The following is a 72,089-nucleotide window of genomic DNA, read 5'->3' as shown; positions in this document are numbered from 1 at the left end:
GCGGCCAATGGCGAGGGATAGAAGAGAAATAGTCAGGTTGATTTCCGCAGAAATCCTGGTTGTCTGCAAACATCCTCAAAAGAAACATTTGAATGAAATTGCCCGCAAGATGGTACTGGATTATCCTAAGTCCTTCAAGGATGTGATGGAGGATCAAGTCATAGGTAGTGGCTACGATTCTCTAGCAAAACAACTACAATGCAGAGTGGACAACCACAAAAGGATAGGTCCACCAACGATGACTCAGCCCAGCAGTGTTGACAAGGGAAAGACACGAAGGAAAATGTCTTATGGATGTGTGAACCCAGAACCTCAACTGCGTGCTGCAAATGACGAATCACAGAGGAAGATGAAAGAGGGCCTACATAAAATGTTTGAGGAAAATGAGAAAGATGAGAAGAAAATAGAAGCATTGATGACTAACACGTTTGCCTCCCAGAGAAGAGATGTCCTAGATGAGAAAGACACACGGACTTTGAAAAAAGAATGGCCCTATCTTTTCAACACAACTGGCTTGAAGGCTCATTTCAATGAACTGACTGGGGTCCAGATAAATGAAGAATTCCAAGAGGCCATGAATGTAAAATACAAAAGAGTCCTGGGATTTTTCAAGTGTCTGCGCCCAGAAAGAGATAGTGTTGCAGGAAAACTCCAACCTCAAATCCAGGCTGCGGGTTGTGATGACTCCGTTGGGACTGTGTTACTGCTTTTAGCTCACTTCAAAGAAGACCAAAACAAGATGCTCATAAATGTTGACGATACCTGTCTTGCAGCAGATGTGAACTCTCAGGATCTTCCCACAACCCCATGCATATTGCTGTGTGGTAAGTTAAGTAAAGGATAATGTATAGCTATACTCTGTCATTGTCGCAAAATAATTGACAGACACTGCGTTCTGGAACACCGAGGCACAGCCGAGGTGTTCTAAACCCAGTGAAGGTCAATTATTTTGCGACATTGACAGAGTATAGCTATACATTATCCCGCTTATTACATGGCTAACTTACTAACAATATACCTAATTCATTTTACACCATCGACAAGATGAGATCAAATGCAGACTCAGTTGTTCTGTGGCTCCTCTGTCATCGCCGGCACCCGGCAGGTGTGTGGACTTGATTGCACTGATGTAGTGCAGTTGTGCATAATGGTAATGCTTAGCTTTCGTGACTGCGATCAAAATGCTTGATTGTGATTGGTCAATAGCGCTCTGTTGCCCCTGACAGCGGTCATTATTGCGCGTTGCCCATGACAGCGGTGAATTATCGAGAAATAAATGTTTTTTTATCTACTTTTTCTCCCCATTTTTCTATTTTTCTCCTGTCCCCAATTTCGTATTGTCCAATTATCCTACACTTCCCCCTACCCTCCCCTGTCTCGAACGCTGTTAGGCCATGCCTCCCACAAGCCGGCTGCAATGTGGACGAAGCCTTGCATCACGTGTCCCCTCCGGTACTCAAGGAGGCAGCCGTCGCATCTTTTCACCTGCACAGCGCAATCTCTCAGCGCTGAGGATCTGCGTGGGAGAGACACGCCGCCCTCGTTGCTTCCTGATTCTACTGCGCAGGCGCACCAACCGACCTGTAGGAGTCGCTGTCCACAACGTCCAATCCCCAGCCACCAGCTTCCCACCCCCTAATACTGCCAATTGTATTAGTATGAACAACCAGCCAAGCTGGTAGCAACGCCGAGAGCTGGGCTCGAACCCAGCATCTCCTGCGTTGGTGGCGAACGCCTTGCCCACTGCGCCACCTAGCCGCCCGCATTTTGGCTAATGTTAAAACTTGTCAGCTCAGTTTTGTCTATTTTTCTGTGTGTGTGCGCGTGCGTCTGTCATACCTTCACAGGACAAAGCCCACTGACTGCATCTGTCTTCATGGTAGCAGTGGACCAGGTGGTGGTCAATGATGAAGTCTCAACGTTCACTGAAGCAGTCAATGCCATGTTCATGATCTATTATGCCCTCAACATCGACTATCCTGTAGAGCTGGGTGCAACAATGGAGTTTCTTCAAAGGTAATTGTATATTTTTTTCATCTTTTAATTCATTTACCAGCATAATGAACTTTTAATCATAAAGTCCTTGTAGCAGTTTGAGAGTGAATCAATGCAGTGCAGAAGGCAGGGCATGAGTGACAGAGCCCATTCTTTCAAACATTCATTGAGAGCAGCACACACATAGGCTATAGCAGTATCACGGTATGCAGCTAAGGCCCACCAATGTGAGAATGAACGGAATTGTGTAAATGTACACCATTTGATAACGATGTCAATCCTTTTATGTACCACTCCTCTACAGATGCATGTTCAAGATAAATCCGGACAAGGGCTCAAAAGTCCACAAACAAGGCAATAAGAAGTGTCTCGCAGTCAATCCCAAGGTCCTGTCACTCATATCGAAGATATCAGAGCATGACTGGCTGTAGTGACTGGTGAGTTTGCTGTTAATTAATTTGATTACTTGTGATTTATTTCATGTCCCTTTTTTCAAAACTATTTGGCAGGTGATCGGATCAACCTCTATTCAGGTAAATCTAATTCTTTCCACCACAAGGTCGGGAGTAAAGCGAATACAGTTTCCACAGGAAAAAAAACCTTCAGTGCTGTTCTTTGCTCTTCCAATTAAGAAACTCATTTCATTTCAGATATAACTAATGTTAATAGCAGCATCTACGCTAACCTCCGCCATTGGTGTTTTGAAATGAACAGTTGCTTCTCACTGTTGTCACACCTAAACCACCTCTTCTCGTAGATTACAAACTTCTCTCTATGGAGATTTGCCAGAATGATGTGGGCAGTGAAACGTGAGCTCACAAGATCAGAATGGTCTCATGTCCAAATTCTGAAGATTTGGACATCACTCTGATGCAATTTCTTCTTTATTTCTCCATGAGGTTGATTGAAATAGTATTTCTGTTTGTGTGTATTACAGAGAATCCAGAGCCATCAGGACTAAAATGAAGCGAAACAAGATACAGCAGCACTGGAAGAAAGAGGATGAATAACATTCTTGTTTTCAGTTCAGTTAATTTTTATATTGGACACATGACAATGGTCATAAATCGCAAGTTTTACCAGCTGCTGTTGCAGCATTGTCCGAAAAGGGCTAGGGAGAAGCACTATATAGCTTGCCGGGCCTACGCCTGAAGACTACCTTTTTTTATACACATATATACCTGCACATATTCATACATGATACATATTCATACATGATGTTTATAGCATTGTTCTGTATATACTGTATACATACACATATACACACACGCATATATATTTATCCCATAAATACTGTATCATATTATAAATAATAAGCTGTACACCAACTGGGGTGCTCTTTGCCATGGATATGTATGTGTGTTTGTATATATATATATATATATATATATATATATATATATATATCCATACACACATGGCAAAGAGCACCCCATAGTTGGTATACACAGCTTATTTACAATATGATTAATAAATTAGTGTTGGCATGTATATAAAGTGATATACAGTACATATACACATTATAGTATATTATGGTTGAGCACTTTGGTTCCGCACGGACGTTTACACTGTTATAGAATAAACCGCTGCCAGCAGGCAGCAGCCCAGCACTGACCATCACCAACCGTAACTTAGGGGTTAGAGTTGGAGGTGGTCTAGGTCTGGTTAGGGGTTAGAGTCAGAGGTGGTCTAGGTCTGGTTAATAGAGGCCATAACCAGACCTAGACCACCTCTAACTCTAACCCCTAACCAGACCTAGACCACCTCTAACTCTAACCACTAACCAGACCTCTTCCATGTGGCACTTTAACAGTACACTGACCTCAGAATGTATGTTTTTATGCAAGCAGATTGCAATCAGTGTGTACTACTAGTACTACTGTATTTAGTTTACAGTATCATGTTGTTATAGAATAAACCGCTGCCAGCAGCAGCCCAGCACTGACCAATGACCATCACCAAACTTAACTTAGGTGTTAGAGTCAGAGCCTAGGTGGTCTAGGTCTGGTTAGGGGTTAGAGTCAGAGGTGGTCTAGGTCTGGTTAATAGAGGCCATAACCAGACCTAGACCACCTCTAACTCTAACCCCTAACCAGACCTAGACCACCTCTAACTCTAACCACTAACCAGACCTCTTCCATGTGGCACTTTAACAGTACACTGACCTCAGAATGTATGTTTTTATGTGTAGCAGGTATATATAAAATATACTGTTATGTATTCCACAAAGAATCCCTCCCTCACGTTTTATTTTAATTTGTTTATTTTTATCTTTTACTCTCATAGCCTTTTATTTTGAAATCGTCACTTCCTGCCGAAGTGACGTTTTTCCCCTTGCACCTCCCCTCTCACGCCAGACTATCTGGAATGCTGACAGGGGTAAGACGTTCGTTCAGTGTCTGTAAATATATCTGGTCTAAAAGAACGTATGATGGTTAAAATATTGTAAATAGGTTGCCGGGCAATGAACCGGAGTTGTATATAGTGGTAACTGTGTTAATGATGAACAATTCTGCACTTGTTGTAATGTGGTTTAGCTGTGGTGGCGAACTGTTGCAAGGACATGTGGTTGAGCTAGAAGTAATGGCTGAGCAAAATGTGTAGGCCTCGGTCTGAAATGTGATTGATATTCCCCCATTGCAGCATATGTGAGCTGTTGACGCCATCTGCTGGCCAATGTTAATATGTGCCTATCTGGGATGTTTCAACAGGTAATTTGAGATGTCTTATTGTTTATTTTGTATTATTTCATTGTGTATTTTATTTTAATGTGATATCTCAGTGGGTGATTGTAAACTTCAGACTATCTGGAATGCTGACAGGGCATATGTGAGCTGTTGACGCCATCTGCTGGCCAATGTTAATATGTGCCTATCTGGGATGTTTCAACAGAATTAAATGCTGAAATGGATCACGGCCTGTCTCTTCACTTCCCATACACGACGACATTAAAGAGGGTGGCCTTAGACCAGTTACAGTGGTGCCGTTGACCAGGACGACGCAAGTGCCAACACCAGCTTGGTCGCCGGGAAGGGTCGTCGACGAAGAATAGCCAAGAAAAAAAATGCTGTGATCACTAAAAAAAAAAAAAAATTTGCAATGAGGGTCAAGGCCAGCTTGATCATCGGAGGTCGGAGGAGGAAGAGGAAGAAGAAGAAAATAAAGTTCCCTTGGGAGGTTTGTGTCGAAGTGACTGTGTCACAGTTGAGAGGACATCGTGTTCTTTCTAAGAAGAAGAGAGAAGAGGACATCGTGTTCTTTCTAAAAAAGGAGGACACCGTGTTCTTTCTAGAAAAGAGGACATCGTGTTTTTTTTGAAAAAAGAGGACAGTTGAGTTGTTGAAAAGGACTGGTGGTCAGTTTTTGTTTTTCTGTTTTGTTAAAGGTGCTGAAGCATTTGGAGATTTTTTTTTTGTGATTAGTGGAATATATATATAATTTCTTTCCCTTCTTTCCTGATAGCTCGTTTTGTAGTGAGAGAAGGAAGATGGATCCCTATGTCGTAGAGGGGAGTTCATAATTTTTTCTGATGGTGATTTGGATACATGTAAATAGTATAATTGGGGATGTGGGATTGTTGATTGTTATTTGGTTAGCTGTTTGACAGCAGTTGCGGTGGTGTGGTAAAATGGCAGCGTGCAGAGCCTGGAATTTTATTGTCGAACCACTGGAACTCTCTGCTTGGGGCAGGGCTGGTGCCCTGCAGTATAGAGTCGGGAACACTCTGGCATGCCACGGGAACTCTGTGCTTTGTGCAGAGCTAAATTTTTTTTTTATTTCATGCTCCTTGATTTCCACGTCCTGTGTTTGTATCTAAGTGTTTAGGTTGCAGGGCAGGTTGCCGTAGTTGCTGCAGTTAGCTCACACCGTGTGGTCAAGGGGCAGTATACTGTAGTGACTGCGGTTAGCCTTTGCAGGGCAGTGTACTGTAGCGGCTGCAGTTAGCTCACACCGTAGAAACCGACGTTGTCTAGGTCAATGGGCAGTATACTGTAGTTGCTGCAGTTAGTGCATATTTGTTTAGTCTATGTACACTTTTGTCTTGCGATGTGTCACTGTAAGTAGTGTTACTGTATGTGCTCACAAGTAGGATATGGGACTCAAGTGGGCCGGGTATAGGTTTGGTGTATAAGGCACCAAGCGATTCTAGGAGGGACATAGGACTGTACACCCTTTTGTTTTCTCTGAACCTGTTTGACAGGTAGCTTCTAGCCGATTCTGAAGATATGTTTCTTCATGTAAACCTGTGCCGGTTCTGACGTGTGTTGGAGGTCCCTGTTAGTGTGTGTCATGTCTGTCGTTCAGGATTTTAGCGGAATTCAGGGGGGGAGTATGTAGCAGGTATATATAAAATATACTGTTATGTATTCCACAAAGAATCCCTCCCTCACGTTTTATTTTAATTTGTTTATTTTTATCTTTTACTCTCATAGCCTTTTATTTTGAAATCGTCACTTCCTGCCGAAGTGACGTTTTTCCCCTTGCACCTCCCCTCTCACGCCAGACTATCTGGAATGCTGACAGGGGTAAGACGTTCGTTCAGTGTCTGTAAATATATCTGGTCTAAAAGAACGTATGATGGTTAAAATATTGTAAATAGGTTGCCGGGCAATGAACCGGAGTTGTATATAGTGGTAACTGTGTTAATGATGAACAATTCTGCACTTGTTGTAATGTGGTTTAGCTGTGGTGGCGAACTGTTGCAAGGACATGTGGTTGAGCTAGAAGTAATGGCTGAGCAAAATGTGTAGGCCTCGGTCTGAAATGTGATTGATATTCCCCCATTGCAGCATATGTGAGCTGTTGACGCCATCTGCTGGCCAATGTTAATATGTGCCTATCTGGGATGTTTCAACAGGTAATTTGAGATGTCTTATTGTTTATTTTGTATTATTTCATTGTGTATTTTATTTTAATGTGATATCTCAGTGGGTGATTGTAAACTTCAGACTATCTGGAATGCTGACAGGGCATATGTGAGCTGTTGACGCCATCTGCTGGCCAATGTTAATATGTGCCTATCTGGGATGTTTCAACAGAATTAAATGCTGAAATGGATCACGGCCTGTCTCTTCACTTCCCATACACAACGACATTAAAGAGGGTGGCCTTAGACCAGTTACATATGCAAGCAGATTGCAATCAGTGTGTACTACTAGTACTACTGTATTTAGTTTACAGTATCATGTTGTTATAGAATAAACCGCTGCCAGCAGCAGCCCAGCACTGACCAATGACCATCACCAAACTTAACTTAGGTGTTAGAGTCAGAGCCTAGGTGGTCTAGGTCTGGTTAGGGGTTAGAGTCAGAGGTGGTCTAGGTCTGGTTAATAGAGGCCATAACCAGACCTAGACCACCTCTAACTCTAACCCCTAACCAGACCTAGACCACCTCTAACTCTAACCACTAACCAGACCTCTTCCATGTGGCACTTTAACAGTACACTGACCTCAGAATGTATGTTTTTATGCAAGCAGATTACAATCAGTGTGTACTACTGTGTTTAGTTTACAGTATCATGTTGTTATAGAATAAACCGCTGCCAGCAGCAGCCCAGCACTGACCAATGACCATCACCAAACTTAACTTAGGGGTTAGAGTAAGAGCCTAGGTGGTCTAGGTCTGGTTAGGGGTTAGAGTCAGAGAGGTGGTCTTGGTCTGGTTAGGGGTTAGAGTCAGAGGTGGTCTAGGTCTGGTTAATAGAGGCCATAACCAGACCTCTAGACCATCTCTAACTCTAACCCCTAACCAAACCTAGACCACCTCTAAATCTAACCCCTAACCAGACCTTCCATCACCATGTGGCACTTTACACAACAACCTCAAAATGTGATTTATCATTTTATATTTATGCAAGCAGATTGCAATCAGATTGCTACTGTGTGTACTATACACTATTGTACTGTACTATTATCTACTCAAGTTCAACTACTACTGTGTTTGTTTGTTTACAAAACACAGTATCCTGTTAGTGTTGTTGACACTGTTACACTGGCTGCTGTTACTGTTATTTAATATTTTCAAATAAATCGCTGCCAGGTGAGCAAGGCCAGACATAATGTGACTGTCTTATTAAGTTATTTCTCCATTCACAGATCGACAGTGAGTGCTGCACCCTTCCTGTGTATTACTTGTGCCGCCGACTCAGATTCCCCTAGGTTAAAAAATAAATACGCAATTTAAATCAGAATATGTTCCATGTTGACTATTTCTGACTTCTGCCAAGTTTTTTTCCATTGACTAAAAATAGACAAAAATGTCATCCGTTTACTAAAATGCTCAGACATTTTAGTTGACTAAAACTGACTAAACGAAAAAAATAAATGAAAATGACTAAATATGATAAACAAAAAAGGAGCACTTGACACATTACTAAGACTAAAACTAAAATGAAAATAGCTGCCAAAATTAACACTGGTTTACAGTGACATTCCATATAAATGTTGTGATTTCCATATAAAATGTTGTGCTAATAAATACCGCTCTCCTTCGAGACACCACCGCCGACTCATCTCTCAGCACTATACAATATTATGCTATATATAGTCGTTTCCTTTTCACCATTGGAAGATTATCATCCACATTGGAGAATAGAGCTTTTAAATGCTTATTTCTACTTTTGACACATTAACTGTACTGACTTTTACAAGGTATATCAACTGTATGTACTCCAAATATACTGAGAAGAGTGCTTGCTTGTGGGTTGTTGAACTGGAGTGCAGCTGAGACCATGCAAAATGAATACTTAACCCATTTAGACATAAAACGCCTGCTAAAAACTCCTATTAAAACCTATGCAATTAGGGTTTTTTGGAAAGATTTTCAGAATTGTCAGTTAATAAAACCTTTTATATCAGCCTCTGGAGCAGATTGAAACATGAGATGAAAACCGATAGATTAGAACTTGGGCTTTTATTTGAACATCATTAATTTTCCCTAATGTGCATTGACATTTAAAAAAGAAAAATGTCTGGTCCAGATACTTTTAAAGGGATTTCAAATAATAGGTCATTTGAATGTAATTTTGAATTTTTATACAGCAGTTGGGCTGTAAAAATACAGAGAATATATAGCAAATATCTGTAAAAAAAATTCACTGCTGAACTTTGTGTTCTGTCACTTAATTGAAGGAGTTTGATTGTAATCATTTTGGAAAAACCTGTAGAATAACAGTGTTTCACTGCTGAACTTAAGTTATGTCACTTAATTGAAGGTGTTTCATCGTAAATGTAGGAAAAACCTGTGAAATAACAGTGTTTCACTGCTGAACGTTAGGTTATGACTATAACCAAGTTCTGTTAACACTTAGTGAACGCTCAGCGTTCATTGCATATATCTCACTTCAGCATATATACACTGAATAATTTCACAATGTACCTTTAAATGCCAGCATTCATCTGGCCACACCCCCATCCCCTTACCTATATAAGCAGGGATGGTGCCACACACTCATCTCCTTCCCAACAAATTTCATCACAATGAAAGATCAAGGGCCTGCAGCGTCATCTAAACGCTGAGCGTTCACTAAGTGTTAACAGAACTTGGTTATAGTCATAACCTAACGTTCTGTATCACACTTAGCTCACGCTCAGCGTTCATTGCATAATAGGAGCTGAGGGTACAAATGTACCCTGCTGAGGCCCCCCACAACCATCAGACCAGGGAGGGCCGAGCCCCCCCGACCCACCCTAATGGAGGGCACCCCCCCTATTGGTGGCTTTACGGGAGGGCGACGGACCCGACCGTGCGAAGAGGCACTCAAGCAACTCAACGCACAGGGTGAGCAGACCGTGGCTTGACCCCACAACTACACACACGCACAACCCGCATGCCACCCGGGAACGAACGGAGGGAAACAACCTCGTTACTGCCCCCAGAATCACAGGGTCAAGGACAAACCCAACCCTGTGGCAAGGCCGTAGCAGCGGAGCGCGAAGGAAGACCCAGACCCACCAAAATGACTGGACTCCCTGGAATGGGGGCCCGGAGAAGTCCATGATGCCAGCATCAAGACCCCACCAGGTGGGCACGTAGTGCCCCGCCCCCCACATCGCCAGCGTATTCGGACAAAAGGCCCCTCAGCCGAGAGGGCCCTGTCCCCCCAATAGTACACCGCCTGGCACACTGACCCTGCAACAGGCAGTCAGCATGGCCGTAAGCACACAAAAAGGTTAACCAACGGAAGCAGGCAGCGCACCGGGGAAAAACCAGGCAACAGGCTATTAACCCTAGCCTGGAGACTGCGGACGAGACAGGCGCCAGAGGGGACAGCTGAACACAGCCGCCCCGGCGGAAGGAGCGGAAGCTGGCGGTGTTGCATGACCAAGCCTCCATTTAAAAACCCCCACCCAGAGGGGTTGAGGCAGAGAAGGCTGACACGATTGGCAGACGTCATGAACGTGCAGGGGCACCCTCAAACGGTGAACCCGGGAGTTGACACTGCTCCAACACACCAGGGAATCAACCACCTTGGCGTTACCCAATGCGGTGGTTGTTCCTATAACCCCTCAAGAAAAAACTCCAAAACACACCTGCGGGTATACACCGGCTATACCGCAGTACAAGTGTTTCAGTTTTCAAAAAAGGGTTAACCCAGGCCTACGGGTCGACGAAACATTACTTCGGACCGGGCCTGGCGATACGGGAAGCACAGGGTCACCAGAGGAGGTCAAAGACCACCCCAACAGGCCCCTCTTCGCCATGCGTGAGAGAGGAGCGAAAAAGAATGGAGAACCAGCCCCTAAGCACACCGTACTTGGTATTCCCAGGCGGTCTCCCAACCAAGTACTAACCAGGACCAACCTGTGTAGCGGCCGAGATCCGACGAGATCGAGCGTGTACAGGTTGGCATGGCCGTAAGCCATTACGACAGTGCTGAGTAAAAACGTACCCAACCAGGGTCTCCATAGCGCTTAACCCTGTGACACCCGGACCGACCTGGCATTTTTCCCCCTGAAAAAAGCCCAAGTCCCTCAGGGTACCAGAACAGCAGATCTGCATCCCCGGCGGACAACGGGTTCAACTGATCCGGACCAGCGTGACCAGAACCAGTCCCGTGCCCTAACCACGCCGACATGCCTACTCCAGGAGAAAGGGCAGATATGCGTGTCGATCTTAACATGAAAAGAAGGCGCCACCCAGACGTTCGGGCGAACCGCGCCTGGTGGCCCACCCCAAGGGCGTGAGACCCCTCTACATATGTTCAGATCCATTCCGTCATCATCCCCCAGACATGAATGAGAATCCGTCCATAACCAACCCAGGTCGTGGGATGTGGTCGTCGGAAGAGGAAAAACCCCCATCTCAGTTGCTTTTTAAAAACACCGTTTTAACTTCAAGCAACCAAGGCGTGCCAGTCAGTCGCCTGTTTACAGCGAGCTAGCACTATACGTGCGTCGGGACACACCCCCATCAATGAACAGGCTATTTAGACCTGTCATTGAATCCCCAAGGCGCCCAGGGGAACGACAAGAGGGGTGTGACACTTCCTAACTCCAACACTTTTTGAATAGAAAAGAAGGAAGCACCAACAGTATGTATCCCAGTCTACACAGCCGGGGGTAAACATTTTTCACATTTTTACATCCCACCACCTTCCCATAGGAAGGAGACGGGGATCCCCAGAGAGACTTCCCACGCGAGCTGTACAGATTGAAAAGAATATATTGCACCTTGAGCCATGTAAAAAATTGGTTTTAGGGCTCTCCGGGGAAGAGGCACTGAACCCATACACACTCAATAATCGAATTGAATCGAATACATACACAATAGAATAGGACACCTTCTAGAGGGTCCACTCACTTTGACAATCTGAGGAGGAAGGCTCTGTACTCTGATGGAGGCTCCCTCACATGGAAGGAGGAGTCCGAACTCACAGAAGGCCCGAATAGGCGCTTGGTGAGGAGGAGCCCTGACCACCCCCCCGAAACAGATCCATCACATGGACCTGAACAGCACACGGAAGTCCTACCAACAGAGACGCGCACGGTGACGTACTCTATGGCGGGGGAATTTCTGCGGTGCACACGCCCAATATTCTAGGCCGTGGGACCAGGAAACTCCCTCCCCCCACCCCCCCCCCCCCCCCCCCCGTAACGTGCCAAACCGCAACGTGACGGGAACCTTGAAGGACAGGGGGTGTATCCCTGACCGACAGAAACAAGGGGGAGAGGAAAGGTTACCAGTTCACCCCTTTACGACCCCACACCCATGATACGATGTAATGACAAAAAGAGAATATGACACAGTCATAGTCAGCTCTATGAAGCGTTTGACAGCTTCACACAGCGCATGAGCTAACCTGCTATCTGATTTTTACTAAGGAAAAAACACAGAATAGAGAGGGCTCTCTAAGAGCCCCGGTCCAACATACACATGTGCTTCTGTGGCCAGTCCAACCCAGTTGTAGGTCACATGACACACACAACCCATCATCACCTACAAAAAATGGCAAAAACACTCTAAAGAGGAACGCGGTTTTTCATAATGAGAGAATACATAATTCTCGATTAGTATCGGCCACAGGCCTTGCTAAGCACACACGACAGCGACCAAACAATCTTTTCTTTTAGGAAAATAAAGTTTCTCCAGCAGTTTTAGCACAACCTCAGCAATCAAGCTAAGGGTTACATCGCATCCCTACCACACAAAAGACACAATGTAGTGCAACATGTCTGATAGGAGGATGAAAAAGTCCCCAGGGAACCGGGGGGAAACACAATCCTCTTATTTTACCCTTAATACGGCCAGTTAAAACAGGAAAACCTGTTAATATGTGAACACACTGTTCATTGTCATCACAGGCTGAGAAAAGAACATTCTTTTACTCACTTGTCACTAAGCATAGCTTCATAGGTTAGTTACCTTAGTTGTGAGTACACGGTACATATAAACACACATGATGTTTCTCACACAACAACCAGATCATTTTCACATCTGTAACAACCCGATTTGCACGGAGAAGCTAACTGCCAGTGACAAAGACAGTTCACACATAACTTGCGTCGTATCCTAAATGCATTGCAGCAACACACGTTTTGGGAAAACATCGTTATTCACAAAACATTTAGAAAAGTAAAACCAGAAGACGTGTTATAAGGTCTGGTCAAACCTTGTCCTACCCGGAACGTAGATCAGCGAAGTGCAGTCTCAAGACACCGTAGAAACACAGCCGTCCTGTGTTGTTCGATCTGGGCAGCGTCGCCGCTCTACCCGTCGCAACGGTCCCTTTGTTGACGCAATCCTTGCCGTCCTGGCTCAGGGCAGGGTCGACGAACATCCCCTGTCAAAGATGACGTCGTAGTCAAGAGTGTAAAACATGTTATAATCAAAGCATGTTCAACAGAGTAGCATTAAGCTAACAGCCGCTCCAACCGTCGGTCGCTATTACCCTTGCTCGCGAGACGCCGAGCGAACGGCGCACGCGACAAGAGGGGAGCTCACGGCGGCGCGCGAGTAGCCGAAGCTACCTCGCGCTGGCCTTGTCCGATAGCAGCAAGCTAACATTTCCTAGCGATCACAACCGGCTAGCGCCGCAGCTAACAGCTGACTGGCTAACAGTAGGCCCAACCTCTGTAGGCCACGCAGTGATCCCAGCAGGCTAACGCCGCAGCTAACAGCTGACTGGCTAACCGTAAGCTAAGCAGCTATCACCTGAACTTGTACACAATGACATAACACTCACCCAGACAGGCCGCCGTTCTGAAACCCTCCTCACTTTTTAAGAGAAAAGAGAAACAAGATGTCAACACAGCTTTACAACGGTGATTTTACCAACACCCGACGGAATCAGCACAATACCAAACTGGCTTGTGTAGCTGACTTGAACATGGATCTTCCGCTATCGAACATCCATGCACATATCTCCTCGTGAAGGAATACTCTCATTTTGATATGAAAGAAGGGGCTTAACACGGGACAGAGAGATATCCACTCGTCCAGAAAACACAGGGATCACCAGTGTTAATGGTCGTGGCCCACTAGTTAAAACTAAAATGGCTTCAGACCAAGGTCTTCTGTCGCCTAGGAGACTGAACAAAGGACCCTAGCCTGGGGCCGGTTTTCATAAACATGATCAATTAGCCCCCATAGCACTAACAGACAAGTGGAGCCTGCCAGCAAACAGTACTCACCCAACCTGAAAAACCCACCGCTTCTCACAACAGCGGCGCGTCCACAGTTCAGCTGTGCCCTGAAAGGTTTCACCCCAACCAACACAGCAAGGAACTGCAGTTGAGAGGCATGCAGCGGCGTGCTCCCAATACGAAAACCGGTGGAGGATTTTAGAATGATCATCATCTTCCAGACACTCCAGTACGAAGACAATATCGCCGTATTTTCTCGAAAATAGTGAGAGAGAAAATAAAGATATGATGTCAACGTATCTCCTTGTGCTTCCCTTCCCCGTAAACATTTATCTTTCTCCACGTCAAGTGGGCATATAGCAACACGTTGCTTGTGATGAAATTTGAGAAGGAGATGAGTGTGTGGCACCATCCCTGCTTATAGGTAAGCGGATGGGGGTGTGACCAGATGAATGCTGGCATTTAAAGGTACATTGTGAAATTATTCAGTGTATATATGCTGAAGTGAGATATATGCAATGAACGCTGAGCGTGAGCTAAGTGTGATACAGAACTTTAAGTTATGTCACTTAATTGAAGGTGTTTCATCATAAATGTAGGAAAAACCTGCCAAATAACAGCATTTCACAGCTGAACGAAGTTCTGTCACTTAATTGAAGGAGTTTGATTGTAATAATTATGGGGAAACCTGTAAAATAACAGTGTTTCACTGCTGAACTTAAGTTATGTCACTTAATTGAAGGTGTTTCATCGTAAATGTAGGAAAAACCTGCCAAATAACAGCGTTTCACTGCTGAACTTTGAGTTCTGTCACTTAATTGAAGGAGTTTGATTGTAATAATTATGGGAAAACCTGTAAAATAACAGTGTTTCACTGCTGAACTTAAGTTCTGTATCGTTAGTGGCTTAGCTTGGCATCGCCTTCTGCACTATCTCGCGTACGTGCACGCGTACTGAATAAACCACAAATGTACCTCTAATACCAGTATTAGTCTGACCACACCCCTCATCAGCTTACCTTCATAAGCAGGTGTGTGGTCACCTGCTCTCCTCCTTCTCGCTTTCACCACAAGGAAGAGGTGCCTCGGTAGATCCCCACACTTGACACCATGATGGAAGAAATTGGATTAGGAACAGCTTGGGAAACAAGGATACGTTGACATCATATCTTTATTTTCTCTCTCACTATTTTCGAGAAAATACGGCGATATTGTCTTCGTACTGGAGTGTCTAGAAGATGATGATCATTCTACAAACCCTCCACCGGTTTTCGTATTGGGAGCACGCCGCTGCATGCTTCTCAACTGCAGTTCCTTGCTGTGTTTGTTGGGGTGAAACCTGTCAGGCCACAGCTGAACTGTCGGACATGCCGCTGTTGTGAGGAGCGGTGCGTTCCAGGTTGGGTGAGTAGTGTTTGCTGGCGGGCTCCACTTGTCTGTTAGTGCTATGGGGGCTACTAGACAAAGTTTATGGAAACCGGCCCCAGGCTAGGGTCCTTTGTTTAGCCGTCTAGGCGACAGAAGGCCTTGGTCTGGCGACCATTATAGTTTTAACTAGTGGGCCGCGACCATTGACACTGGTGATCCCTGTGTGTTCTGGACGAGTGGATTCTCTCTGTCACCGTGTTAAGACCCCATCTTTCATATCCAAATGAGAGTATTCCTTCACGAGGGGATATGTGCATGTAATGTGCGATAGCGGCAGATTCATGTTCAAAGTCAGCTATACAGGCCAGTTGGTACTGTGCTGATTCCGCCGGACGTGTTGATGTCACCGTTGTGAAGCGGTGTTGACGTCTTGTTTTCTCTTTTCTCTTAAAAAGTGAGGAGGGTTCAGAACGGCGGCCTGTCTGGGTGAGTGTTATGTCATTGTTTACATGTTCATAGCTTACGGTTAGCCGGTCGGTGGCCTGGCGCGGGGTAGCTTGGCTTCTCGCGCGCCGCCGGGAGCTCGCTCCTGATCGCGTGCGTCGTAGATCGGCGTCTCGCGAGCGGAAGCGATAGCACCCGAACGGTTGGAGCAGCCGTTAGCTTGATGCTATTCTGTTGAACGTGCTTTGATTTTTAACATGTTTTACACTCTTGACCACGACGTCATCCTTGACAGGGGATGTTCGTCAACCCTGCCTGAGCCTAGACGGGGATTGCGTCAACAAAGAGGGCTGTGTTCTACGGTGGCTTGTGACTGCACTTCGCTGATCTGCGTTCCGGGCAGGTACGGGGTTGGCCAGACCCTCATAACACGTCTTCTGGTTTTACCTTGCTAAATGTATTGTGAATGACGGTGTTTTTTCCCAAAACGTGTGTTGTTGCAATGCATTTGAGATACGTTGCGGGTTGTGTGTGAGCTGTTTTTGTCACTGGCAGTAGCTTCTCCGTGCAGGTCGTGATGTATTGATCTGGTTGTTGTGTGAGAAACATCATGGTGTTTATGTGTACCGTGTACTCACTACTAAGGCAACTAACCTATGAAGCTATGCTTGGTGACGAGTGAGTAAAAGAATGTTCTTTCTCAGACTGTAATGACAATGGACAGTGAGTTCACACATTAACAGGTTTTCCTGTTTTAACTGGCCGTATTGAGGGTAAAATAGGAGGATTGTGTTTTTCCCCCCCCGGTTCCCTGGGGACTTTATCACCTCCTATCAGACATGTTGTGCATTAATTGTGTCTTTTGTGTGGTAGGGATACGATGTAACTCTCAGCTTGATTGCTGAGGTTGTGCTAAATCTGCTGGAGAAACTTATTTCCTAAAGGGAAATTGGTTTGGTTGCTGTCATGTGTGCTTAGCAAGGCCTGTGGTCGATACTAATCAAGAATGATGTATTCTCTCATTGTGATGATGATGGGTTGTGTGTGTCATGTGACCTACAACTGGGTTGTACTGGCCACAGAAGCACATGTGTATGTTGGACCGGGGTTCTTAGAGCCCTCTCTATTCTGTGTTTTTCCTTAGTAAAAATCAGATAGCAGGTTAGCTCGTGCGCTGTGTGGAGCTGTGAAACGCTTCATAGAGCTGACTATGACTGTGTCATATTCTCTTTTTGTCGTTACGTCGTATCATGGGTGTGGGGTCGTAAAGGGGTGAACTGGTAACCTTTCCTCTCCCCATTGTTCTGTCGGTCAGGGGTACACCCCCTGTCCTTCAAGGTTCCCGTCACGTGGCGGTTCGGCACGTTACGGGGGGGGGGGGGGGGGGGGGGGGGAGGGAGTTCCTGGTCCCACGGCCTGGTATATTGGGCGTGTGCACCGCAGGAATTCCCCCGCCATAGAGTACGTCACCGTGCGCGTCTCTGTTGGTAGGACTTCCGTGTGCTGTTCAGGTCCATGTGATGGATCTGTTTTCAGGGGGGGTGGTCAGGGCTCCTCCTCACCAAGCGCCTACTCAGGCCTTCTGTGAGTTCGGACTCCTTCTTCCATGTGATCCATGTGAGGAGGCCTCCATCAGAGTACAGAGCCTTCCTCCTCAGATTGTCAAAGTGAGTGGACCCTCTAGAAGGGTCCTTTTCTATTGTATGTATATTCGATTCAATTCGTTTATTGAGTGTGTATGGGTTCGGTGCCTCTTCCCCGGAGGCCCTAAAACCAGTTTTTTACATGGCTCAAGGTGCAATATATTCTTTTCAATCTGTACAGCTCGCGTGGGAAGTCTCTCTGGGGATCCCCGTCTCTTTCCTATGGGAGGGTGGTGGGATGTAAAAATGTGAACATTTTTTACCCCGGCTGTGTAGACTGGGATACATACTGTTGATGCTTCCTTCTTTCTATTCCAGAAGTGTTGGAGTTAGGGAGTGTCACACCCCTCTTGTCGTTCCCCTGGGCGCCTTGGGGATTCAATGACAGGTCTAAATAGCCTGTTCATTGATGGGGGTGTGTCCCGACGCACGTATAGTGCTAGCTCGCTGTAAACAGGCGATTGACTGGCACGCCTTAGTTGCTTGTGGTTGAAACAGCGTTTTTATAAAGCAACTGAGATGGGGGTTTTTCCTCTTCCGGCGACCACATCCCATGACCTGGGTGGGTTGTCGACGGATCCTCGTTCATGTCTGGGGGATGATGACGGGATGGATCTGAACATATGTAGTGGGGTCTCACGCCCTTGGGGTGGGCCACCAGGCGCGGTTCGTCCCGACGTCTGGGTGGCGCCTTCTTTTCATGTTAAGATCAACACGCATATCTGCCCTTCTCCTGGAGTAGGCATGTCGGCGTGGTTAGGGCACGGGACTGGTTCTGGTCACGCTGGTCCAGATCAGTTGAACCCGTTGTCCGCCGGGGATGCAGATCTGCTGTTCTGGTACCCTGAGGGACTTGGGCTTTTTTTCAGGGGGAAAAATGCCAGGTCGGTCTGGGTGTCACAGGGTTAAGCGCTATGGAGACCCTGGTTGGGTATGTTTTTACTCAGCACTGTCGTCATGGCTTACAGCCATGCCATTCTGTACGCGCTCGATCTCGTCGGATCTCGGCCGCTACACAGGTTGGTCCTGGTTAGTACTTGGTTGGGAGACCGCCGGGGAATACCAGGTACGGTGTGCTTAGGGGCTGGTTCTCCATTGTTTTTCGCTCCTCTCTCACGCATGGCGAAGAGGGGCCTGTGGGGGTGGTTTTTTGACCTCCTCTGGTGACCCTGTGCTTCCCGTACCGCCAGGCCCGGTCCGAAGTGATGTTTGCGACCCGTAGGCCTGGGTTAACCCTTTTTGGAAACTGAAACGCTTGTACTGCGGTATAGCCGGTGTATACCCGCAGGTGTGTTTTGGGGTTTTTTCTTGAGGGGTTATAGGAACAACCACCGCATTGGGTAACACCGAGGTGGTTGATTCCCTGGTGTGTTGGAGCAGTGTCAACTCCCGGGTTCACCGGTTGAGGGTGCCCCTGCACGTTCATGACGTCTGCCAATCGTGTCAGCCTTCTCTGCCTCGACCCCTCTGGGTGGGGGTTGTTAAATGGAGGCTTGGTCATGCAACACCGCCAGCTTACGCTCCTTCCGCCGGGGCGGCTGTGTTCAGCTGTCCCCTCTGGCGCCTGTCTCGTCCGCAGTCTCCAGGCTAGGGTTAACAGCCTGTTGCCTGGTTTTTCCCCGGTGCGCTGCCTGCTTCCGTTGGTTAACCTTTTTTGTGTGCTTACGGCCATGCTGACTGCCTATTCTGCAGGGTCAGTGTGCCAGGCGGTGTACTATTGGGGGGACGGGGCCCGCTCGGCTTACTGGCCTGGTTGGTTCCGCCTGGGAATACCAGGTGCAGTAACTGAGGGGCCTTTGTCCGAATACGCTGGCGATGTGGGGGGCGGGGCACTACGTGCCCACCTGGTGGGGTCTTGATGCTGGCATCATGGACTTCTCCGGGCCCCCATTCCAGGGAGTCCAGTCCTTTTGGTGGGTCTGGGTCTTCCTTCGTGCTCCGCTGCTACGGCCTTGCCACGGGGTTGGGTTTGCCCTTGACCCCGTGATTCTGGGGGCAGTAACGAGGTTGTTCCTCCGTTCGTTCCCGGGTGGCATGCGGGTTGTGCGTGTGTGTAGTCGTGGGTCAAGCCACGGTCTGCTCACCCTGTGCGTTGAGTTGCTTGAGTGCCTCTTCGCACGGTCGGGTCCGTCGCCCTCCCGTGACGTCCCTAATAGGGGGGCTACCCTCCATTAGGGGGGGTCGGGGGGGCTCGGCCCTCCCTGTTCTGATGGTTTTGGGGGGCTGTCAGCGGGGTGTATTTGTCAGCCAAGTGGCTCCGCTTGGCCTCCCTTGTGCAGAAGGCGATGCCAAGCTAAGCCACTAACGATACAGAACGTTAGGTTATGACTATAACCAAGTTCTGTTAGTTAGGGGCGATGCTTGGCATCGGACGCCGCTGCAGCCCTTGTCCTCACCTTGTGGTGAAAGCTTGGGAAGGAGGAGAGCAGGTGACCACACACCTGCTTATGAAGGTAAGCTGATGAGGGGTGTGGTCAGACTAATACTGGTATTAGAGGTACATTTGTGGTTTATTCAGTACGCGTGCACGTACGCGAGATAGTGCAGAAGGCGATGCCAAGCATCGCCCCTAACTAACAGAACTTGGTTATAGTCATAACCTAACGTTATGTCACTTAATTGAAGGTGTTTCATCGTAAATGTATTAAAAACCTGCCAAATAACAGTGTTTCACTGCTGAACGAGGTTCTGTCACTTAATTGAAGGAGTTTGATTGTAATAATTATGGGGAAACCTGTAAAATAACAGTGTTTCACTGCTGAACTTAAGTTATGTCACTTAATTGAAGGTGTTTCATCGTAAATGTAGGAAAAACCTGTGAAATAACAGTGTTTCACTGCTGAACTTTAAGTTCTGTCACTTAATTGAAGGAGTTTGATCGTAATAATTTAGGAAAATACTGTCAAATGACAGTATTTCACTGCTGAACTTTAAGTTCTGTCACTTAATTGAAGGTGTTTCATCTTAAATGTAGGAAAAACCTGTGAAATAACAGTGTTTCACTGCTGAACTTTGAGTTCTGTCACTTAATTGAAGGGGTTTGATTGTAATAATAATGGGGAAACCTGTGAAAAAACAGTGTTTCACTGCTGAACTTTAAGTTCTGTCACTTTATTGACGGAGTTTGATTGTAATAATTATGGGAAACCTTGTAAAATAACAGTGTTTCACTGCTGAACTTTTAGTTATGTCAGTTAATTGAAGGTGTTTCATCATAAATGTAGGAAAAACCTGTGAAATAACAGTGTTTCACTGCTGAACTTTAAGTTCTGTCACTTTATTGAAGGAGTTTGATCGTAATTTTTTTAAATACTGAAAGTTGCCTTATTTTCACATACAGTAAAATGATGAGTATCTTATGTGTTTTTACATACAATTCAATGTAATTTAACATTCAACACAATTAAGCAAATACATGTATTTAAAAAGAATTACCTGTAGAATAACTGAAGGTTTTTACTGTTTTTTAATTATATTATTCTCTTTTTTAACATTATTTAACATTACATTTAAAGTTTAACAGCAAAAAAACAGAAAGTTGCCTTATTTTCACATACAGTAAAATGATGTATATTCTAGGTGTTTTACATGTAATTTAACATTCAAGACAATTAAGCAATGGAATAATCCTGTATAATTTCTTATTAAATCAATTTACAGATTACAACCTTTATTTAATGGTTAATATTTGTATTAAAGGTTATTTACTGTATTTTTATGGCATTTACTGTATTTTTATGGCATTTACACTTAAAGTAGAAAAACAACAGTAATCTGTAAAATAATACATTGAAAGTCCCGTAAAAATACATATTTTTTTAAGAGTGTAGGGCTCAATACACACAATTGTTAAGGGGATGCAGACCAGAGAAAGTCTTTCGTCTTGTTTACATCAGGGTCCCCCATTTTCAACATTTATGACATACACAACATACATGACATCATGACATGTATGGCATAGGTGTGAGGGCTGGCCCAGTACTGCGTGCTTCCACATTTACATTTACATTTAGTCATTTAGCTGACGCTTTTATCCAAAGCGACTTACAAGTTCTGTACGACAAGCCATCAGGAAGAGCACAACTCTATCAGCTGAGTAACAATGTTCATCAAAGTGTTGAGTGCTACAGTGTAGGTTAGTTTATTAGGACAAGTGCATGACAGTATGGTTAGTTAGGGTTAGATTTTTTTTTTTTTTTTCTTCTTTTTTTTTTAATTCAGATAATGGTTGAAGAAGTGAGTCTTTAGTCGACGGCGAAAGATTGGACGTGTTTCGGCTGTCCTAACTGGGGTGGGTAGTTCATTCCACCATTGTGGGGCAAGGACTGAGAATAGGCGACTTCTCTTTGATGACCCTCCCGGAGCTTGGATAGGAGTAGGTCTGAGGCGGCCAGAAGATGCAGAGCGTAGGGGTCTTGAGGGTGTGTAGTTAGAGACCATTGACCGGAGGTAGGCGGGAGCAGTTCCCTTTGCCGCACGGTATGCTAGGTCAAGGGCCTTGAAGCGGATTCGTGCAGCAATGGGGAGCCAGTGCAGGTCCCTAAGAAGTGGGGTGACATGGGCCGACTTCGGTAGGTTTGAGATCAGGCGGGCCGCTGCGTTCTGAATGAGTTGAAGAGGCTTAGTGGCAGTGGCCGGGAGGCCAGCGAGCAGTGCGTTGCAGTAGTCGAGGCGGGAGATGACTGTTGATTGGACGAGGAGTTGGGTGGCTTCTTTTGTCAGGAAGGGGCGTATCCTTCTGACGTTGCTCAGGAGGAATCGGCAGGTTCTGGTTGTCGCTGCGATGTGAGCAGAGAAGTTCAACTGGTCGTCGAGGACAACACCAAGGTTCTTGGCGGTCGGGGACGCGGTCACAGCTGCATTCTCGACTGTGATGGAAAGGTCGGTCAGGGGGGAGGATTTGGCCGGCAGGTGGAGCAATTCTGTTTTGCTTAGGTTCAGTTTGAGGTGGTTGGTCGTCATCCAGGCGGAGATGTCGGACAGACAGGCCGAGATCCGCTCAGAGACGTGGATATCTGAGGGAGGGAAGGAGAGGAAGAGTTGAGTATCGTCGGCATAACAGTGGTAGGAGAAGCCATGAGACGTGATAATGTTACCCAGTGATTTAGTGTAGAGGGAGAAGAGAAGGGGTCCTAAAACCGAGCCCTGGGGGACACCCGTCCGCAGGGGGCGGGTGGCCGACAGGGTCCCTCTCCATGACACTTGGTAGGAGCGGTCATTGAGGTATGATGACAACCATGTCAGCGCAGAGCCAGCCACTCCCATTCCTGCGAGGGCCGCGAGGAGGATCTGGTGGTTGACTGTGTCGAAGGCTGCAGATAGATCTAGGAGAATCAGGACAGAGGAGAGGCCTTTCGCTTTTGCTAAGTGAAGTGCCTCTGTGACCGCAATGAGGGCTGTCTCTGTGGAGTGACCAGTCCTGAAGCCTGACTGATTAGGGCCTAGGAGGTCATTCTGTAAGAGATAAGCAGTAAGTTGGTTGGATACAGCACGTTCAAGTGTTTTAGAAAGGAAGGAGAGAAGAGAGACAGGACGGTAGTTGCCTATGACGGTAGGGTTCAGGGATGGTTTTTTTATGAGGGGCGTGACTCTGGCTTGTTTTAGGGAGGTGGGGACCACCCCCGAGTTGAGTGAGGAGTTGATGGTTGCAGTTAGGAATGGGAGGATGTCTGGTGCTATGGACTGGAGGAGTGGGGAAGGTAGCCGGTCCAGCTGGCATGTAGTCGGACGGTTCGACATTACCAGTGTCAGGGTCTCGGCTTCTGTAATGGGAGAGAAAGATGACAGAGTGAAGTGCTTCCAGGTGCCAATTACCATCACGCACCTGAAAGGAGTTTCCAATCAGCTCGACGGGAACCCTCTTATACACGGTTTGCTGAACATTCAGTGTCGGGTCGTTTTGGTCACCACCAGCTACTGCTTGTTCCTCTTGTGTGTTTCTCCAGTACGCCCTTGGAGATTGCTGCTGTTTCCTCTCTCTGCCTCCGTGGACCCGTGCCTCATATTTACACTTTGCCCTTGGTGAGTTTTTGGATATCTATTTTTGATGAACTAATATCCTCGTTTCATGGACTCAATACCTTCATATGTTTTTGTGTGTTCCTTAACACTAAAGAATTGTCGCTTTGTTTTGTTACCAGACTCTGTCTTGTTACTGGACTCTGCCTCGTAGATTTCTACGTTTCTATTACTGACATTCTCCGTTCTCTTTTTCTCCACGAGTGGATTATTATCCAGCTGCAGAGCCCTACTCGGCTAAAAGATTATCAAGCTGCAGAGCCGCAGAGCCCTACTCGGCTAAAGGATTAGCAAGCTGCAGAGCCGCAGATCTCTACTCTGCTAAAGGATTCTCCTCGGATGCATTTACTTGATTGTTGCTCATTTCTGTTTGTGAAATAAATACGCCCATCATTTTGGCTAACTCTGAACTACCCGTCTGTGTCGTGCTGTTGGGGTTGTTTACAAACCATAACAATAGGGACATACATGACATAGGCTACAGGCAGGGCCGCCTGGGAGAAATGCGAGGCCCTGTGCGAGATTTAACGGGAGGCCCCCCCCCCCCCCCCCCCCAAAGGTAAAAAAAAAAAAAAAAAAAAAATTATATATATATATATATATATATATATATATATATATTTTTTTTTTATATATACAGTCAACATATTCTTAAATAATAGCGCTGCCCGAGGCGGGGCATGATACAGTCAACATATAGCAAAAGAGAGAGCGAGAGAGAGCTCCCGTTCTACAGTCAATATACAGTGTACAGAGAGAGAGAGAGAGAGAACATGTGTTTGTCATGTGTGTGTGTGTTAGAGAGAGACTAGAGCATGTATGACAGATTCAAAAGGACAAAGATCAACACTTAAATCCAAGAGAGAGAGAGAGAGAGAGAGAGAGAGAGAGAGAGAGAGAGAGAGAGAGACATTGGAAAGAAATTGAAATGCTATTTGGCCCTAAACAGAGAGTACACAGTGGCAGAATACCTGAGCACTGTGACTGAAGATCCTTGAGCACAGCCTAGCCATCGAGAAAGGCCGCCATAGGCAGACTGTGTGTGTTAGAAAGAGAGAGAGAGAGAGAGAGAGAACATGTGTGTTTGTCATGTGTGTGTGTGTTAGAGAGAAACTAGAGCATGTATGACAGATTCAAAAGGACAAAGATCAACACTTAAATCCAACAAGAAGAGGGTATACCAGAGAAACCAAAGCAGCAAGGAGCCAATGGCCGACATCAGCTAAATAGGCTAGCCAGGTACTGTGACACCAGGCCACACACAGCTTTGGCCAATGGCCCAACGCTACCCAAGCTACACAAACGACCATTCACACACAGCACATGTCGTATCTCCAAATGTTGTGAAGTAGCATATGTTTTGCCTGGAAAAAAACATCGTTATTAACAAAACATTCGGGAGGGGAAGGAAGGAAGAGTGGGGTAATGTCATGACATTTTCATTAATCTTAGTTACCTGCACGAGGTACGCAGGGCGAAAGGCCGCAACACAGGTCTCCACGTTGACGAAAGGCCTCTCGCTGGCGGGACAAAAAGCTATGGCCAGAGCCTTGTCATGGTGCAGGCCCGACTACATCTTCTGTCAAAGGGCCTGCTATTCTCAAGGCTAACTGATAGCATCAAACGAACGTTCCCAGCTGACGCTAAACAGCTAACTGGCTAACAGTTAGCTCAATCAGGCACCTGGCTGTACAGCCAGGTGCTCTCACCACCAGGCACACACCGTTAGCGTTAGCTACTAGTAGTATTAGCTAGTCGACCAGTTTGGCTCCAGAGAGAGAGAGAAAGAGAGATGTCATGTCCATGGCGGGTATATAATCATAGGTTGACTCACGTCACTCACCATAACGCAGTATCAACGTGGAAGGAGACTTTCTTGGCCCCACGGTGTAATTTCTTCTTCATCTTCTTCGAGTACTTTCCGGCAGACTGGACACCTTTCGGCGTATTGCTGCCTAACAGATTTATCTGCTCACAAGTTCTCTTCTCCTTCTTTTGAAAAGACATCCACTCGCCTCGCCTCGCTCCTCTGGATAGGCTAGCTAACGCTAGTTAGCCGTTAGCTAAGCTAGCTACTAGCCGACAGCATCATGGCTATCCCGACTGAACCACACGTTAGCACTCAATATTATAACGTAGCTAAAGCTAACTAGCTGTCCCTGTCTTTAGCCGGGATGGCTAGCCTGACTGAACTGTCTAACATGCAACAACTTTCATCTTCAGTCCATCTGCCGAACGATGTCCTCTTCACCTTGTCTGGGATAAACTCCAATGCTGCACGCGCGGAATAGTCAGACGCTTTAGAATAGTGTAACCCCTCCCCTCATTGAAACCAATGCCTGCTGCAGAGCACCAGAGCTCCAATAGTGACCCAGGTGCAGACCCAGGAACAAGTCATTCTACAAACGTGTCTAATGTGAAATATATAAGCATATAAGCAAAACTAGATTTTAGGTCTGTGATGAAAAAGGGCCTCGCGGGAAGGGGGGCCTCGCAAAAAAATAAAAAAAAAATAAAAAAAAAAATAAAAAAAAATTATAATTTTTTTTTTTTTTTTTTTTTTTTTTTTTTTTTTTTTTTTTTTGCGAGGCCCCCCTTCCCGCGAGGCCCTGTGCGACCGCACTGCTCGCACACCCCCTGAGGCGGCCCTGGCTACAGGTATATAGTACTGTTACATTTGTGACATATACGATATGCAAATATACAGTACTGACACAGGAATAGTGAGTGCAGCGGGTGGACGGTTCTCTCTCCCCATTACTCTGCCAGCCTAGCGCTGTGGCTTCTCTTAGAAGATCTGCGAAGGACGTGGTGGGCATGTGTCGGGTTGTTTCTTTTAGCCCTGCTACAAACTGTTATTTAAAACCGAGTTCTTCAAACAATACCCTCAGTTGTAGGCTAAATTATCTAAGGCCTTCATCTGCTTCCTGTTCTATATGAAAGAACTTAGTTCTCTCCCATACAAGTTTTCTAGCTCATTCAATGTTAGGCCCTGAGTCTCTTTAAGCTTCAGGCATTATCAGCATTTCTCTCCAAACGTCGACGTTCCAATGCATTTAATAAAACTAAAAAAAAATAACATTTTAAACAATTAAAGCTAAGCAAACTAAGCAAACCCCTCTGGATACTAACTGAAACAAAACAAACAAATGAAATAACAAATGGAAAATACAAAACTATAATAACCCTGATGCATCGGGTTATCGTCTTGTATCTCATCCTGTATACATACGCTTGTAGTAGTTCTTAGTTCTATCTATTACTTAATTTCACAATTCTCAATATATATATATATTCTCAATATATTAAAAATATACTTTGATTCTACTGTCACCATGTATGCATATGCTCACTACATGTATTTATTGCTCCAACTCCGCCCACTACAAACACGGGAACTCTCTAACCCAGACCTGGGCATTGTACGGCCCGCGGGATGATTCTGACCGGCACGCAGTACTAAATGCCTATATGTCCCTATGCCATAAATGTCATGTATGTTGTGTATGTCATAAATGTCTATGAATTGAAAATGGGGGACCCTGATGGAAACAAGACAAACGTCTTTCTCAGGTCTGCATCCCCTTAACAATTGTATGTATTGAGCCGTACTGTATTGTACCCATTCTGCAATCTGTTAAAGTTTTCATTCATTCATTCATTCACGCAAAAGATTACATGATAATAAAAAAAATTATTTTTTTTAACTTTTTTCTTTTCATGTCAACGTTCACACGCACAATACACGCTTACCTAGGATTTGACTTGATTCAACAACAAAGCAGTCGGGGCAATGGCAAGCCGAAAACGGTTGAAAGTGTGGTTATTTGAAGTTTGGATATTTTTTTTCAAAACTGAGGTAGGTAGATTAAATTTTTAAAGACTAAAGTACCGAAAAAAGGTACCGTTGGGTACCGGTATCGATTGACAGGTACCGGTACCGTATCGGTTCAAATGTGAACGGTACCCATCCCTACTGAACACACAACTGCAGGGCAAGGGCATTTTTGCTCATGAAATGCATAGCCATGTGAAAGCCTTCATGACAAAGTTGCAATCAATTTCAAGGTAACTAGGCAGCAACAATCTCGAACACATGAAAACCCTGAAAGAAGTCAAACCATCAGCTGATCACCGGCACAGGTACTCATCCATGTCGGGAGCACTGCATGATGAATTTTCAAGGCGTTTTTAAGATTTCAAAAAGGTTGAGGATGAAATGCAGCTGGTTACCTCTCCCTTTACCTGCAGTGTTGATAGTGCACCCACTGATGTTCAGCTTGAACTCATTGACCTGCAGTCTGATTCACTACTGAAAGAGCACTTTAAGTCAGCATCACTGCTAGAGTTCTACTCTGCTCTCAAGGAGTTGAACTTTCCAACCATGAAGAGACATGCTCAGAAGATGTTGGTTCTCTTTGGATCCACCTACATATGTGAACAGACATTCTCAGTCATGCTGTTTACCAAATCCAGGTACAGATCCTCTCTCACTGATGAACATCTGTCAGCTGTGCTTCGCATCTCCACCTCAGACATTCAACCTGACTTTGATGGACTTGTTAAAGCTCAATAGACTGGATTTCTCACACTGAATGCGAAAAAGGAACTGAAGAACACTAAAATGTGGGAATATAACAAGTGAAATGGGACACTTGATCCTTTTCTTTTTTTCTGCACAGTAAAAAAAAGAACTGAAGAACACTCAAATGTGGAAATATGAAAGTGAAATGGGACACATGATTTTTTTTTTGCACAGTTCTGAAAACATTAAATGTTTAATATAGGCATGTAAAGTCAAAAAGGCTACAAAACTGGGACACTTTTCTTTACAGTTCAGTCACATGTCTTGTTTATTTTGGCTACAAAGATGATGTGATGTCTTTAGAAAGCTAAGAAAATCCTTGTTTCAATAGTATATGAAACTCAAAATGCCCTTTGTTATTAATGTGACTGAAAATGAGTTAAATGTTTCACATTTTGTTTATCATTTTGGAAATTCTATTTGAATAAATGATATTTTTGAAAGCTAACCTCACCTTTTAATTGCCAAATAATAACATACACTCTTACCTTACCAGCGGTCAAAACAATGCCATTCACTGCTTTGTATATAGAAATAAAATGTATATTATGCATAATTGAGTTCGGAATTTTGGCCCGGTCCTCCAAAATATTTTCAGTTGCTCATTTGGCCCCCTGGGAAAAAATAATTGCCCACCCCTGCTCTAACCCCTGTCCCCATCTCCCCATCGTCTCGTAGTGTTGGCCAAGGTGGTGGATGTCTCGGGGTGATGGCCAAGATCGCAGTGACTGTTCTACCCCCACATTGGTTATGTGCACCATTGAGGTCATGGATCAGCCTCATACCTTCTTCTGTCTGACCTGCAGCATCGAACCATGCCTGCTCTGCCTTGACCTATTCTGAGTGGTTTCTCCTGCCCCCCGGGCCCTGAGCCATCGTCTTGTATCCCACCCTGGAATCTTTCTATAATAGTAGATAAGAGTAGGAAGGCCTGGCATTACCCAGAATGCTGTGCTAGAGGGTAGACGCACGCTCCCTGTGCTCCCGATGCCAATCTTATTATACTAACTTAAATGCTTGTCTAAATAGTTGACTAATGTCACTGTTAGACTGAAACCGCCCTGCCTGCTTGGACATTTCGTTTATTGTCAGATTTAATATAAATGTCATTTATTAAATGAGTAAAGGTCTACGAAGCCAAGGCCCTCCCGACACGCTTGCAGATATCCAGCCAAGACGACGGATACGTCACACGCCGCCAATAGTCATGACAGACTCAGCGGCATTAAATCTAGGTGATTTAATGAAGGCAATCAAAGACGGGACTGATGTCTCAAACAGAATTGCCTACCAAGTGGATAAAATTCAATCTGCCTTGACAGCCATGGATGGTAAGCTGACAGGTTTGACAACAAGAGTCGAGACAATTGAACAGCGGGTCAGTGACGTCGAGGACCACACCCAACAAGCTGACAGCCGACTTCAGAAACTCGAAAAAGAAGTCCTATATCTGACGGAGAAAAACACTGACCTGGAAAACCGCAGTAGAATGTTTAACCTCAAAATCCACGGTCTTCCCGAGGGGAGAGAAGGTCCCGATCCAATCGCCTTTTTTGAGACTTTCTTTTCGAATCTGTTCGGCTCCGACGCTCCGCTCCCGAGGCGCATCGAACTACAAGCAGCGCACCGGGCCCCAAACACGCGTCCAGCCGCAGGCCGTCCACCTCACAATGTTTGAGTTCGCTTTCTTCGTCTCCAGGAGAAAAACAAGATCCAACAGCTGGCCAGAGAGAAGCGTTCCCTCACATTTGAAAACGCGAAAATCCAAATATTCCAAGACATTCCAGCGTCTATTCAAAAAAAGAGGAAAGAGATGTTTCTTGAGGCCAAAATCGCCCTACAAGACAATAACATTGTCTACAGAATGCGCTGGCCCTCGTCGTTACAGATCGACTTCAAAGGGAAACAAACAATGTGTCACTCAAAGGAGGACGCTGATGTATTTCTCAAAGAGAACAATCTCCTTCCAAAAGCGAATAAAAGCGTCCCAGCAACTGTTGAAGACTAGGCCAGTCTTGCAGCGGACAAACGACGGATCAGCTAAGTGACTGTTCTATGAACTCGAACTGTTTCTTCTCTATTTAATTTTTTTCTCACCTATACTATAGGCTATGCCTACTACTAATATTGGAGGAGAAACTATCACTAAATAACTGTCAACAGCCAACTTGGTTGCGTTTGCCGTTTGATCAATATGCACATGCAGTGCAGCTGAATGGTTTCGTTCTATTTGTCAACACTGTCCTAATATAGGTTAATTAGCGGGCTTTGTTTATTATTATTATTATTATTATTATTATTATTATTATTATTATTATTATTATTATTATTATTATTATTATTATTATTATTATTATTATTATTATTATTATTATTATTATTATTATTATTATTATTATTATTATTATTATTATTATCATTATCATTATCACTTGTTCTCTCTCTTTTCTTTTAACTATTTGCATTACTATTGCAGCTTGTTATTATGCGTTTTCGCGTGACAATTAAATAAAGTATGCAAATTCTGAGATTCAAGTATAATAATAGTCTCAAAACGAGTATTGTAAAAACTGCAGTTTGTCACACTAATCTTTTTAGTTTCAAGGCTCATTTCATGCACATAGCCTGACGCTGTAATCTGAGGCCCGATGAACAGGCCTGACTGGGCCGCGCACACTGTCTAATATTGGTTTAGCAAAGATATTTGGCTTAGGTATTTAAAAACACTGTCACGAGCCCATACTGTTGTTTTTGACTTTGTCTCACAGACCAAAACTCATTAAATTAACTAGTAGGGTTTAAATTCTGCACGTCAATCTGCCGAACATATGACTAAAACACACAGAAAGATACTCATCTTTCTCTTTCTTGGATCTTGCATTTGCATGCTTTTGTGGGTGTGTGCATTCATGCATACTTATTATTTCACCTAAAGCCTATGTGTGTGTGTGAGCACACATGCATATCTACTTCCTATTATTTAATCTAAAGCCTATTCGAGCATTATACTGTGGACATGTACTTTATAGGCTACATGTGGCCATCATGTTATTGGCTCAAAGTATGCAAGTTTTTTTTTTGACAATTAGGGTGGTGTTAGGCTTGCAAATGCATGCACATGGCTGCATGAATGTGTGTGAGTGCACATGCATTCGTGCAGTGTGTGTGTGTGTGTGAATGCACAGTTTAAGCATGCACTTATTATTATTTCACCCATAAGCCCATTTACAACTTTGCAGCATGTATAGGAATGCATTTAATTTATTTAGCTTAAAGCCCCACTGCATTTGTAAGTGCAACATGAATACAGCATTTATTCTTTCATCTAAAGTATTTTTCTTTTTTCTTTCTGTATATATTTTTTTGCGTATATGCTTGGGCTGCAGGTGTAAGCATGCACTTATTATTACTTCACCCAAAAGCCCATTTACAGCGTATGTATGTGCAGCATGTAGGAATGCATTTAATTTATTTAGCTTCATTTTCATTTTCAAATCTTAATTCATAAACGTTTGTTGCATGCAGATATATAGTGCTGCGGCAACCATACATGTATGACATACAGGAGAATACATACATTTGAGGGGGAGGAAACTGTACATTGGCAGGTACCCTCTGCTCTGAGTTTTAAGAGCAAACTTTAAGAAACAATAGACTAATAGTCAATGTTGCGCCCTCCCCAGTTTGCAGGATGTGCTGCCCATTTGTTATCATTCTGCTATCATGCAGTTGTAGGTGTGTGTGTGTGTATGTGCATATATGTTTATATATCTCTATCTTAACATTAACATTACTATTGATCATGTTCTAGGACTCTTTGTTCAAACTTAATTAAACTACTACGGTTTAACAATAATGATAATAATTATTATTATTGATATTATTATTATTATTATTATTATTATTATTATTATTATTATTATTATTATTATTATTATTATTATTATTATTATTATTATTATTATTATTATTATTATTATTATTATTATTATTATTATTATTATTATTATTATTATTATTATTATTATTATTATTATTATTATTATTATTATTATTATTATTATTATTATTTAAAAATTTTTTTCTCCTCTCTACCTTTTAGAGGCATTTAATTATACTTTTTTTTGTTACTGTTATGGGAGCGTGGCGTGTAGCCACTGAGAAGGAAGTCTGCTTTTTACCTGGCTGTTTGCATTTTAGTTTGCAGACGACCAGGTGGGATGCAGCTTAATCTCCGGATAGGAGAAGTTATAGGAGTGGGGGGGAGGGGGGAGGGGATGGGGGATTGTGTTTTTTGTTTTTCTTTTCAGTCGACTCACTCTGTTTTATTTTTGTTTTCACGCTCACGCTCGGTACTCAATGGAACCTTAACAAGTGAATATGTATCTATTATAGTTTTCTACTCCAAACGAATTACATTCAACCAGACTGCATCCCTTTTAGACTATGGCTAATTTGAATATCCTGATCTGGAATACAGGGGGTCTCAATATACCACATAAACGCACAAGTGTACTAACGTGGCTAAAGAGGAAGCAAGTGGATCTGGCTTTGCTGAGTGAAACTCATCTTTTATTGGCGGATAATGCAAAATTGGCAAATACATTTTATCATAACATAAGTTCTTCTTCTTTTGGCACCAAGACCCGAGGGGTAGCCATAGTGGCAAAGAAAAATTTGAATATTAAACTGTTAGATGTGTGGTCTGATGCAAATGGTCGAATCACTATTGCTAAAATAGAATGCTCTAACCGGAAAATTGCGCTGATTTCTGCATACGCCCCTAATTTGTATGACGCTAACTTTTATGCTGTACTAACTTCAGCTATGTTGAAACTACCTGATTACTCTTTAATAGTAGGAGCTGATTTTAATGCAGTTTGGGATCCATTGATCGATAGATCCAATCACACGGAAAACCCTGATCAGAAGCAAGCTACCACAGCCCTACAGGCCTGGTCTAAGGACACAGGGGTAATTGATATGTGGCGTTCACTCAACCCATCTGCGAGGGATTACTCCTTCTTCTCGTCGAGACATAAGACCTCTTCCAGAATTGATTATGTTTTTTCTTCCCCACATCTCTTTGATAGCTTTGATGTTGACTTAGTGCCCGTAGCACTCTCAGACCACAAAGGTATCCTCCTCAAAGGTTCACTCAGTAAAATAACATCCCGTGCCCCTAGATGGCATTTTAACTCAACACTTCTGAAAAACGGAGAGTTTAACTTGCAATTTAAAGAGAAGCTCACTGAATTCCTACAGTTTAATGTTGGCTCTGTACAGGACCCCAGAATCCTATGGAATTCGGTTAAGGGATTTATCAGAAGTAACACTACTCTCTTTGCATCTAATCTCCGCAAGGGACGTCTCTCCAAGCTAGAGGAACTGGAAAAGCTTCAAGCCATGTTGATCTCTTCCTTGCAGCACAACTACTCTAATCGACTGGAGCTTCAAATTAAGGTAGTGAAAAAAGAGATTAACTCCATTTTAAGACAACAATCTGAATTTCAGATGCACAGAACAAGACAGCACTACTACTTTCACGCCTCCAGGCCTAGTCACCTATTAGCTATGAAGATACGTGCCAGTGAGCAATTTGCGGATATCCCTTCCATTAAGAACCAACAGGGGGAGGTAACCACCAACCCAAAAAAGATGAATGATACATTTCGCTGTTTTTATTCCAATCTGTACAAGTCAGAGGTGGTCTTTGATCATACCAAGCTGGAGGATTTTCTTGATCAAATCAAGATCTACCACAGATCTCAGAAGATAGTGCTAGGTTGTTAGCTGCACCTATCACGCTGGTTGAACTTAGAGAGGCGATTGCGGATATGCAACGGGGCAAGGCTCCCGGATGGGACGGCATTCCACCGGAACTCTATCTTGCATTCTGGGATGTACTTGGCCCCTTATTACTCTCAATGATCTTACACTCAATCAAAGAGGGCAATTTTTCTAGAGATGTCAATATGGCGCTTATATCTGTTTTACTCAAGAAGGATAAGGACCCCACCGAATGTGGCAGCTACAGGCCCCTAAGTCTCCTCGGAGCCGATCTTAAGCTATATGCCAAGGTTCTAGCCACCAGACTTCAAAAGCACATGAGATCTCTAGTTCACCCTGATCAGACCGGCTTCATAAGAGGCCGCCTGGTTACTGACAACATCAGACGGTTACTGCACGTGATTAATGCCAGCAAGGATATTGCAGCCCCTACAGCGGTCATATCCTTGGACGCAATGAAGGCATTTGACAGATTGGAGTGGTCTTACTTATGGGCAGTTCTCAGAAGGATGGGGTTGGGTGAGGGTTTCATTCATATGATCAAAGTTCTATACACTGAGCCTTCGGCCATGATCTTAACGGGAAAGTTATGTTCGCCACTCTTCTCTGTCTCGCGTTCTTCTAGACAGGGTTGTCCTCTTAGTCCCGGACTCTTCGCTTTATCCCTCGAACCCCTAGCTCAATACATAAGACAATCCCAAATTATGTCTCCTATTTCAATTCAGGGCAGACATCATCATATTAGCTTATACGCAGATGATGTACTCCTGTTTATGCAAAATCCCTCCATCTCTCTACCTCATCTGCTTGGCGTGATAGATGAATTCGGCAGCCTGTCCGGCTTTAAGATCAACTGGCCAAAATCTGCTTTTCTTCCACTTAATGAGCCTGCAAAGGCTACCATCTTACCGGTAAACATGCTTATGGTGGAGCACTTTAAATGTCTCGGGATTGAAATATTCCCCACTATTGGCCAGACGGTAAGGTATAATTACTCCAGCTTGGGTGACAGGATTACGAATGACTTTAACAGATGGTCCAAATTAAAAAATTCATTACAGGCCCGTGCGTCAATAATTAAAATGAATATTTTACCCAGAATTAACTTTATCAGCTCCATGCTCCCGTTACCTCCTCCTGTTGGTTACTGGCAGAAATTGCACTCTGCCTCGAATAAATTCGTTTGGAACAATAAACGCCCGCGCTTGAAGAGATCAACTGCCCAAAGGAGTAAACTCGATGGGGGCTTAGCATTTCCAGACTTTAAATATTATTTTCAGGCTTTCTCTTTGAGACCTTTGATCACTTGGTTTGATGCTCAAGCAGCTGTATCTTGGCGACCATTGGAGGAGAAGTTGGTGTCCCCATATAGACTTCAGGATATTGTGTATACCAACATATCAATTAAACAATGTAAATTAAGATTTGGCCCTTTAATCACACATGTGATCCAAACTTGGCGTGACACTCAGAAAGTGGGTACAAACCGCCATCAATGGCACACGCATTCCCCTCTATTTAATAACAATCTTTGTTATGGTTTGACACCGACCCCAAACGCTAACGACACAAGAGAGTAGGATTCAGAGTTGCCAAATACGAGGGCTTGTTTATTTGATAATAAGAATAAGTGAAACAGGGAAAGCAGGTCAACAAGAACAGGTACAATGAACAAGGGGCAAAGTTCTGCTGCTCTGCAGCTTCTCCCGGAAGGGTAGTCTTGGGAAGCAGGAGCAGACCTCTGTACCGCTCTGCAGACTCTCACGGCGGACCTCTCAGATGTTGTGCAAGACCGAGAGAGGGAGAGAGGGAACGGGTCAGTGACAGAGCAGACTTGAAACGAGCTGGAGGACAGGGTGTTATATTCTTCGTGTTAAACAACACAGTGATGTGCAATATTCCAAAAACAGCCCAAGTGAATATCTTCATGTAAACACACAGTGAGCAAAAATCCAAACACCGTCCAAATGTGAAATACTATCTTCGTGTAAACACACAGTGAGCAAAAATCCAAACACAGTCCAAATGTGAAACAATATCTTCGTGTAAATACACAGTGAGCAAAAATCCAAACACAGTCCAAATGTGAAATAATATCTTCGTGTAAATACACAGTGGGAGGTGGAAGATCCCAAAAATATTATTCCATAAAGGAAAGAGCAAAAACGATAATGGCTGGGTGAGTGACTGTCTGACAAAAAGGTGGTAGACTTCAGTGTAAAGGTTACACACGAAAATCGGAAATAGGTCAAGACAGTCAATCTAGAAAAACTCACCCAGACGAGCTGCGTAAAGGAACAGGAACAACAGTGGAGGCGAGCGCGCGCCACGGGGCAGGTATCCAAGCGAAGGCTTCTAGGAATTCCTGGAGAATAGCACAGTGAAACAGAAGCAACGGGGAAAAACATCCAGCGACAAATCAAGACGAACCAACAACTTAGGGTGGGGAAAAAGGGGTATAAATAATGAGGGATCGATTGATTGAAAAGCAGTGACAGCTGGGGAATGTGATTGAAAAGCGTGGGGAAGTGAGAGAACCAATCAGCGACGTCTCAGATGACGTCAGCGGAGAGAAACGTGTGAACGAGGGAATTGAAATACTTGACAGAAAAAATGAATGAAAACAAAGCGAGGGTGGTTAAAGGAACAGAACGAGTGAGAAGGCAAGGACAGAAACCTCACAGTACCCCCCCCTCCACGGGAGCCGCCCGGCGACCAGGCCGACCCGGCTCGTCAGGATGGGCCCGATGGAAGTCGGTGATCAAGCCGGGATCCACGATGAGCTGCCGGGAGACCCAGCTACGCTCCTCCGGGCCGTAACCCTCCCAGTCCACCAGGTATTGGAATCCCCGGCCCCGCCGACGAACGCCCATCAACCGGCGGACCTGCCACTGGGGGTGACCATCCACTAGCACAGGAGGCGGTGGATCAGGAGCTGGAGGCATAAGGGGACTGAGGGAGACGGGCTTAACCCGGGAGACATGGAACACGGGGTGGATGTGCATGGATGCAGGAAGCTTCAGGCGCAGGGCCGCCGGACTGAGTACCTTCAGGACCTCGAAAGGACCGACGAAGCGAGGGTTGAGCTTCTTGGCCGAGGACCGTAGCGGGAGGTCCTTAGCGGAGAGCCACACCCTCTGCCCAGGGCGGTAAGTCGGCGCGGGAACCCGGCGCCGGTCGGCACCACGACAGGCGCGCTCAGATGTCCGGAGCAGCGCGGTCCTGGTGATCTCCCAAACGCGACGGCAGCGGTCGAGGTGGACCTGCACGGAGGGAACTGCCACTTCCGTCTCCAGTGCGGGAAAAAGAGGGGGCTGGTAGCCCAGGGAGGCCTCAAAAGGGGAGAGGCCGGTGGCGGAACTGACCATTGAGTTGATCGAGTATTCAACCCAGGGAAGGAAACGACTCCAGGATGCCGGCCTCTCGGCTGCCACACACCGAAGAGCAGACTCCACGCTCTGGTTCATCCTCTCCGTCTGCCCGTTTGTCTGGGGATGGTAGCCAGAGGAGAGACTGACCGTTGCCCCCAATCCCTTGCAGAAAGCCCGCCATACCTGGGAGGTGAACTGGGGCCCCCGGTCAGAGACGATGTCCTGGGGAAAGCCGTGAAGGCGGAACACGTGGTGCGTCAGGAGGTCCGCCGTCTCGGCTGCTGAGGGAAGCTTGGAGAGGGCCACGAGGTGGACCCCCTTGCTGAATCGATCCACCACGGTCAGAAGGCAGGTGTTCCCCTGGGAGGAGGGTAGACCAGTGACGAAGTCGAGCGCCACATGTGACCACGGACGGCTTGGAACGGGAAGTGCCTGCAAGAGCCCGGAGGGTGCCTGGTGAGAGGCCTTGCTGCGGGCACAGACCGCGCAGGCCAAAACGAACTCCTTGACGTCGTTCCGCATGGTGGGCCACCAGAAACGACGAGCCAGGAAGGAGAACGTGCGATGGACGCCTGGGTGGCAGGCGAACCGGCTGGTATGGCCCCACAGCAGTACCTGGGACCGGACAGAGTCAGGGACGAAGAGACGGCTCCTAGGGACGTTGCTTGGAGCACGTTGGAAGCGTAGGGCACGCCTCACCACACCCTCGATGCCCAAGGTGATGGCTCCAACCACTCGGGCCTCCGGGATGATGGGAGATGGGTCCTCAGAGGGTGGAGCCCCCTTGGAGTGCATCCGGGACAGGGAGTCGGCCTTCGTGTTGCGGGAACCGGGGCGGAAGGTCAGCGAGAAGTCGAACCGACTGAGGAAACTGGCCCATCTCGCCTGCCGACCGTTGAGGCGCCTGGAAGCGCGGATGAACGTTAGGTTCTTGTGGTCCGTCCAGATGGTAAAAGGCTCCTCGGCACCCTCTAGCCAATGACGCCACTCCTCCAGAGCAGCCACGACCGCCAGTAGCTCCCGATTGCCGGTGTCGTAGTTCCTCTCGGCGGGGAGGAAGCGACGCGAGTAGAAGGCGCAAGGATGTACCTTCTGGTCGGAAGGAGAACGCTGAGATAGGACAGCGCCCAGGCCAGAATCCGAGGCGTCCACCTCCACGATGAACTGTCTCTTGGGGTCAGGGTGGAGCAGGATAGGAGCGGAAGTGAACCTTCTCTTGAGGGAGCGGAACGCAGCGCGTGCCGCTGGGGACCAGTCGAACGGCAGAGCGGGGGAGGTCAGCTTGGTAAGAGGCTCCGCCACTTGGCTGTAGTTCCGGATGAACCTTCGGTAGAAGTTTGCGAACCCGAGGAAACTCTGTAGCTCCTTCCGAGTGGTGGGTTCCGGCCAATCCTCCACAGCCTGGATCTTGCGAGGATCCGCTCGGGTCAAGCCCTTCTCCACGATGAAGCCCAGGTAGTCGACGGAGTTGGAGTGGAAACGGCACTTCTCCGCCTTGACGAAGAGCCGATTGTGGAGGAGGCGCTCCAGCACCCGGCGGACATGCAGGATGTGTTCCTCGAGGGTCCTGGAAAAGATAAGAATGTCGTCCAGGTACACCACCACGAACACCTCCAGCATGTCACGGAGGACATCGTTCATGAGTGCCTGGAATACCGCCGGGGCGTTGGTGAGGCCGAACGGCATCACAAGGTACTCATAGTGGCCCCTGGGGGTCTTGAAGGCGGTCTTCCATTCATCGCCCTCACGGATACGGACAAGATGATAGGCACTTCGGAGATCCAGCTTGGTGAAGAACGAGGCCTGGGTCAGTGGCTCGAAGGTGGAGCTCATGAGAGGTAGGGGGTATTTGTTCTTGATGGTGATCTCGTTGAGCTGACGATAGTCGATGCAGGGTCGCAGGTCCCCATCCTTCTTACCAACAAAGAAGAACCCGGCCGCCACCGGGGAGGAGGAAGGCCGAATGAGTCCTGCTTCCAATGACTCAGAGATGTAGAGATCCATCGCCTTCTTCTCCGGGACAGTCAGACTGTAGAGGCGGCTGCCGGGAAGGGGAGCCCCTTGGCGGAGGTCGATGGCGCAGTCATAGGGGCGGTGAGGTGGAAGGGACTGAGCCCTGGTCTTACTGAATACCTCCATGAGGTCGTGGTACTCGGGAGGAATGGACGAGGGATCCGGGGGCAACTCACCAGCCGGTCTCCGGGGCGGGGGACAAGACGCCGCCTGTAGACAGCGGGCGTGACAGGAGGAGCTCCAGCCCCTGATGGTACCGGAGGCCCAGGCGATGTGGGGCTCGTGCAGCGCGAGCCAGGGCCTACCCAGGACCACCGGGACAAGGGGGGATTGGGTAATGAGGAACTGGATCCTCTCTACGTGGTTCCCAGCAATGGTCAGCAAGACTGGGCCGGTCCGTTGAGAGATGTCGGCCAGGCGGTGTTGGTCCAACGAAAAGATCTCCAAGGGCCTCACAAGGGCCTCAAGAGGTATGTTGGCTTGGGTGGCAAACTCGAAGTCGAGGAAGTTCTCGTCTGCCCCAGAGTCGATGAGGGCCTCCACCGTGGCACGTTGGTTCCCCCAGGCCAGGGTGACGCTCAACAGATGGTCAGGCGGTGCGCGGCGCTGGGAATGGGAAAAACGGCTCACCAGGATCTCCCGGGGTCTTGGTGAGCCCGATCTTTTGGCCGGATAGGGCAGTCGGCGAGAAAGTGTCCCGTGCCTCCGCAGTAGAGGCAGAGCTCGGACCTGAGCCTTGCCTGACGCACCACCTGGCTCAGACGAGAGCGTCCCAGTGGCATGGGTTCCTCCTCGCGCACCGGACGGGGAAGCCTGTTACCTTCAGTAGTGTTGGGGACGGGGCGTCCAGGAGTCCGGGGTGCTTCAGGAGGTGACAGTCGGGTCCTCTCGCGCCTTCTCTCCAGGAGGCGTCCGTCAATACGGATGACAAGGCTAAACAGCTCCTCGAGGGAGTCGGGCACCTCCCTGGTAGCGGGCTGGTCCCGGACTGCGTCACTGAGCCCCCTAATGAAGGTTAGGCGAAGAGCAGGTTCGTTCCATCCACTCTCCACCGCCGCCAGTCGAAACTCCATGACATAGTCCGTCACCCTGCTGCTCCCTTGTCGGAAGGTCCCCAACCGGGCTCCAGGGTCCAGACCTCGGGCTGGATGGTGGAACACTCTGCGGAGCTCCGCCACGAAGTCTGGGTAGGAGAACAAAAATTCTGCTTCCATTGCCCAGGAGGAAGTGACCCACTGGGCAGCATGGCCTGAAAGTAGGTTGGTTATATAAGCCACTCGGGACCCATGAGCAGAAAAACGGCTTGGTTGATGACGGAAAACCAACTCACATTGCATGATGAATGTGGCACACTCCTCGGGATTACCGTCGAACAGCCGTGGGACGGAGAGAAGGGGTTCCCGAGGTGCGAGATCTGCTGGGGCTGCGGGGAATGTTCCTGAAGGGTGTGAGAGATGAAAAGAATTAACGGCGTCGCCCAGCGAGTTAAGCTGGGCGAGAATCTCGGACTGTTGTCCCGCCATAGCGGCCATTGAACCCTGCATAGGCAGGACCTGGTCCCTGAGGTCCTGCACCGCAGCCGCAGCCCGCTCTAGTTGGAGACCGTGATCCCTGGTCAACTCGACTTGAAATGCAAGTGCGGTTCTGACCCCCTCTGTGTCGGCTGGGGTCGTCATGGTTGGTTCGTAATGTTATGGTTTGACACCGACCCCAAACGCTAACGACACAAGAGAGTAGGATTCAGAGTTGCCAAATACGAGGGCTTGTTTATTTGATAATAAGAATAAGTGAAACAGGGAAAGCAGGTCAACAAGAACAGGTACAATGAACAAGGGGCAAAGTTCTGCTGCTCTGCAGCTTCTCCCGGAAGGGTAGTCTTGGGAAGCAGGAGCAGACCTCTGTACCGCTCTGCAGACTCTCACGGCGGACCTCTCAGATGTTGTGCAAGACCGAGAGAGGGAGAGAGGGAACGGGTCAGTGACAGAGCAGACTTGAAACGAGCTGGAGGACAGGGTGTTATATTCTTCGTGTTAAACAACACAGTGATGTGCAATATTCCAAAAACAGCCCAAGTGAATATCTTCATGTAAACACACAGTGAGCAAAAATCCAAACACCGTCCAAATGTGAAATACTATCTTCGTGTAAACACACAGTGAGCAAAAATCCAAACACAGTCCAAATGTGAAACAATATCTTCGTGTAAATACACAGTGAGCAAAAATCCAAACACAGTCCAAATGTGAAATAATATCTTCGTGTAAATACACAGTGGGAGGTGGAAGATCCCAAAAATATTATTCCATAAAGGAAAGAGCAAAAACGATAATGGCTGGGTGAGTGACTGTCTGACAAAAAGGTGGTAGACTTCAGTGTAAAGGTTACACACGAAAATCGGAAATAGGTCAAGACAGTCAATCTAGAAAAACTCACCCAGACGAGCTGCGTAAAGGAACAGGAACAACAGTGGAGGCGAGCGCGCGCCACGGGGCAGGTATCCAAGCGAAGGCTTCTAGGAATTCCTGGAGAATAGCACAGTGAAACAGAAGCAACGGGGAAAAACATCCAGCGACAAATCAAGACGAACCAACAACTTAGGGTGGGGAAAAAGGGGTATAAATAATGAGGGATCGATTGATTGAAAAGCAGTGACAGCTGGGGAATGTGATTGAAAAGCGTGGGGAAGTGAGAGAACCAATCAGCGACGTCTCAGATGACGTCAGCGGAGAGAAACGTGTGAACGAGGGAATTGAAATACTTGACAGAAAAAATGAATGAAAACAAAGCGAGGGTGGTTAAAGGAACAGAACGAGTGAGAAGGCAAGGACAGAAACCTCACAATCTTCTCCTTATTGAACAACAACCTATTAGGTACCCTAGATGGGAAAAGAAAGGTATCCACACATTGGGGGATATCTTTGATAACTCTGGCCTCCGATCTTTCCAGGATATATCCAACGGATATGATCTCCCCGGAACCTCCTTTTTCTTTTATTTACAAATAAGAGCAGCTCTGAAGGCTCATGGCGTGCCATGGGATGCTCCACTAGTGCATCACCGCTTTCACAAGTTATTTTATGACAAGGAGACATCGAGAGGCTTTGTCTCTGACTTTTATCGCCATTTACTCATGACCTCGTATAAAGAGCTCCCCCTGGATACGATTTGGAGAAAGGATGTTCCGGAGTTGGATGTAGATTTTGATTGAGATGCAGTCTGGGAAAATGTTCGGTTATCCTCACACAACCCAGATCACCAACAGATTCATCTAAATTTTATTCACAGGACTTTTTTAACCCCTAGACGATTGAATTCAATGGGTCTCAGACCTGACTCTCTATGTACCTTGTGTCCAAATGGCGCCACAGGTACATTTATGCATATGTACTGGGAATGCCCTCTTGTTGTGATTTTCTGGGAAAATGTTACATATCAGCTCTCAGACATTTTCTCCCTAACCATACCTGTATCTCCTTCTGTATTATTACTGAATGATCTCTCTAAATTACCGACCTCTATACAGGTGAAAAAACTCATTTTGGCCGGCCTCACAGCCGCAAAAAAATTGATTGCCTCACGTTGGTTTCATCCAGATAGACTCTGTCCAAAGGTATGGTTTCTCACCTACCTTGACGTGATCTATTTGGAGATATCCACGGCACGTGTTATAGGGGTTAGGGAATCTGATATCGTAATTTGGTTGGCTACAGTGGCAAAGTTGAGGGAACGCATATAAGTTTGGAAATGTTTGTTTTGATTCTTGTTTTTTTTGCTGAGTGATGTATTGTGATGTATTATGAGTGTGACTCATGTTGAGGTCCTGGGGTGAGCGGGGGGAGGGGGGGGGGAGAGAACGAGCGAGTGTCCATGTTAGGATGATCACAGTTGTTGTCTTGTCATGTGGTGTTGAGTTACTGTCTTGGGAAGTCTTTTTATGTATTGTTGTTGTATTGTGATATGTTTTGTTTCATGTTGGAAAAAATAAAATAAAATAAAAATATTTGATCAAAAAAAAATAGTAGATTTTGACCACTAAAAATATAATATATATTTTTTTTTTACATAAATAATAATTACTCATTTTAAGTATGTTTGTGTTTAAAATGCACAATAACATGTAATATATACTATGTAAATCATTGTTTGTGCTTCCTGTTCATCCTCTCTCTCTTCTGCGGCGCTAGAAACCCAGTCAGTGGGCAACGCAGCCAATTGAAAAGTTACAGCAAAATAAATGCACCTAGCAACATACAACAATCGATTGGCGGTGGAATCAGCTTCATGATCAATGAGCGCTGGTGCAATAATTTCCACCCTTCTGCACAGGTACTGCTCGTGTAGCCGGTCCAACACTGAACCTGCCACTACTTCGACCATGCCTTGAGTGGGAGTCGAGCCCCGGGCGTCCGCACCGGGGGCAGCAACACAGACCGCTGTGCCAAGAAAGGAATTCCTCCCTAAGCGCTCAGTCTGGATGCCTCAGGGGAGTGAGTTTTACTTCCTGCTACCGCTACCGAGCCAGCCACTTCTCAACGTTGGAAGTGCTTCGTGACCGGACACACTATCGCGGTACCTATCCGTTACACTCACATCTTACCCATTCACTCACACACCGACAGCGGAAGTGACCATGCAAGGTCCCAACCTGCTCATCGGAAGCAGTTAGGGGTTAAGTGTCTTGCTCAAGGACACTTCGACACGCTGCCCAGGAGGAGCGGGAATGGAACCGCCGGGAACCTCAAGATTACCAGACGACTGCTCTACCTCCCGAGCCATTGTCGCCCCTATATTAAACTGTTATGAAGTCATAGAGTACCTGTTCTGTTATTCGCTAGGCAAAATCCCTGCTTTTAAAAAACAGACATTAAAACTTGACGTGAAAATGACCAACACAGGAAATTTACTTTTATTTCATTAATTTGCTAATATAGCAAACCATGGAGTTGTTTGAATACACTTTTAATTTTGAAGAAAAAAAAGACAATAATTTTAAAAAGATGAACAATTTTGTTGACCAATTCCTATTCGATTACTCATCACTTCAGGTCTGCTGAGGCTCAGACTCCACCAGCACATAATGTACATATTGGCCAAGTCCTCAAGCTGCTCACAATTGCTTATCCCTCGATGATCTCACAATGGGATGAATTTCCTTCGAATTAATCAGTTAGCGTTTTGGAACACTGCCCGGTTTGTAAAGGTGTTCTATACTCTTGGGTGGTAGCCATACAGGTAATAATAATTAATAAATTGGATGCCATACCCACCAAAAACAGTGTTCAATACAAGGGAAGAAAGAAGGCTTGAAGATAAATAATTACAATGAAAGTTTTACTAGATTATTTGCAAATAAACATACAGATACATGCTATGCGCCCCATAGGAGAGCTGATCTGAGACCAGATTGAATCATCACAAGTCATAGTATGGTGACCTGACCACTGATCAGTATAGTATGGTGAGCTGACCACTGATCTTAGATCAATACTGCCGTTCATAGAAGTGTGATCATGTAAAATATGGGCCCAGAAGTTACTGCTCCCTGATATTACAGACGAATAAGTTCTAGAAATCTATAGCGTTAGGAATGACACATGAGAGGCAAGAGGAGGCCACATAGTGAGAGTGACTGAGGGACAATATAACGGGTGACTTGTGGTGTGACCGAGAGATACATCAGACCACAGGCCGCTGCCTCTCAGTCGTAGTGCAGGCTCTTGAAGTTGAACCGTTTCCTGTCTGTGAACGCTGTCATCTGTGGAGACGGAGGAGGTGGGAGAGTTTTTGATTGACTTGGAACTATTCACTTATTAAGTAAGTATAATGTAAAAGCATAACTTAAGTACAACTTAAGATAATTAAGTAGATACAGACTGTAAACCGCATTATGTTTTGAGTAAATAAAACTCATAGTTTTTGATTGACTTGGAACTATTCACTTATTAAGTAAGTATAATGTAAAAGCATAACTTAAGTACAACTTAAGATAATTAAGTAGATACAGACTGTAAACTGCATTATGTTTTGAGTAAATAAAACTCATAGTTTTTTATTGACTTGGAATTATTCACTTATTAAGTAAGTATAATGTAAAAGCATAACTTAAGTACAACTTAAGATAATTAAGTAGATACAGACTGTAAACCGCATTATGTTTTGAGTAAATAAAACTCATAGTTTTTGATTCACTTGGAACTATTCACTTATTAAGTAAGTATAATGTAAAAGCATAACTTAAGTACAACTTTATTAACAGATTGCAGAATGGGTATAGAGGTGTGATAGGTGTGATAGGTGTGAGAGGTGTGATAGGTGGGATTGGTGTGATAGGTGTGATAGGTGTGAGAGGTGTGATAGGTGTGAGAGGTGTGATAGGTGTGAGAGGTGTAATAGGTGTGAGAGGAGTGATAGGTGTGAGAGGTGTGATAGGTGTGATAGGTGTGATAGGTGTGAGAGGTGTGATAGGTGTGAGAGGTGTGATAGGTGTGAGAGGTGTGATAGGTGTGAGAGGTGTGATAGGTGTGAGAGGAGTGATAGGTGTGAGAGGTGTGATAGGTGTGAGAGGTGTGATAGGTGTGATAGGTGTGATAGGTGTGAGAGGTGTGATAGGTGTGATAGGTGTGATAGGTGGGATCGGTGTGAGATGTGTGATAGGTGTGAGAGGTGTGATAGGTGTGATAGGTGTGAGAGGTGTGAGAGGTGTGATAGGTGTGAGAGGTGTGATAGGTGTGAAAGGTGTGATAGGTGTGAAAGGTGTGATAGGTGTGATAGGTGTGAGAGGTGTGATAGGTATGATAGGTGTGAGAGGTGTGAGAGGTGTGATAGGTGTGAGAGGTGTGATAGGTGTGATAGGTGTGAGATGTGTGATAGGTGTGAGAGGTGTGATAGGTGGGATTGGTGTGATAGGTGTGATAGGTGTGAGAGGTGTGAGAGGTGTGAGAGGTGTGATAGGTGTGATAGGTGTGAGAGGTGTGAGAGGTGTGATAGGTGTGAGAGGTGTGATAGGTGTGATAGGTGTGAGAGGTGTGATAGGTGTGATAGGTGTGAGAGGTGAGATAGGTGTGAGAGGTGTGATAGGTGTGAGAGGAGTGATAGGTGTGAGAGGTGTGATAGGTGTGAGAGGTGTGATAGGTGTTGTAACTGAGGGGTACAATTCCCTGACTGTATTGATAAGTATGGTATCATTAAACCACTACCGCTTTATGTACTTTAACTACTGGCCATACAGTACACGATATCTAAATATGATGAACACTTTCCACAATGAAATCGGTTCCAGACAAAGGTAATAATCAAATATTTAATATAGCAAAAGGTACATATGATATTTACTATTACATTTATGATTTGAATGCACTTGTAAGGCAAATGAGTACTCGTAGGCAAATCAACACTGAATGTCCAATCTCTGGTTACGCAGGAAGCAAGTATACAACCTGGCTCTTAGGGAATTAGATCTATGGTACACTTAATGATATAGCGGGATATTCTAGAAGGGGGTCCTCCCGGTTGTAAGCCGGTAAGGGGGGTAGGAGAGCCGTCAGTAGTAGACCGTCTGGTCAACGATATCTAGGGAGACTTCAAGTACAGAAGACAGTGCAGTAGACTCTTGATCCGCAGATGAATACACCTTGGTTCTCTTGTAGGCTGTAGCTCCACAGTGAAGAAGAAGCTAGGCGACCTCAGTCTCTCTGAGCGCCGACTCAACTTGACTCCTCTCGGGGGTAAATCCAACACTCACAGGCGTCGGCGATTATCCGCTCCACAAATCACAGTACCAAAGCAAATATATTCCAGCCGCATAGGGCTCAGCAGTCGTCGGGTAGGTAATCCAGTGTACATGTCCCTCGGTCCTCGCCTAGATCTCCTCGGATGAAAGCGCCATGTGGTCGGCCCAGCCTGGATAATACTCTAGATAACACGAGGAAGCGTTGGAGATGCTGGTCACTTTAGAACTCTAACCGCACGATGCACCATACACGATAGACTATTATTACTTAATAGAAATACGTCGCACTCGACGGTACAGTGCCAAACTCTGACAATTCAGTTATTAATTCGCACGAGGTCTCGATGCTATTCTAAGGCCAAACAGGCCATACTACACCGCACGTGGTATCGTGGGTGAGGCTTCACGTTCTGTTACTCAGTTGGAAGAAGGGTAAAGGACTAAGGGATTTCTACATTTACTTGCGCCATATTTATATGCACGGTGAACAAATAGTGCCACTCTCATTTCGGTAGCCGTATCCCTGAGCGGAGCCGGGGCTAGTACGGACATGTCTCGTCGGTACCTTTGAACTTGACGCCAGGGGCTGGTCCCCTGGCGCCTGGTCCTTTTGTCCAATAAGAGAATGAACTATTATGGGCTATAGTAGGCTAAAGGGATATTCCGTGTATATGTACAAGGAATATACAAGGGATATCAAACGATATACAAATACTATTCAATATATATCCATAAATAAATATATATATTTCGGTTTAATCTGATCCTTCGTAACAGCCGCCCCCTAATTAGTCCCACCTAATTAGCTAAGCAGAGACAGATTAACCGCACTGTCCACTACTCAATGTCCGCTGTGAGGGTCAGTCAGTTCACAAAGTCATGGGGTCATGGTCGTCATCGATAGTATCAGGGAGCCTTGGCAGTTCTATTAGCCTCGCCACGGGTCGGGTGTAGGTCCGCCCTTGGACGAGCACTTCAGCTGCTCGGACCTTTCCATCGGCACCGGTGATCACTTTGCTTACGCGGCCAGCCGGCCACATAGCTCGGGGTAGTGACTGATCGATAATCATGACGACTGTTCCTTCTGTCAAATTGTCTCTCTCTTTCACCCATTTCTGGCGGGTCTGTAGAGACAGTAGGTAGTGGAGTAGGAAGCTGTTCCAAAACTTGTCAGCCAATACTTGACTGTACCTCCACATTCTTCGGCCGTTCGCTTCTTCAGGCCTGTACATTGTCTGGGGTAGCGCGGGGTCCAGCCGCTCCATCAAGAGTGTGTTGGGGGTGACTGGGTCGACATCTGCTACATCACTTGAGACATAACCGAGGGGCTTTGAGTTCAATACTCCCTCGATCTCCGTGAGTCATTAAGACTTCTTCCGCCACGGTCTGGGCCCCAAGCACGGCGTACAGGGCTGTCTTTATAGAACGTACTTCTCGTTCCCAAGTTCCACCGAAGTGAGGTGCGTTCGGGCGATTAAACTGGAAGTCAATCTGGGATGGAGCGAGGTGGGTCTTAAGTTCTGGGCCCATAGCTTGGAAGCTCTCTCTCAGCTCTCTTTCTCCGCCTTTGAAGTTTGTCCCGTGATCAGACAATAATGTAGACGGTTTTCCTTTCCGTGATGTGAATCTTCGGAAGGCCATAAGGAATGAGTCTGTGCTCATGGTTGGAAGGAGTTCGATATGTATCGCTCTGGTGGTCATGCATTTGAATACAATACCCCACCGCTTCTCGGTTCCTCTTCCTTTCTTTATATACAGCGGGCCGAAACAGTCCATACCGGTGGAGTGAAAAGGCTTGTCGCCGAGTCGGAGGCGACAGGGAGGTAGGTCAGCCATCCGGGGTATACTGGGCTGGGCTCGCCACTTACGACAGTCTAGACAGGTTCGCTGGAAGCGCCGCACTGCTTCTCTCCCTTGCAGTATCCAATAACGACGTCTGATCTCCGCGAAGACTCTCTCTGCCCCTGCGTGGTGCACATCCCCGTCGTATTTCTTTATGATCAGCTCTGTGACCTTGTGTCGGCTGTTCAAGACTATCGGGTACTTGACGTCATCCGGTAAGTCTGGGGCTCTCCGCAGACGACCACCCACTCTGATGAGACTATGGGCGTCGCTCTCGGGGGCTAGGTGGAGCAGTCTGCTGTCTGATGGGACGGGCTTTGCTCCCTGTAGACAGGCTAGCTCATCGGGGAACGAGTCTCTCTGGGCTCGTTGTAGTAGAAGAAGTTCTGCTTCTTCGTAGTCAGCTGCTGAAATGTCAGTCGTGGGCTGAACCTCTGGGTGGTGCCACAGAAATGTCTTTAGCTGCGCACTCTGTAGGGTGAGGCAATCGTCTATGTCGGGGTCTGTGGAGACGAGTGTGTTCAATCCACAGAACATAGGTTTCTTGTTTTCGGCCTCCTCTTTACTCGCCTCCCGTGGGGTGGGTGTAGGCCACTCTTCTTCGGGGAGCTTGAGAAACTCTGGTCCGTCACTGTAGAGGTTGTGACGGGTGAGGTCATCCAGGGACATTCCCCGGGTGATGACGTCAGCTGGGTTGTGTTTGGTGTCCACATACCTCCAGCTCGCTACTTCTGTTAACTCTTGAATCTCGGTGATTCTGACTCCCACGAAGACCTTGTATCTGCACGAATCAGACCGGATCCATGTGAGTACTGTCGTGGAGTCTGACCACAAGATTGTTCTTTGCACCGGGGTGGTGAGTTCACGTTGGATTAACGTGGCGAGCTGCGCTCCTGCTAGGGTTGCGCAGAGCTCTAGACGTGGGATAGATTGTTGCTTCCGTGGGGATATTCTTGAGCGAGCCAGGATGAAAGCAGTATGTATTTCTCCTCCCTCCTCTCGGGCACGCAAGTAGGCCACCGAACCGTAGGCTACTTCGGAGGCGTCGCTGAATACGTGCAGGTCCATCTTGCATGTCTCTGGCCTCACTGTGGGTGGGAAGTAGCTGCGGCGTATATTAACACCTGGGAGTGAGCGGAGTTCCGTCTCCCACTCTCTCCATGTGGATGCAAGGTGTTCGGGTATGGGATCGTCCCAGCCCTGGTCCTTGTCCCACAGCGCTCTTACAATCATCTTTGCCCTGGTGGTGTAAGGTAGAATACATCCCAACGTGTCATATTGTCTGGCGAGTGTTCTGTATACACTCCGTCTGGTGGTCGGTATTGCCGTCGACCTTCCCTGCTCCTTGGTCAGGGGTTTGTGTCTATAATGGAGCGAGTCTGTTTTGAAGCGCCAGACTAGTCCTAGTGTCATTTCTTGGGCTTCTCCTGGGATGGTCGCCATCCAGGTGTCGCTGCTCGCTGCCTTGTCCTCGGGGGAGAGGCTGCGCAGTACTTGCGGGTCGCTGCTGGCCCACTGCCTGAGATCAAAGCCGCCTTTGATCAGGGAGGCGCGGAGCTTGAGTAGAAGAGCCTCGGCTTCTTCTGTCGTCGAGACGCTTTGTAAACAGTTGTCCACGTAGAAACTATTTGTCACACTTTGTCGGACCTCTTCATCTGCTGCTGGGTCCTCTGCGACGTGTTTTTGTAGTGCAAACGTAGCACAGCATGGGCTGCATGTGGTTCCGAAAGGGAGGACTTCCCATTGATAGATGGCTGGGTGCTCATCTCCGATCCTCTCTCTCCATAGGAACCGCAGCAGGGGCTTGTCCTCCTCCACTAGTCTCACCTGCAGGAACATCCCTTTGATGTCGCCGCTGATAGCCACCTTGTCCTGGCAGAAGCGTAGTAGCACGCCTAGTAGAGAGGGGCCGAGTGTTGGGCCGGGCAAGAGCTCTTTATTCAGATTTTGTGATCCGATCTGGTAGCTGCAGTTAAACACAATACGATCCTTGCCGTTGTGGTGGACCTTGTGGTGTGGCACGTACCATGATTCGGTCGTCTGATCGGCCTCTTTAATGTCAATTTTCTTTATGTGTCCCGCTGTGATTAGCTTGTTAATCTCAGCGCGGTACACAGCCTCTTGAGCGGGGTCTTTGGCTAGGCGCCGCTCTGTGTTCAATAGATACCGCTCCGTCGCCTCTTTTGTGGCGTGAAAGGTGGGCATTCCCTCTCGCCTCAGGAGTGGAGTTGCGTATCTCATCACTCCGTTGACTGTGACTCTCTTTGTCCCTTGCTCGAGGAGGGCTATAGCGTAAATATCTTCCTTAGAACGAATGTCTTTCTGTTCGTTCTTAAAGGGCATTGTCTCTAGTGTCCATAGCCTCTCGACATGCTGCAGGAGTGTGGTGTCTTCTTCTGTCGCTCTGGAGTGGAGGCAGCTAGTGGCTGCTGTTCGGTTAAGAGACTTGGCGAGGGGGCCTTGTAATGTCCATCCTAGGCAGGTCTCGACTGCTGCAGGACAACCTCTGGGTCCTGTATGGACCCGGTCTATCGGGACTATGAGGTCTGCATGGTCGGAGCCTATCAGCAGGGTCGGGGTGGCACCGTCTATGAGCGGGATAGGGAGTTGACGCAGGTGCACATATTTATCCATCAGCTTGGCGATGGGGTAGGTGTACTGCGATAGTCCTATTTCTTGGCTGGTGAAAGCATTAGTAATCCTATACCGTCTCTCTGGCTGCCCGCTTGCTGCGATAGTGAAGGAGACATTCTCGCCCTTTATCGTCTTTAGATCTCTTCTTATTGTCCGAATCGTCATCTGGTTCTCGCTCCCCCGCAGCCCCAGCTGGGCCGCAGCGGACTGACCCGTCATCAAGGACGGTGTAAGTGTCCATGACCTTATCTTGGTAACTCAGTGTTACGCGGACCACCTTTAAGAGCACCTGGGCGCCGCTGCTGCTAGCGGGGTCAATGTACATAACACTTGCCTTTGTGCTGCTGGATGGTGCAGGCTTTCTTCTGTTACTGTCGTGTAGGACATCTAGGTGGGCTCCGTCACACCGACTACACCTCTTCTTGAGGCGGCACTCGGCTGCCATGTGACTGCGCGCACATCGGTAACAGCGCCTGTTGGACTTTATCCATTGACTCACTTCTTCAGCGGTCATCTTCTTGAACAGGTCACATTGTGACAACCAGTGTTCCTTTTCGCAGTACGGGCACACCATCTTCCACTTCTCTTTCATCGAGGGGGTACTGTGGTTCTTGCTGCTCGGTACTGATTCTGATTGGTGCATGACAGTCACCGATCTTCGGCCATCGTTTGCTCTCCTAGGTCCCTCTCTGGAGCTTGGTGTGCTCCGCACGAACGTGTCCAACCGTAGGCTGCTGACTTCTCTCGCCAGGAAGTCGGCTAGGTCTAGGAGGGATGGCTCGGGACCGTTAGGATCACGGTGGTCTCTTTGCCGCCTGAAGCGCTCCTGTCGGGCGGGCGGCAGCTTCTCTAAAATCCTCTCGACGTTCGAGTTTGCGTATAGTTCGTGCATACCCTTTTCTCGTTGCGCCCCCAGCATCCCTACCAGGGATTGTACTTTGATAGACAGGTCGTCTAGTGAGCGATTGTCTGTTGCTGGGGGTAGGCGGTCAATATGCCTTATCTCTTGTATTACGTAATCCCATATACGTCCATATCTTTGGTCTAGTGCTGCTAGAGCCGCTGTGTATGGGGTAGTAGAGGTGGCATAGGCCAGCGCTATGTTGTGCGCTCTGGGCACTTTCAGGTGCTTCAATAGGATAGCATACTTGTGGCGTTCATCGGCTACATCCACCATCATTGTCTCTAAGCACATCCGTAGCTCCGTGTACTGTGCTCGGTTCTCATGGGTGAAGTCTGGAAACGTCGGTGTGCCAATGTATGACGCCGTGGATGGCTGGCACATCGGTGAGCGTTGGAAGAGAGGCCTCCTGGGCGAGTCTCCTCTTACGCCTCTCGGTGAGCTGGTACCGGCAGGGTACCATGGCCCGCTGGTCCAGGTACTATTCCTCGAGACTGGTCGTGCGTCATGCTCACCCGTGAATAGAGTCGGGGGTCTGTAGCGCAGAGCCGCGGGGGTATAGCCTGGGCTGTACTGGACCTCCTGGTCCTGTGGAGTAATGTGCTGCTGTCGGGCTTGACTCTCCTCTTCTCCCTCTTCTTCCTCTGTCAGGTCATCTAGATCCTGTAGTCGTCTATTTAGCCTCTCCGCGGTGTACGCCGTTCCTTCCTTGTAGCTGGGTCTCACTGGGACCAGTCGGGGAAGGAGTTCGGAGGGGGGTATAGACTCTCTCTGGTGGTCGGGCTCAGGGTCGCTTAATCGGTTAGGGGAGGGTGCCCTTGACCCGTGTCTTGACGAGGCCCTGGAACCCCTTGTGGAGGGAGGGGGTGTTGCCCTGGTGATCAGCTGCTCCATTAGCTGCGCTTGTAGTCTGTCGCGCTCGGCTTCGCGCTTGGTGAGATCTGCTTCTCTTTGGGCACCGGCAGCGGCACGCTGGGTGTCGGCCCGGTCTCTTGCCATATTCGCTTCCGTCTGAAGGCGTCTCATCTCCAGACGTATGCGCTCTTCGTCGCTCCGTTGCTGCGCTTGGAGGCGTTCTCTTTCAATGGTAGAATGTTCGCGCTCGCTAAGCATCTGTGCTTGGAGTTGTTTGCGCTCACTAAGCGTCTGTGCTTGGAGTCGATCGCGCTCCGTAGAGGCTGCTAGGCTGGCGAGGAACGCCTGTGCCAGCATCCTGTCCGCCTCGCTGGGGGAAGACGCTGGTTGAGGTGATCCGCTCCTGGCAGTACTCGTTGGGGATGCGTTCCCCTGCGGGGAGTCCTGGAGCTCTATCTCCTCGGCGCTCTCCTCATCTTGTTCCGTGCAGAGTTCCATCTCTGGAGGGTTGTCTTCCTCCCGGAGCTCTTCGGGGACTACTTCTTCGGTCTTGGCGGGGGGTAAAGTCGTGTCAGTTCCCTCCTGGTCCCCACCGTGAGCTTGGTCAGTTACATTAGAACCCACTAGGGCCTCTGTGGTCGGGGTATCCTGGTTGATAGGGTCGGACATAATTTTACTTTCTACTTTTACCGCGTTTACCGTTTGTAGAAGGCTAGGCAGCGTAATCCTCTAAGTACTGAGGTGGCTGTCGTCTACGCTGCGGGCGTTCTACTTTAGGAGGACCGTTTCGTGGAGTGTTCATCATAGGCCATTTCAATATTAATACCACTATATTAATATTACACTAATTACCCTCCGGCTCGAAGGACCAATTGTAACTGAGGGGTACAATTCCCTGACTGTATTGATAAGTATGGTATCATTAAACCACTACCGCTTTATATACTTTAACTACTGGCCATACAGTACACGATATCTAAATATGATGAACACTTTCCACAATGAAATCGGTTCCAGACAAAGGTAATAATCAAATATTTAATATAGCAAAAGGTACATATGATATTTACTATTACATTTATGATTTGAATGCACTTGTAAGGCAAATGAGTACTCGTAGGCAAATCAACACTGAATGTCCAATCTCTGGTTACGCAGGAAGCAAGTATACAACCTGGCTCTTAGGGAATTAGATCTATGGTACACTTAATGATATAGCGGGATATTCTAGAAGGGGGTCCTCCCGGTTGTAAGCCGGTAGGGGGGGTAGGAGAGCCGTCGGTAGTAGACCGTCTGGTCAACGATATCTAGGGAGACTTCAAGTACAGAAGACAGTGCAGTAGACTCTTGATCCGCAGATGAATACACCTTGGTTCTCTTGTAGGCTGTAGCTCCACAGTGAAGAAGAAGCTAGGCGACCTCAGTCTCTCTGAGCGCCGACTCAACTTGACTCCTCTCGGGGGTAAATCCAACACTCACAGGCGTCGGCGATTATCCGCTCCACAAATCACAGTACCAAAGCAAATATATTCCAGCCGCATAGGGCTCAGCAGTCGTCGGGTAGGTAATCCAGTGTACATGTCCCTCGGTCCTCGCCTAGATCTCCTCGGATGAAAGCGCCATGTGGTCGGCCCAGCCTGGATAATACTCTAGATAACACGAGGAAGCGTTGGAGATGCTGGTCACTTTAGAACTCTAACCGCATGATGCACCATACACGATAGACTATTATTACTTAATAGAAATACGTCGCACTCGACGGTACAGTGCCAAACTCTGACAATTCAGTTATTAATTCGCACGAGGTCTCGATGCTATTCTAAGGCCAAACAGGCCATACTACACCGCACGTGGTATCGTGGGGGGCTTCACGTTCTGTTACTCAGTTGGAAGAAGGGTAAAGGACTAAGGGATTTCTACATTTACTTGCGCCATATTTATATGCACGGTGAACAAATAGTGCCACTCTCATTTCGGTAGCCGTATCCCTGAGCGGAGCCGGGGCTAGTACGGACATGTCTCGTCGGTACCTTTGAACTTGACGCCAGGGGCTGGTCCCCTGGCGCCTGGTCCTTTTGTCCAATAAGAGAATGAACTATTATGGGCTATAGTAGGCTAAAGGGATATTCCGTGTATATGTACAAGGAATATACAAGGGATATCAAACGATATACAAATACTATTCAATATATATCCATAAATAAATATATATATTTCGGTTTAATCTGATCCTTCGTAACAGGTGTGATAGGTGTGATAGGTGGGATCGGTGTGAGAGGTGTGATAGGTGTGAGAGGTGTGAGAGGTGTGATAGGTGTGATAGGTGTGATAGGTGGGATCGGTGTGAGAGGTGTGATAGGTGTGATAGGTGGGATCGGTGTGAGAGGTGTGATAGGTGTGAGAGGTGTTAGCTTTTTATGGGTTTTCTTGCTAATGTCCTGTCATGCCTCCGGTCTAGCGGATACGGTGACGCGTCATACAGGCCTACATGCATATAGTTGCATATAGCATGTTCTCAATGAAGATATGACCTGTGCCTGTATGCTAGCATGATATGGTTGGTATCTATGACCTGTGCCTGTATAATGACACGGTTGGTATCTATGACCTGTGCCTGTATGCTAGCATGACACGGTTGGTATCTATGACCTGTGCCTGTATGCTAGCATGACATGGTTGGTATCTATGACCTGTGCCTGTATGCTAGCATGACACGGTTGGTATCTATGACCTGTGCCTGTATGCTAGCATGACACGGTTGGTATCTATGACCTGTGCCTGTATGCTAGCATGACATGGTTGGTATCTATGACCTGTGCCTGTATGCTAGCATGACATGGTTGGTATCTATGACCTGTGCCTGTATGCTAGCATAACATGGTTGGTATCTATGACCTGTGCCTGTATGCTAGCATGACATGGTTGGTATCTATGACCTGTGCCTGTATGCTAGCATGACATGGTTGGTATCTATGACCTGTGCCTGTATGCTAGCATGACATGGTTGGTATCTATGACCTGTGCCTGTATGCTAGCATGACATGGTTGGTATCTATGACCTGTGCCTGTATGCTAGCATGACATAGTTGGTATCTATGACCTGTGCCTGTATAGCATGACACGGTTGGTATCTATGACCTGTGCCTGTATGCTAGCATGACATGGTTGGTATCTATGACCTGTGCCTGTATAGCATGACACGGTTGGTATCTATGACCTGTGCCTGTATGCTAGCATGACATGGTTGGTATCTATGACCTGTGCCTGTATGCTAGCATGACATGGTTGGTATCTATGACCTGTGCCTGTATGCTAGCATGACATGGTTGGTATCTATGACCTGTGCCTGTATAGCATGACACGGTTGGTATCTATGACCTGTGCCTGTATGCTAGCATGACACGGTTGGTATCTATGACCTGTATGCTAGCATGACATGGTTGGTATCTATGACCTGTGCCTGTATGCTAGCATGACACGGCTGGTATATATGGACTCAAGACTGTAGCACTCAAGTTTGACACTGTTTAACAAACAATCTTACTTATACGCAGAGTTGTACCCTTCCTGCAGACTTGACAGAACTTGTAAGTCATTTTGGATAAAAGCAGCTAAATGACTAAATGTAAATGTCATGGATTTCAAAAATAGATATGAATATGAGACATTTCTATCATCTTTCTTTCATTCCTGATTTTTATTTTAATATTTTTTTTAGGAGATACAAGATTGTTGGTTCCATATTCCAGCCCAGGTCTGTTTTCTTCAATATTAGGCCACTGGGTGTAGAGTGATTTTCCGAGTATTCAACTCTTTTACATTAATACAGAGAGAGACAGAGATAGAGAGATACAGAGAGAGGGAGAGAGAGAGAAACAGAGAGAGAGAGAGAGAGAGAGAGACAGAGAGAGAGAGACAGAGAGAGAGAAACAGACAGACAGAGAGAGAGAGAGACAGAGAGAGAGACAGAGACAGAGAGAGAAACAGAGATACAGAGAGAGAGACAGACAGATAGAGAGACAGAGAGAGAGAGAAACAGACAGACAGAGAGAGCGAGACAGAGAGAGAGAGAGACAGAGAGAGAGAGAGAGAGAGAGAGACAGAGAGAGAGAGAGAGCGAGAGAGAGAGCGAGAGATAGAGCGAGAGAGAGAGAGAGAGAGAGAGAGAGAGAGAGAGAGAGAGAGAGAGAGAGAGAGAGAGAGAGAGAGAGAGAGAGAGAGAGAGGGGGAGAGAGGGAGAGAGAGAGAGAGAGAGAGAGAGAGAGGGAGAGAGAGAGAGAGAGAGGGAGAGAGAGAGTGAGAGAGATGTTAATAAAGTTATTATATTATATATTAAGTCCAATTATATTAAAGAATTCGTTTAGAGAATTAGAGAAGTGAGAAATAACGGCATGTGAAAATAATATTTCTGCAAGCAAGCAACAGGAAACCACTGTTGTGCGCAGCTGCGGAGGAATTCTGGGATGATACCTGTATACCCGCATGTCGTGAGATGCAGCAGCAGCCGTCAAGTTAGCAGAAGCAGCGCACGTCAAGTTTCTTTCATATAGTGAGTATAAATATATATGTAAATTTGCCAATTTGCGGTTATCTGTGGTCATTTAATCTGTTCGGATATGCAATTTGTAGATGCAAATTGCGTGAGCTGCTAGCGCATCTTTTAATAGTTTAGTTATAGTTAATGGCTGTTCAGTATAATTAAGCTAACTCGGTCTCCATTGTCTTCTTAAACAACTGCCTGCATGCATGCTGTGTGCAATTAAAATATTATGGCACACCGAAATTATGTTGTTTCATGCAAAATATTAAGAGTTCGATATTGGGTCAAGTGCAAGTGTGAGTTATAGTGCAGGTAAAGATGGCGTCGCCCTCGTGCGTGCATCATGCATGCATGTCAAGCCGCATCTCCATTTTAGGTTTGTTTGCACATTATGTCCTATTATCGGGTTTGAGGGAGATTAATTTGGTTATATTGGTTGAGTGTCATAGCGTCCTCATGGCATGCATGGTCGAAGCCACATATCTCCATTTCTTTGAGCTTGTAAATTGATGTTTGTAATAGATATATATTTTTGACAAAAGGAGGTTTGAGAGAGATATTAATTCACGCTCTCATTCATCTCCGCTCTCTCTCTCCCTCCCTCCCTCTCTCTCTATCTCCTCTCTCTCTCTATCTCCTCTCTCTCGCTCTCCTGCGCTCTCTCTCTCTATCTCCTTCTGATTGATGGTTAAACATTCAAACTGTGAAAATTATGATCATGTTTTTGTAAGCTAATAGTATGAACTTGTTATATTGAGTTGTAAGTTATTCTGGTATATGTTTCATGGAGGTCTAAACGTTGTATTTTTTCCCTTGCCTTTCAGGTAGCAAGTGCTGCTGGGAAATATTCAAATGAGCCAAACAGTAAGCTGATTATTTTTAAATATAAAAACATATTTGTGAGATGGGACTGTATCGTTGAGACCAGAACATAGTTTATTAATCTGTTTCCACAGAGCTCAGTTTTTTCTCATAGTTCCAATATGGTAGTCTGGCAGTGTAAATTGTGTGCAGCTTCTTTGACTTCTAGAATACAGTTATTTAAACACTACAGACTGCAACACAGCCACTTTTCCAGAGTCAGTCCTCTTCCATGCCTCCATACTGATTGTATCTGTAAATTTAAGGGGAGACACTGCAGGTGAATAGGGTAAAAAAATTAACTAATAGATATCACAATGAAACTTCCCCAGTTGATTACTTATATTAAGACAAGACTTTTTTGTATTACAAGTTTTCTGAAATTGTATGTTTAAATATGCAAATGAGGCATGATCTACTTAAATATGCACTAATTTGCATATAATTCCAGGACAGAAATCTGAACATTGGATAAAGCCATTTTCAAAATTATATTTTCATTTTGTTGACATATTAGAGCCAAAGGTTATTACAGAGGGGATTTTGGATATCTCTTTTTATCACTCCATAAATCAGAAAATACTCCATTCAGTCAATTTTTATGGTAAAATTCCATATTTCGCCATGTTTTTAGGAATAAAATGTGATATAAATCAGGGTATGAATGCGATATCAACAAACCCTTCTGTAAATACCTTCAGAACATAGATATGAATAGAACTTGAAGGTTTGGTGTATGTGCGTGCTACTGAAGTGGAGATTTCTGGCTCAGAGTATGAGGAAAAACTCTTAAAACTCATTTTTTGGAAAACGCCTTCAAAGTTCTGTATTGTAAAATGCCATACTTTTTTTTTTAAACTGATATTTACAAACACAATACCTAATCAAACCATTAGTAATAGACAACCTAAACACATGCCTGATAACTGAATAATAATAATATTGATGTTATTGAACTGAACAGAACTACACACAGGCTACAAACAGTGTAGTACAGTGTAGTACCCCCTAATAGGCAAAACATATTTGAATAGATATCACTATGAAACTTTCCCAATTTGTTATGTACATATAAACTAAGAAAAAATATATTGCAAGTTTTCTGAAATTTATGTTTATATATGCAAATGAGTCACTTCCCCATTAAATATGTGCACATTTATGGATGCAATAAGGCAAAATGATGTAAAATAAACAACTAAATGTGTGTTATTGACATTTAATTGTCACTAGTTTCATAGAAGACATGTTTAGGAAGCAAAATATAACAAAATCTCAAAATCAACAAAAAAAGTATATTTGACTATTCACCTGCAGTGTCTCGCCTTAAGACGCTAAATGCATTGAGTACTCATTTGTCAAGATATCATACTGCACAACTTAGCAGTAGACCAGAACAGAGTCAGAGCCCTGTGGTAATAAAATGCCCTTTGTGCGCATTTCGGGAACCCTTTTCTGAATCAATTTTCTTAAGTCATCTCAGAAAGCATTTAAAAAATAATGAAACAGTGACATGCCCATATAAGGATTGTAGCTATAGCACAAATGTTTACTCTTCATTCAATTGCCATAAAAGCAGAGAACACCAATTAAGTCTTGCATCAGACTTAAAAGCTGTCGTTGTTGAGGATCCCCAAGACAGGATTTCTGAGGTCACTAGTGATTTGCATGAAGAATGTCCAGGCCAGAGCATAGAAGTGGTGGATGATGATGATCAATGTGACACTGACAATCTAAGAAATCAACTTAAAATGAACGTATCTTCCTTGTTCCTAAAGATGCAGGCTATCCTCCATGTCTCAAACACAGCTATTCAAGAAATAGTAGACCACTTGAATCAGGTCTTCTCCTTATCTCAGCCATTGATCAAGGAGTCAGTTAATGACATATTGCAGAGAAATGGTCACAATATTGCAGAACCTACACTGGATGAAGTTGTTGGCGCTGTCATGAACTGCAATGTTCTGTCTACATCTACCTCTGAAGGTGCAGAGTTGTGTTCAACCAAGCGCAGAAAAAGCTTTATGGAGCGCAACTATCCATGTGTAATGCCAGTAGAGTATCAGTTGGAGCAACCAGGACATACCAGCATGTATGTTCCCATCCTTTCAATGATTCAAGAGTTGTTTAAAAACACAGACATCCTTGACAAGATTACAGAACCAAATACTACATCTGGTCAATATGTGTCATGCTCTGATGGCTCCCATTTCCTTGAAAATGAGTTACTGTCAACAGGGAATCTCATCCTACCACTTCAGCTATATATAGATGATCTGGAAATTGCCAATCCGCTTGGCACATCACGTAAAATTCACAAACTTTGTGCTATATATTGGGTCCTTGCCAATGTGCCACCAAAATACCGATCAGCATTACACGCTATACAGCTGGCAATGCTGGTAAAAGTGACAGACCTCCGTAGGTATGGATATGCAGCTGTACTTGCTCCATTGCTGCGTGATGTTCATACTCTGGAACAAGATGGTGTTTTCATTGAAAGAGTTGGTCAGAATGTCAAAGGCACAATCTGGTGTGTTTCTGCCGACAATCTGGGCGCTCATGGATTCGGTGGCTTTGTGGAGTCATTTAGAGCAGGCTATGTTTGCAGATTCTGTCTGGCCACAAGTGAACAGTTTCAAACAACTGAAGTCAGAGAGGGAGAGTTTTCTCTGAGAACCAAAGTCAGCCATGACCTGCATGTACAAACTGCACATGACACTTCGAGCAGCCATTTTGGTGTTAAAGGTGGCTGTGTCTTACGTGAATCCCTGAATTACTTTCATACAATCACAGGATTTCCTCCAGATATACTTCACGATCTTCTGGAAGGTATGGTTCCCGTGGAGCTTTCTCTCTGTGTTAAAGAGATGATTCGGCGAAAGTACTTCACTTTAGAGTATTTGAACCAAAAGATTGCATCATTCCCGTATCAGCACGCTGATAAAGTGGATAGACCTCACCCAATTCCCCAAACATTTGTTTCTCGAGGAACAATAGGAGGCAATGGGCATGAAAATGCCACTCTGCTCCGACTGCTTCCATTACTTGTAGGCAGTGTAGTACCAGTGGGTGATGCAGCATGGGCAGTTTTGATGGAGCTGAAAGAGGTGCTAGAGTTAGCATTGTGCCCATCATATACTGATGAAACCTTTTTTCTATCAGTTTTTTCTAAAACTATTTTCAGTGCAAAATCAGTGATCATAGACAGGTACTATTAGAGGTTTTCCCTGCAGTTAAACTCTGTCCTAAACATCACTATGTGGAGCATTATCCCGCTCTAGTTAAGTGCTTTGGACCCCTGCTGCATGTTTGGACCATGCGATTTGAGGCCAAGCACCGCTTTTTCAAAAGAGTGGTGCATGACACTCAAAACTTCAAAAATATCTTGAAGACGATGGCAATCAGACACCAACACATGATGGCATATCATCTTGCTTCACCATCATATTTCAAGCCAAAAACCCAGGCATCCAGGGTTGACTCTGTTCTGGTTTCATCTCTACCAGCAGTAGCTCAGGTACACATAGAGGACACACAGTTAGTGACACAATCTACCAGACATCAAAGGTAACCATTGATGGCACAGACTATGTCTGTGGAATGTTTCTCTCCGTCAGAGTCAGTGGTGGACTGTCTACATTTAGCCAAATAGAACAGATCTACCTTGTGAATAACGAGGTTTCTTTTCTGTGTCGAGACTATGACTCCTGGTATATAGAACATCTTAGGTCCTATGAGCTGTCAACCACACAACCACATCTGTCCATCTACCTACAGTCTGGTCTCAATGATACAGTCCCACTCTCAGCATACAAGATCGATGGTCTGCTGCTGCTGACTCCCAAGCGATTCATTCAAGTGAAACGGAACTGAGTCCAGCTAATGGTGAATAGTTATTTTATTAATCAATAATTGTGTCTTTATTCACTCGTTGTGTAATTGACCAGTTTATATTCTGTATAAGTTCATATTCTGTATATGTTAATAATGACGCTTTCTGTGTTGTGTTTATGACTACTCCTTAGGTCCTTGAGCTGCTGTCTGTCGACCGGACCACATCTGTCCACTGTCCATCTACCTGCAGTCTGGTCACAACGATACAGTCCCACTCTCAGCATACAAGATCGATGGTCTGCTGCTGCTGCTGCTGACTCCCAAGCGATTCATTCAAGTTTCCATAGCACAATGGCAGCTGCCTCCCCACAACCCATGATCCTTCGTGTTGTTGAGACAGACCGGGCTAGAAAATTAAAACTCAGTTCACGACCCGCCTCTGTTGATGCACTGATCACGATTATAAAAGAACAGTTGGAAATAGACCTTGACTTCAGTTTGCTGTATGAAGATCCAGACTTTGATGGGAAACTTACTTCCCTTGATGACATTACGGAATTGCCACAAAAAGCTGTTGTGCACATTTCACTTTCGCTCGACTCCAGCTCTCTCGCATCTACTGATATACTTTCAGATATGTCATCTCCAGAACGTCTAAGCAGATGGCCTCCAGGTCCTTTTCCAGTTCCTACATTTGCATTCGATGTTGAGCTGAAACTTAGAGACGGAAACAACGAATTTGAGAAGAACAAGAGACACCTTAAGTTGACAAGAGACCTAAAGCACGACATCTTAGAAAAGCTTGCATCTACAATGTATGCTTTCAAGGCTTATCCAAGTGATAAAGAGATAGCAGTGGCTTCTGCGGCTCTTGTCGCCAAACATCCCTGCTTGAAGGAAGCAGGATCTGAGACCGGCTGCAATGGATGGAAGAACAGCATCAAATTCAAGATGGGCAATTTCAGGAACAAGCTGAGACGGGCAGGATGTGAGGAGGTCACTGTAAATGCTGGAAAAAGAGGTAGAAGCAATCCTGATGGCGAACCTTCACATTCCAACATTAAAAGACCCAAGCGAGCAGAAGTAAACTTCCTACCCAACTATCCCCAAGGAGAGGATTCCTTGAGGCTTGAGCAGTTGAGGCAGACAATTGCTGAAGAAGTCAAGAAGACTGAGAAGAACCTGCCCCTCATTAGAAAGCTGATGCAGACCACATTTGCCCTGCGCCGACAGACCATAGTGAAGTCCAGCCCACCAGTGAAAGAGCTCATGGACCTCTGGCCTGCTCTCAAAATGGAGTCTGAGGTAATATAGATCAGCTCTCTCTTTCCTGTGTTAACATTTGGCACATTCTGTGTGTTTTAAAGTGAAACTTGTGATTCTTAAGCCTGGTTTATATACTCTAGCGGCGCATCTGCGTGTGTGTTCTGTGCGCCCCCGTGAGCTAGTCATCAGCGACCGATTCCGCAAAGCATGTAATGACATGGTTGACCAGAAATCCCGCCGTCATGCTCTGAAGCCCAAACCAAACAAAGTAAGAGATCCACCAAGTTGAAGTGACTAATTGATGTTGATATACTATATTGTCCTGCTGTTTTTAAATATAGGTGTATGCAGAGTTCCAGCTGATTACCAACCAGAACCTGCCCAACACATTCTACGCTGAGCTTGACCGCCATCTTTCTCGACTGATGACGTTATTCAGACAGAAGGCGTCCAAAACTGGGAACACAGCAGATGCTTTGGCTCACATTTTTAAAATCCACGATGAACAGGTGAATAGATTATTATACATGTCATAGGTCGAACCTCTGTAACATTGAACAGGTTCAATGATTCAAATGAGCTTTTGAATTTTACAATTAGTCCACCATTGTGTTTGCCATTTTTCTGATTGCATTAAAGATGTGAACATGTTATTTGTGGACATATCTGATTGGACTGTTTAAAATCCGCTTTGTTCAGTAAACATTTCCATATAATACAATTCTTTTTCTTCTTCTTAATCTTACATCTTAATAGGAAATCCATGATGTTCACACCAGGCGTACCACTGTTCTCCATGCCCTGCCTGTGTATCTGCATGAGGAAGTCGCTGGATTTTTCAAAACCTGCACAGTGAGTCCGAGTGAAAATAATTTACAGTACAACTGTATATTAAGTGAACAGTTAATCAAAATGCTAAGTATCAGTCTTCCTTCCCTCCAGGTCTCCCTTGTGAAAGAGATATTTGATCTCGACGGGACTAACCTGGTTAAATAAAAATAACCTTCTCACCAAATAAATTGTTCTAACTAAAATATAAACAACTCCATATACTTAGCTTTGTGCTGCACTTTGTAGAAACCATGGATTTATTTGTGATTATTATGTCTCTTTCATTCCTTCAGGACACGCCTGATGAGCCAGAGCTTCAGGGTGTTGCAGTGGCCCTCCTTACTGTCATCAGTGACCATGACACAAGTCCAGTTCACTACCAGCCTGTGACAATCTCTGTTGTCATTGAAAGTCACATCATGATCAGCCTCCCCAGATTTGGTGATTCCTTCCTGGTAATGTTTGGACTAATCTATGCACTACACCTCAGCTACCCCAAGGGACTTACCAACACTTTTGAATTCATTCAGAAGATTTTACTAGGTCTAGAAGCTGGTAAACTGTCGCCCAGGTTGCAGACTCTCAAGAATGACTTGATGATGCAATAAAAAATGTTTCTTCTGATTTTTCAATGGATTTTCTCCCCGTCCCAATTAGTCGTTGTGCCAATTCCCCCCCCCCCCCCTCCCCTACCAGGTGCTGTATGCATGTTCTCCTACGAGTCGGTATAAGGGCGTCCCGAGCAGCGTTTCCGTTAGAACATATTCGTGCCGGTCTGGATGTCCTGCAAGATTTCTATCCCCGGACATATTCGAGAAATGCCGGTCAGCCTGGTTTTCCTTTTTACCGGCTGAATGCCACCATCGGCGCCAATGTTAAAGTTAATATCGCCTAATCTATGTTTTAAATTATGGCTATGTGTCTAATCTGCCCATCGCATTATCAAAGACTATTTTCCAGTCGGTGCTGTCAAGGCTGTTTATCGCGTCGTTGCCGTTTCAGAGCAGTTAGAAAAGCCCCCGTTTTCAGATAAAAAAACAGCTCTTTCTGGAGCATTCTATGAAAATAGTCTTTTAGTGGAATATTCCACAACGTTGATATTCGTCGGCCTTTTTATGAATCGTTTTCAAATAAACGCTAGATGATCAATATTATACGTGCACGCAAGCACATTACGGCCGCGCGCGGATAATCGCCCTGTTGATTTCCTCTCTGACTTTTAGTGAAACCGAAACAAGAAGACATTTCACAAAACAGCTTATAACTTCATCAAACTTACTCTGATTATCCTAACACTGATAACATAGAGTCCTTACCTGACATCAGATGGTATCCAACTGGTATATTCCAATTCCTGATCACCATTCGAAAAAATCGATACGTGTATGGATCCAACGCGATACTGTAGAACCTCATGATCAGCGGGGATCTGAGGTTCCAGAATGAACTGTGTCACTGGTAACCCTGGCTGGATCAGTGAACTGGAAAATGTGGATATAATGTCGCACCTCAGCCAGGAGAATTAAACTTTCCACTCGGGCCTGAACGCTCGACATTTCTGTTTCTGTTTTCTTTCACCACGGCATCAGCGGTCTCTGTGGTGGGCAGACAGACAGGCTCAAAAAAAGAAAGAAAAAAAGATTCACATCCGAGCGGCGCCATCCGCGCTTTATCAGCGTGAAGCAACATGTAATGATTGTTTTGTTCATCGCATAGGCTATTTAATTTGAGCCTATTTTAATACAATTCAAATAATAAAATTGTGCTTAGAGAAATTATTTTCACCGGACATTATGACCGGAGATATTTAAATATTCGGACTTCAACATATTTTGCCGGTCAAAAACCGGTAATTACCGGCTAACGGAAACGCTGGTCCCGAGTCGATCGCACGCTTCCCCCGAGACATGCGCCGACAGCCAGTGACGTCTTTTCACTTGGCAGCGAGGGCTCTCATTGGTGAAGTGTAACGCGTGGGAGGGCACGCTATCTCCACCAAGTCCTGCCCCGCTTAGCAAGCGCCGAGACCTGACCTGTAGGCATCGCTGTCCACAACGCCAGATTCCCACCCGCCAGCTTCCCCACCCCCTAATACTGCCAAATTGTATTAGTGTGAACGGCCAGCCAAGCTGGTGACAACGCAGGGAGTTGGATTCGAACACGCGAATCCAGTGTCTCCAGCGTTGGTGACGAACGCAATCTCCGCTACGTCACCTGACCGCTCTTGCATTAAACTTTTGAAGGTATTATATTGACATGACAAGGAAATTAATACCTCAGCCCACATCCTTCTTTCAGATGAGTTTCTATTCCTTACTGTAATCAGTGATCATGACACAAGTCCAGTTCACTACCAGCCTGTGACAATCTCTATTGTCATTGAAAGTCATATCATGATCAGCCTCCCCAGATTTGGTGATTCCTTCCTGTAATGTTTGGACTAATCTATGCACTACCCCAAAGCACTTACCAACACCTCAAAAGTGTGTCTATAGAAACTCATCTGAAATGTCTTGTCATGTCAAAATAATACCTTCAAAAGTTGCTGTACTACTTTGCAGATGTTCAGCCAATAGGTCCAAACTACTCAATGTACCTTGTTCTTTATTTTTTATGTAATATGTTTACATTTGAGAGTTTTACAGTTCGAATTTTCTTAACCGTCTATAGCTGGCATTATTGTAATTTCATCCAAGTAAGTTTTAGAGTTGAAAGAGTTTATCAGAATCTCAAAGGCAACATCCAAGTCCCAAACGTTTGTGTCTCGAGGAACAATAGGAGGCAATGGGCATAAATGCCACTCTGCTCTGACTGCTTCCATTGCTTGTAGGCAGTGGTAGAGTTAGTGTTCTCAGTACAGAGTACAAGGCGATATACCAGGAGCCATAAACGCAACACAGAAGCGTTATTATTAACATATACAGAATATGAACTTATACAGAATATGAACTGGTCAATTACACAACTAGAGTGAATAAAGACACAATAATTGATTAATAAAATAACTATTCACCATTAGCTGGACTCAGTTCCGTTTCACTTGAATGAATCGCTTGGGAGTCAGCAGCAGCAGACCATCGATCTTGTATGCTGAGAGTGGGACTGTATCCTTGAGCCCTTGTAGGCAGTAGTATACTGCCCTGTCAAGGCTAACCGCAGTAACTTGAAAAAAGTAAAAATTTAGTTATGAGTGAAATTGACCTTGTCAATAAATGTTTTATCTTGTGACCAAGTTTCAGATGTTAATGTCGCTCAGTTTTGGAGATATGGGGTTTTAAAAACTGCAGTAACTACAAAATCACACTCAAAACCCAGGCAGACCGCAGTAACTTCCAAACAGTGAAAAATGGCTTTAAAGTGTTTTGACTTGCCATCCAAAATGTGTTATAGGTAAATAGATGATAGTACCCAGATTTAACATGTATTAATGAAGTAATCTTTAGGCATACAAAAATATGACATAATTATTTTAATTAACCCCAAAAAAGCAGATATTGCACTCTGCTGCACGATTTCCTTAAATAATTATACAGGTAATGTACAAGTGCAGTAACTTCAAATACAATGTTGTTTTCCCTCCAGCTTTCATAACTTAACCTGGCCATTTTGAAAATGAAATTTAATACCTGAATATATTGGAATGATGATGATCCAAATAAAATGGCTAGGTGAAGTTATGAAAGCTGGAGGGAAAACAACCTTGTATTTGAAGTTACTGCACTTTGCCTGTACATTACCTGTATAATTATTTAAGGAAATCGTGCAGCAGAGTGCAGTATCTGCTTTTTTGGGGTTAATTAAAATAACTACGTCATATTTTTGTATGCCTAAAGATTACTTCATTAATACATGTTAAATCTGGGTACTATCATCTATCTACCTATAACACATTTTGGATGGCAAGTCAAAAAACTTTAAAGCCATTTTTCTCAGTTTCACTGTTTGGAAGTTACTGCGGTCTGCCTTGACAGGGCAGTATAGTTAGTGTACTGTATAGTGTTCTTAGTACAGAGTACTGTAGTGTTCTAGTTATCATTCTGCAAACATAGCCTGCTCTAAATGACGGATGGTGCCTCTGACATTCTGACTAACTCTTTCAATGAAAACACCATCTTGTTCCATGATACATCATGGAGCAAATACAGCTGCATTTCCATATGTAGGTATGTGCACTATTAACAGTATTGCCAGCTGTATAGCATGTAATGTGGATTGGTATTTTGGTTCCACATTGGCAGGACCCAATATACAGCACAACGTTTGTGAATTTTACATGTGCCAATGTTTCAGATAATCTATACATTTTATTCTGTACTGTACATAGATACACTGTGTTATCCCAACGGTCACAATAGTTGCCATCAACATGTTTGCTCATTCTATGACCACACTATACAAATTTGAGTAATTCAGCCAGGATGTATTTATTATTTCAATATTTGCTGGAAATACATTGATACATCATTCAGTAACATTTTCAGAGCCTTATAACAAACATTATTACACTATTGTGACCAGTGGGATTAAATGTGTAATATACATTACATTGTATGTACATGTTATAACATGCATGTATTTATTTTCTATATATATTTTCTATATATATATTTTCAATTTTAACATTGCCATAATGTTGGAGAGGGCAACACAATGTTTTTGTAAGATAATTAGATGTATACTCTTTGAATAGAAATAAATATAAAGAGTTTGAAGTTGTAACACAATGTTTTTGTAAGATAAATAGTTTCGTTGAAGAACAAAACCTCCTAAATGCATACAAAAAAAGGGGAAAACTTCATATCTGCACTTTGCGAGGCACTGGTCGGTATTGTTAACATACGTGTAATATAGTCCAAAAACAGTGTATACAGTGTTTACAGTGTTATTGTACATTGCTAACATACAGATTATATATGTAAATAAAAGAGTTGTTTGAAGTTGATATAATGTGCTTGTGTAGTTATTTTTCTGTTAACTTTTTCTGAACCTTAAGTTATAGTAACTGCAAATATTTGAGTTGATTAACTTAAAAATTTGAGTTGATTAACTTAAAAGAAATGAGGCATTAGATTGCCTCAATGTCTTTGAGTTCTGTTAACTTAATCACATGGATTTAAGGTTGAACCTTAAGTCACAGTAACTGAACATATTTGAGTTGCCTCCACTTGAGAACCTTAAGTCACAGTAACTGAACATATTTGAACTGCCTTAATTGAGAACTGTAAGTCACAGTAACTGAATATATTTGAGTTGACACCACTTGAGAACCTTAAGTCACAGTAACTGAACATATTTGAATTGCCTTAACTGAGAACTGTAAGTCACAGTAACTGAACATATTTGAGGTGACTCCACTAGAGAACCTTAAGTCACAGTAACTGAACATATTTGAATTGCCTTAGCTGAGAACTGTAAGTCACAGTAACTGAACATATTTGAGTTGCCTCCACTTGAGAACCTTAAGTCACAGTAACTGAACATATTTGAACTGCCTTAACTGAGAACTGTAAGTCACAGTAACTGAACATATTTGAGTTGACTCCACTTGAGAACTGTAAGTCAGAGTAACTGACCATATTTGATTTGACTTAACTGAGAACCTTAAGTCACAGTAACAGACCATATTTGAGTTGCCTTAACTGAGAATTGTAAGTCTTAGCCAACTGAAAACATTTGAGTTGATCAACTTAAAAAATTTGAGGCATGGGATTACGTAAATTTTTTTAAGTTCTGGAAACTTATTCGGGTTTACAGTGTACAAACAATATAACTTCCCTCACACTAGTTTTTTCTGAGCCAATCCAAGCTGATAATATATATATATTAGGGCTGTCCCCGACTAAGGATTTGGATGGTCGACTATGATTGGCCAAAATGTGCCAATAGTCGACCAAAAAAATATATACCGTACTTTTGGCACTATAAGCCGCAGCAGCTAAATTGAATGATGTGTACATATATAAGCCGCACTGGACTATAAGCCGCATGTGTTTTAATGTTTAATTACCATATGTAAGGAGTGGAGCCTGCGGCTTAATTTGACTCAACACAGGAAACATCACCCGGCCCGGACACGGAAAGGATTGACAGATTGATTGCTCTTTCTCGATTCTGTGGGTGGTGGTGCAATCTTATATTGAGCTTTAAGTTCCAACCTCTACAGAGAATGACTCCACCTCTACAGAGAATAACTCCCATTGGGACACAATACTGTCAGACAAATAACAAGAATTAACTCATTTACAAGTTGTATTAAGTAAATAAGGGAACAGATAAATAACATTTCAATGCAGTAAAAAAAAGCAATATTTCGATTTTCGGGTTTTGTCCACATATAAGCCGCACCGTTATAGAAGCCGCAGGGTCGAAAAATGGGGAAAAAAGCCGCGGCTTATAGTCCGAAAAGTACGGTATATATAATATTTAAAAAAACAAAATTTATTTAAATTTTTTATCATTCCATTTGGGCTGTGGGGGGTGCTTAATATCTGAAGGAGTCGACTGAAGGCTTCTTGTCCTCTGCAAAAGCATGCAATTGGTCCACTGATGGATACATCTTGATATTTGTCTAGTCTAGTGTGTTCATTAGATGGGTGAAATCCATAGGCGGCGCGTATATAAGGCCAGGGGAGGCTATGCCGACCCAGTCTGCGCATTATTATAGGCAGCCTAGGCTACGATATTGTGTGCGTGTGGGCTGCTGCAGCCCGGTGGTGACAATACACAAAGGGTCGGCCAACCAAGGTGTCAATGGCAGTAGGTGTGGTGGCCGTTTAACATTCCAGACTGCGGGCAGTAACCAATCACGCCGCATCACCAAACTAACCGATGCCAGTCTGGTCTTCAAAACCCTCCAAGGTCTAGCCCCACCCCCACTTTCCGATTGTTCACCTCCAGGTTCGCGTGTAGTCTTTTACCAACAAACTTGCAGTTCCGCGTTCGGGTTCAGAACTGTTGTACCGGGTGGCGTCTATTCGTATCCTAACACTAATTTCCATTAAGGACAAGTACATTTAGCAAATCAGCCCTCTCCGTGAGAGCTGCCAAGACCTGGAACTCCATTCCAAGTTACATGCCGCCTGGGCATAACACTGGATCACCTGAGGCCAAGGGCTTGCTCTACGAGGGCATGATGAGACTGAGTCAGAGTTAATCAAACCGTGGAAACTTTTTAGAGCTACTATGTACATTGTTTTCAAAGCATGATGAGATCCAAATTATGGAAAACGTTTCCTTCATTGCCGTCGGCACCGCAACTTGTGAACGGCCTTTCCCAATGAGGCGCATCCGAAACTTTTGCTGCATTAAGGTAAGACAATGGTTAATCATATTGGATGCCTTCATTTGAACAATTCATTTGCACTATATGAAATGAGTGGGGCTCGCTGTAGTAGCCTAGATGTGGGTGTGACATCAGAACCTGGACAGCACCGTTTGCGTGCAAGCAAAAAAGAAAAATGTTGCGCGCGAGTTTCATCCGATC

This window comes from Notolepis coatsorum (assembly GCF_963971535.1).
Source record: "Notolepis coatsorum genome assembly, chromosome: 5".
Taxonomy (NCBI): Eukaryota; Metazoa; Chordata; class Actinopteri; order Aulopiformes; family Paralepididae; genus Notolepis; species Notolepis coatsorum.
This window is presented reverse-complemented; position numbering follows the sequence as displayed.